This window comes from Chenopodium album, chromosome 22 (assembly GCF_948465745.1).
Source record: "Chenopodium album chromosome 22, dcCheAlbu1.1, whole genome shotgun sequence".
In the NCBI taxonomy this organism is placed as follows: Eukaryota; Viridiplantae; Streptophyta; class Magnoliopsida; order Caryophyllales; family Amaranthaceae; genus Chenopodium; species Chenopodium album.
Genome location: NC_137855.1, coordinates 35481325 through 35553413, shown reverse-complemented (window position 1 = coordinate 35553413; position 72089 = coordinate 35481325). Strand labels below are relative to the sequence as shown.

At 31.7% G+C, this 72089-nt stretch overlaps 4 protein-coding genes across 4 annotated transcripts; 1 reads left to right on the top strand and 3 right to left on the bottom strand.

The window, feature by feature from the left end:
* Positions 1–3203: 3203 nt before the first annotated feature.
* LOC145604987 (NAC transcription factor 56-like) lies at positions 3204–5360 on the bottom strand. Its single transcript, XM_081660986.1, has 3 exons — positions 5070–5360; positions 4609–4925; positions 3204–4366 (listed from the first exon to the last, which is right to left on the bottom strand). The coding sequence occupies exons 1-3, from the start codon at positions 5302–5304 to the stop codon at positions 3662–3664; spliced, it is 1257 nt and encodes a 418-aa protein (XP_081517112.1). The 5' UTR covers positions 5305–5360; the 3' UTR covers positions 3204–3661.
* Positions 5361–27749: 22389 nt separating this feature from the next.
* On the bottom strand, positions 27750–29695 carry LOC145604547 (NAC domain-containing protein 72-like). The gene is made up of 3 exons (XM_081660433.1): positions 29383–29695; positions 29001–29269; positions 27750–28878 (listed from the first exon to the last, which is right to left on the bottom strand). Exons 1-3 carry the CDS (start codon positions 29561–29563, stop codon positions 28219–28221), a joined length of 1110 nt encoding a protein of 369 aa, XP_081516559.1. The 5' UTR covers positions 29564–29695; the 3' UTR covers positions 27750–28218.
* Positions 29696–45585: 15890 nt separating this feature from the next.
* LOC145605496 (ABC transporter G family member 9-like) lies at positions 45586–50140 on the bottom strand. Its single transcript, XM_081661559.1, has 4 exons — positions 50012–50140; positions 47033–47837; positions 46578–46903; positions 45586–46343 (listed from the first exon to the last, which is right to left on the bottom strand). Exons 1-4 carry the CDS (start codon positions 50138–50140, stop codon positions 45675–45677), a joined length of 1929 nt encoding a protein of 642 aa, XP_081517685.1. The 3' UTR covers positions 45586–45674.
* A 10310-nt stretch (positions 50141–60450) lies between these two features.
* On the top strand, positions 60451–69434 carry LOC145603799 (beta-glucosidase 18-like). Its single transcript, XM_081659783.1, has 12 exons — positions 60451–60662; positions 60759–60825; positions 63393–63451; positions 63664–63739; positions 63908–63982; positions 65133–65220; positions 65443–65695; positions 65939–66054; positions 66655–66910; positions 67201–67303; positions 68079–68181; positions 69042–69434. The coding sequence occupies exons 1-12, from the start codon at positions 60501–60503 to the stop codon at positions 69235–69237; spliced, it is 1554 nt and encodes a 517-aa protein (XP_081515909.1). The 5' UTR covers positions 60451–60500; the 3' UTR covers positions 69238–69434.
* The last annotated feature ends 2655 nt before the right edge of the window (positions 69435–72089 follow it).

Below are 72089 nucleotides of genomic sequence, written 5' to 3'. Positions count from 1 at the left end.
AAGGGAAGATACATTAATTTTTGTCAGTTTTTGATGAACAACATAAATATCTTGATGAATAGAAGATAGCTGTAAATAAAATAAAATAAAATTAAATTAAGTGATGTGATTATGAGTACCATTATAAATGGATACGTTCATTCTGTTTTGTTACTTTCATAAAATAGTCAAAGATAAGGCCTTAATTACGATTCTTGACACATACAATAAAACTAATGGATATCATTAATCATCCATCGTCAATTCTCAGCTCGACACCTGTTGTCATTCGACAAAACTAATGAAGGCATGAAAGCTGTTCATGCAATTTTATGTAATTAGTTGAGTTATTTTTATTATACCCCAAAAATAACTATATTCCTCCCATTTGTACTTTGACGTTGAACCTTTTGGTATATGAAGTACGTACTCCGTGTTACAACTTACAAGTAGTATACTACCTTCGATTTTTTTTTTAGTTGTAACTTTAGAATATTTTCTCTTAAATATTACCCAAAGTTGCAACTAAAAAAAAAAAAAAAAATCGAAGGTAGTATTATATCATCTCCTTTTATTCCATTTTGTTTATCTTATTTGTATATTTCTCATAATTTCGATTGTACACATTTGAAAATTGATACCAGTATGCTCTAATGGACTAATACACATATAAAAGATTCATTTAAGATTAAATTTTTGACGCTATACATCGAGACTTATCCAACAATATTTCCCACATAATTACATGAATATGCTTATTAATTAATTTGTACTCCGTAATAGTTATCAAAGACTCTGTAATAATAAGGAATTAAAAAAAAAAAAAGTATGAGTCTATATTTTCTTTTAATTACAAAACTGATATTTGTCCAAGTAAATTTATTGATAAAAATAGTACAAGTATTTTAAAAATACGTTTAAATTATTAATCAAAATTTTAAATGACAGTTATGATTATACAGAGTAAAAATTTAAAAATGATTAATTATTAATCTTGAGAGAAGAGAAAATTATAGGATCTAGGTTATTTTGTACAATGCTTAAATCTATAAATTGCACAAAATGATATTTTCATCTCATCTTGCAACATCATTTTATACTTTTGTAGCTTATACTAAAAATTCTTTTATAGCTTACTACAAGTCTATAAAACTGTTGAGAATAATAGTTTATAGCTTTGTCTTTCTTGTTTTTTTTAATCTATTTGGAATATATTCATTTCAATTTGTATTTTGTACATATCAACTTATTGGATTGATTCTAATTTTTGCAAACACATAACTAATGATAGCATTTGAAGTTTCCATTATTACTTTTGTTAAATTCAACTTATTGGATCGAGTCTAATTACACATAATTAAAGATATTTACTTTGAAGTTTGCACTGAAAATTTTGAATTGCAAAAAGAAAATAGATTAAACAAAAAAAAAAAAAACAAAGGAATAATAATTAGGTTGTATTTTGTTCAAAAGAAACCTTATGACTAATTTTAATTTTATATAGAAATCTTTATATACCAAAGATTTGATCTTTTTCCCTTTTTATCTAGTTCCTTCCTAGAAGATAAGATAGAAAAGGGAAATGTGAAATAGAGGGAAGAGATGGATAGATGAAGATATGATGAAGACGATGCATGGAGGTGAGGGATAAGAAGCAAAATGGATCATTCTTTCTTTCAAAATCAAAATTTTCTCAACCAAAGAAATTAAGAAAATTATAGTCACCCCCTTACAAAGCAAACAAAGGAAATTGAAAAGCTACTTGTTTAGAAAGTAACTTTCCTCCCAACCAAACAAAACCTTAAACTCGTACTTCATTTCAAGAAAATATACAAGAAATGATAATAAAGTGATGATAATTCAATATTCACATGTATCATTATTCACGATGGGACAACAAGATATTAATTAAATTACCACGTAGAAATATAAAATTAGTTTAGTGAAGATCATATGCATCGAAAGTATGGGTTTCAAATTTTCTATTGGACACATTTGTTGCCTAATTGCATTGGTCATTAACATTAATAGTTAGTATTATCTTTAATTTATCGACATCATCTTTAATCATCCTAATATGACTTTATGGTACAAAGTGTACATATAGATAGAAATAAGATTCTTACCTTTCTAGGGTTTCCGAAGGGCTAAAGTTTCCCATGATTGAGAGGCCAAAGCTAGGTTGGTTTTCAATCACAAGAACCAAATATAAGGCAAATTGGTGCTTTCTAACATTCCATGTATCTTCTCAAGCTTAGAATAGGCTGAATATATAATTCTTGATCAAAATAATAAGCTAAGCTCAAGAGTATAGCTCAAGAAATCAAAGTGTTAATGGGTACAATAATCACACATGCAACAACAACTTAGCTCTAAAAACCCATCATTTGCTATAGAATAAAATTTTAATTACTTATTCAATTCAAAACTAACTGAAAATTATTTTGTATGTATGTTTTTAAAACGGAAGAAACAAATTCAAATAGAAAATAGATTTCGAATTCAATCATAAACTTATTCATAGTAAAAATAAATAAATAAATAAACCTTAATTAGAGTAGAAAAGTGGATTTAAGAAATGTAAGTTTAATTTACATCCAATCAAAGACATCCTAATAAGTTAGCATGCAAAAACTTTCAATAAATAATGAACAAAGACTAAAAAGTGTAATTAATTTAAAAGAAATTACAAGAGTGTAAATAAAATGTAAAATAAATTGGTTTTCCAAAAAAAATAAAATAAAAATAAATTATAATCATTTAACGATACAAAGAAATATTATATACGAAGTATGACTTTTATATGTGTGATATCAAAATTTTATTCATTTAAACACTTTTGGAGTAATAAAGATACTACCAAAAATTAGTAAATGATAAATAAAATTAAATATATAAAATGTTACCTTTAATAATTGATGATAAAATTGTTAATATGTGAGAGAAAATCTTTAAAAGGGACTAAAAAACTTGTTAAGTGCTGCATGATGAGACGATGCTTGCACCCAATACCATTTCAAGAAATCTGAATTGGAATTTGCATAAAACAACAACTCACATCAAAGTTAATGATAATCAATTAACCAAATATATAGAAACAAGAGATTATTCATTTATATATATGTTCGACAATAGTAGCCACAAAAAGTTAGCTCTATAGTAATAATAATACAGTACAAACTTTATACAAAAGGCTTAATTAAAGATCCAATGCAAAATTATCAAAATTAACTTTGTCTTTAATTTATTAATTCTACAATAATGTTCAATAATATATTGTATACAAATATATTTACTTGTAAACTATATGCTTCTTTTTTTTCTCTGTTTTTGGTGAAGGAGAGAGGTTTAGGGGGGTTAATACTGCATTATCAACTAGATAATCATGCAATTATTGCTAAACACTATATGAGGCCCATTAATTAATTAAACACCCCCCCTAATCGCCTCTCCTATAAATCCCTCTTCAACAACCGAAAAACTCGAAATTAATCAATATATACCTACATGATGCCTAATCAAACTGTATAATATATGACTAAGCTAAGTGTATAGCTATATATATACGACTAGTAAGGCATATAATTCATGGTTAAGAATCATTAAGATATGAATAATCATCATATATCTTAATTATCATCAATAATAATCATTACTTAATTAAACCGGAACTCGGAGGCAATTACGAGTACCAGTTTAATCCAGGAAGAGGATATTGTTGCCTGAACACCCCGTCGGAAAGTCCTCCTAGCATCGGTTGTTGTTGGTGCAACGACGGCGGTGTTGTTTGAGCAGAAAGTTGGTTGAGAAGACTAGACATGGAATTGATGTTGTTGAGGTTGTTGTTGTTGTTGTTGTCATGATGATCACTCCTTGCTCCACTTTCCTCGCTACTATTGTTATTACCCACAATAGTATTGTTGTTGTTGTTGTTGTCGTTGTTGTTGTTATTGTCGATGCTCATCTGAAGCATCGACAATCTCTTACCAGGACTACCACCACAACCCGAGTCATGATCATTGTTGTCGCCCCAATATAGGGACGGCATAGACCTCTTAAGAGGCAACAACGGCGAGGAGGGAGCTCCATGATCCGCCATACCATGATGATGACTACCACCCATCATTCCTTCAAACAAACCTTGTTGATCAACAACATGAGAAGCATTGAGAAACGACCCGTAGTTTAAAGAGTTTGTGTTTGCCTTTGGTTGATGATGAAGTCCAATGTTGTTTATTGAGGTTGGATTACATGACATCGACATGGAAGACGACGACAAACCTCCCATCATCATCAAATGATCCTCCATGGACTCATCTCGCTCGTGATCCATTGGCCTGGTCGTGTTATTCTTCTTGTATATTCGACATAAAACCCAATCATCCAACTACAACAACCATCATGTAAAAACACATCATCAACATCCATGTCTAAAACACGGCATACATAATATACTACCTCCGTTCCATATATTTTATGCAACAATTGAATTTTTTATATCTTTCAAAAAAATATCAATTGTTGCACATAATTTAAGCGGACATAGTATACAAGTATATATATTATTTTTCTCATATTAAATAAATATAAGCAAATGAAATCGAATGAGGGGATAGCAAGATAGATTACCCGCAATGAACCTCCTTTCTTGTTATGACAAAGATCATAACCAGGGGGTTTGTTGTTGTTGGGTTTAGAAGCGTCAACCCAACGATATTCGTGCATGATCCAATTGGTCTTAACACCTCTAGGAGGTTTACCACCATAAAACACGAGCGCCTTCTTCACACCCACTTTTTGATTACCACTGCTTAACACAGGCTTATCTGTTCCGGTAGCCTTCCAATAACCCGATGTCGCCGCACGGTTCGGCCGTGCTCCGTTCGGGTATTTCCGATCCCTTGGGCTAAAGAAATACCACTCTTGCTCCCCAAACACGGCCTTAGCTACTCATCCATCAACCAACATAAAAAAAACAATCAATAAGATAATTATAATAAAGAAATTACGATTATGATTCAATCATTAATACATGATTATTATTTATTTATATATTTATTTGACATAAGGAAAAAAGGGAGGGAAATTACCAGGAAGTTCCCAGGGGTCGAACTTATAGAGATCAATCTCAGCTATGATGGAGACAGGAAGAGGGGTAGATTGGACTTTTCGCTTCAGATAATGAACGACGAGCTCTTCGTCGGTAGGGTGAAAACGGAAGCCAGGGGGTAGATGTGGCTGCGGTGGCGGCTGCGGCTGCGACTGCGACAACGTCTCCTGTGACGGCTCACCACCCGCCGCCGCAGGTGAGTGGGTGGCATCCATGGATGAAATCACTGAAATATACAAACAAAACAGATTACTTGGAATTATTTGTGTAATAATTTGGGTGATATTTTATTTAATTTTATGGGTTTCAGGGGAGGTTGTACTTGTACTTGATAAGAGAGATGATGTTGAAAGAGTAGAAAAGAGAGGAGAGAAAGAGCCTTAAAATGTTGGTTAGAGTTGGATGGCCCCATTGTTTTATATGCATGACATGAGTTTGTGGGTCCCACCTTTGTTGGGTAATGATACTCTGTGGTGGTCATTAGTGAGAAAACAAACCACTTTTTTTTAATTTTTTTATTTTTATTTTTACTACAACACTACCATAAAACAGGATGAATGATTTATTAGAGTAAGGTATCAAACTAATCACGTGTTTATATTACAAAGATAGATTATTTCAATTTTAATTTTTGTTTTATTTATTAAATTATTGAATAAGTATAAACATAAAAGATTGATTAGATTCTTTACTTTATGCTTTCAGCTTTATCATTGACACGTTTATTAAGAAAGCTCAGGTGATGAGAGGTGAGGTTGAGAAAATTAATACAGATTCTTCATTCATGCGATAAGGTTTAGGGATAGTGAGAGAAACTACTCGTGTGATGTGATTGTCACTTAAATTTTAGTATGATTAACATCAATTTAATTTGAAACAAACAAAAGGAAATACACTTAAAGTATAAATTAAACAAAGGTAGTAATATGTCTTTTATTTATGAACTTTGTGTGGTATAAATTGGTTTATTATTCACATAACCTTTCAAATCTGCCAAATTATATACATTATGATGACATTGTAACATCTATCTCTATTTTACAAGTTCAATATATATTGTTCTATTATTTTATGTGCATCTAAAATATCTAATATACACACTTAATACACACTTATCTTGTACATACTTTTTAACTAAAGTACCTAAAGAAAAGATAGAGTAAAACATAATTTTTGATCACAAACATGCATGTTAAGGAGAAATATAACGTAATGGCAGTACAACAAATGGCAATATAATGTTTGTTAATTCCGTTCTAAAGATCTAGCTATGAGAGAGTACGAGGGTAAGACATCTCAAAGGAGACATTGATATTAGATTAATTATTATCCTCTTTTTTTCTCTCTTCACTCAAGAAGTCAATCGTCAATATTCACTAACTGATTAGACAAGTGATTGCAATTGATATTTCGTACTTCTAAAATGATTATATATACTTAATAAATTACATTCAGTAAAATTTGGACTATTAATTTAATTATATAAGACCTCTTAATTATTTTTTTGCCCTTAATTTCTAGATGCAAATATTTGATTTTAATGAATTTTTAGATGCAGATATAATACGGAGTAAGATTGTAAGTATTACATATATATATCATCTAAAAAAAAATTAATATGACTATTACGTTTTAGAAAAGGTTTTTAAAAATTTTGATGGATTATTTAATAATTAACCCATATATATATTTAATTTTTATTTAAGTTTTCAACAATTTTGTAAATTTGCCGACTTTCTTAGTAGAGAGGGAGCACTTACACCACATATTCTAGTGCATGATCATGGCAAATCAATAATGGGGAAATGACACGAGTAGGAATATATCTGAAGAAAATATTGGATAATGAATCTGGTGGAAGACACAAGTTGATAAGGAGGGACAACTAAAAATTAAAGAGGAGATGGATAATTTTGACCTAAGATTATCAGTGCAATGTAATATTTTTATAACATACAATTTAATATTAAGTAAAATTAAGCTGTTTTAAACTTTTTGATTAATTGTATTAAGTAAAAACTTAGTCTTTTAAGAAAAAAGAAATGTATATTAATCTTACAAAAATTACAGTAATGTATAAAAAACATGTAAATCAATAAAAAGGAGCCGGGTATTATTTTGTAAAATTAGTTCTAGTAAATAAAAATCACTAAAATTACAAATAAAATTTCAATTAGATAAAATTAATTAGGTGAAAAAAAAACTAGGGTATATCAGCTACGATGATGGGTGAATTTAGCATAAGAGACTATCCTTTTTTTAAAATGCGTACTATAAGGTTGTGTTACAAGTAAAAGAAAATAGAGTAACTACTTTCTTTTGTAAGGATTTTACTCTTGACAGGGCACGTTTAATATAATTAGTATGTTAGATTACATTTTACGAAGTAGTAAATATCATAATATATGTAGTACTAAATTACAAGGATTATACTACTTATCTAGTAAATAATCTTAAAAGAGATTGAGGGGTAGCTTAAGTGGTTAGAACTTTCCTCCTGATTCTATAATATCTTGAGATCGATTGTCACTTCCGCCTTTGTGGCTCTCTAAACACCAAAAAAACAAAACTAAATATTTTAGTGTTTCTTTTGTAGAGCTTTATTAGAATGATGAAGCAAGATCCCACAAAACTATACTTAGTTTTATTTTTTGTTACAATGTAAAAGCTATAAAAGACGGCTAAAATAAAGTATTTAGTAATATGTGAAATGTAATATTTCAAATATTACGATTATTAATAAGAGGAAAAAAAAAATGTGATTAAAGAGGTGAGTAGCACATAGAGTAGTGAGAGCTTAGGCGGTTAATAGTGTGATTCTAGGCAGCTAATATCGACACGTGGTAAAGAGACAATGGGACCGCAGTCCACACAATGAAGAGACAAAAGGATAGATGGATAACCTCTCAACAAATTAACCTTTCCTTTCTTAAGGTTCCTTTCTTTCTTTTTTCTTTTATTTTTTTTTGACTGCTGAACATTTCTTTGCTTTTTTGTTACTAAACCGACTTCTTCCAAATCCTGGTCTGTGTTAACTTGCCCTGACTATAGTACGATGTGACAAATTTATTATGTACTTTTTTTTTTAGGATGCCCATCACCCTGTTTATCAGAGTTTAGCTTTAACTACATCTATATCCAATCCAAGTCGCACACCGAACTTATGACGGGTGAGTCTCCTACTATATAAGAGTTTCTTGCATATGGTGTGACTCGAATCCGAAACCTCCCTTAAGCGATATCAACTTGCCTACCACTTAAACCAACTCTTGTTGGTTGACAAATTTATTACACTTATTACATAATTACACATCTATATCAAAAGATAGAGAGTCGATCTAAGTAAATACAAGTTCGAAGGGTTTTATTATTCAATTCTAAATATCAGTAATTAGTGGTGTATATTACTCATACTAGTTTTATTACTTTTTATATACGTACTCACTATGTTAGTCACTCATTCATCCTCTTTTCCTCCTTCTAAGTACTTGTATATGATAGTTATTTTCAATTCACATTACGCGTATGTTTAAAAAGATTTTATCATAATGTTATTAAAGCATACTCTTTCGATCCCATCTTTATCATGCTATAAACTTAGGATACGTCATTTTCATCAATAATAAGGCGACTTATTATAAATTTCTTAAGATATGTTTTGATATTTTTGGTCTAGTCATTTAGCTTTATTTAATATTTTCATTGATCAAACTTCTACTGTATTTTATACCCTGATAAATATACTTAACAAATCATTCATTTGATGAAAAGAGTATGTGAGATTAATATTAAATTTAGCAATCAAGTACTCCTTTAATATAATGTACATACAATCTCTCAATTTGTTTGGAATTTTTAATATAAACATTTAAATGTGGATGAAATTCAATACTTTATAGTTAGATGCATAAGAAAAGCATATTCATGAATTCATATGAAGCCTACTGGTTTGATTGATCTTGATGTGTAATTACAAGTATCAAACATTGTATTAATTTATATTTATATTTTTATAATATGTATTAAGTATATTTTAGCTCATCATTCTTTATTTTTTATTCAAATCATTTTCTATTTTACCTCTTTTTTTGTTCTACTCATTTTACTTTATCAATTCATTTAAAATTTAAGCACTATTCATATTTAATTTTAAAATAATCTTTTTTTTTTATTCCAATGCATAATAAAAACATAATCAGGTGAGATACTCGTATATATTATTTGATTTATTTGTTTCATCGAGTATATTTAGAAAAGATAACTTTATAGTTTTTGTTTTAATTAATATGTAATAATTGATGCTTATGGCGTAAACTGATTATTTAAAAATGTGTCAAATCTAAACGTATCCAACAAAAGAGATCGATGGAGAGAAGATCACGTCATATCTAAAAAATGAATAACTTTTATTAATTTAATGGTAAAAAGCTGAACAAATCTATCACTTGTGGCATAAGTTCTACAACCTGCCGGGGCAGAGAGACTAGAGATACGGAGATCCCAATATAAGGAAACTAGCTTTAGTTATATAGATTAAAACTTGAGTTTTATGTATAAAAATACACGATCACTACAATGCCCACACTATAGCCGGAGATGCTAAAAATTGAACTCTCAATTTCATGGTTGGAAGGAGATGGAGTGCTCTACCACCGATTTTCTCCTAGATCATGGGGCATATTAAGCTTTAAAATTTATAATTCATCGATCTATCAGTATTACACTTGTACTATTAATCATAGACACTTAGTATATTGACGAACAACTATAAACCAATACTTGGAGTTAAAATACTTGTATATCATTTTTCACAACTTTGCCAAATATCTTGCCCCAAAATAAATCCTATGACTAAATGAAAAACCTATGCCAATAACCAAGTGCCCATTCCTTAGGGGCAGTGGTTGTGGACTTAGGGGAAGATTGAAAAATGGGTGCATCAAAATCCACTTTTTTATGTGACAAATGACCTTTTGGTGTATGCCCAAATATCTGCATAAGGAATTATGCTAATGTGGGGTCATTTGCCTGGAAGATGATGAACCAGGTCCCCATTTATTGTCACTTCTTGACTTATTGTTGCACAAAATATATGGGTTTTGGGTCCACATAATATGGCCTTATTTATAGGCGGTTTATATCCATGAATGTTACAGACACATAATCTCTCACTCTTACATCAACATTTTAATGCTTCATTAATTTGGCATATTAACCTCCTACTTGCCTTTGCTTTTGCTCTAATTATATTTTGGCCATGTATTTGATCAACAACACCACCTTCAATAGTTGTACTAAAAAATTGACGAGGAATAATTGAATCAAGCAATCAACAACAAATGTCACAATAATTAAATCAAATTTAAGATACAAATCTTGTAGAACCCTACTAACGATCCAACTCATGAACCAATATAATACATAGAAAATAGAAACCCAATCACTTTGTCTTCAGTTAAAGGTCGCATTTAATTTGTCTTTTGTATAGGTTTTTGAGCACATGAATATATAATTAAGTAAGATAATGGGTATATTTAATGAAGATAACTTATTTCTTTCGATTCTTTTTGTTCTTTCTGACCAATAAGAATAATTTAAAATGTTCTTCCTACTAAGAATATATCCATACATCGTATATGATGAAGATATTCATTTAATTTTCAATTATTTATTTGGTTATTCATTTAATTTTCAATTATTTATTTGGTGTATGTATCAAAATTTAATAGTTTTTCAATCTTTTCCAAACAAATCTTGTTATAATTTTCAATTGATTGAATTTCCCCATGCATGAATTCAATTATATTAGACCTGATCCAAACAACCTCGTCACTAAAAATTTCGGTTTGGGCAGATTTTTTTGGGCCCTAATTTTTGACCCAAAATTTTGGCCCTAGTAGCCCGCTACTTTGCCAAAATAGTGAGTTTGAGCACGGTTTTTTTGGCCCAAAAATGAATCTAGCCGACTTGAAGCCTTGGTAAAAAAAATGGACCAATTTTTGAACCAAAGCCCGACCCATGATCACCTCTATTATTTTCTCTTCCTAAACACTACATTAATTATTGCCTATAATGGAAATCAAACAACAACTAAAACGACCGTTTAAGGGTTGATCATTCGGTTTAGGAGTAATCACGGGACCCAAACGACCGTGTTCCACTTAAACAGTACCGGTATAGATAGTCATTACCTGCTCTTCCACCATGAGAGGGGTGGATTGGGCATTTTGAAAACTTGCTTGTTATTTGGACGGCTACTTCGGGCTTTTGGGGGTTTCCCCCTCCCCTATATATACTTCCTTTATACCCTATCTAGGGTTAAGAGGCTTCTTTTAGTGCTTTTTACTACTTTCTTCTCTGAATTTTTTAGGTTGACATTAGTCACCTACTCACCTCTTAGCTTTTAGTTTAAACCAGTTAATTGCTATCCTAGTTTAGTTTGATCTTTTAAGCTTTTCAATTATTACATCTTTCAAGCTTCAATCTTTGGAGCTTTGGTGTACGTACTTCTTCATCAATCTTTTCAAAAAGTTTACCTTTCTTGTTATTCGCTTATATATGGATAATTTTTTTTCAATATCAATCCAAATCAATTCAAGCTACGTTTGCATCATAAGAAATAAACTCATACAAGGCAGTTTGAATAATCAGTTTATTGCTCTCATGAATCAACATATGTTATATCAAGCGCATCACCGGATATTACAAGTGTACAACATGCAAGCTTTACATAAATTTAATTTATCATATGTACTCATAAATTCTCACGAATTTACCAAGAAAAACATTTCATAACTATGCAATTCAATCGCAATTTCAGCAGTACATTTAATTAACTACAAAACAAACGGGAAAAATACTTGATTAAGATTTTATTTAATACATAAATCACTGCATGATGGAAAAATATATAAAAATTAAATATTTTTTTAAAAAAAAAACATTAATACAAATCTAATATAATCTCGTTTGACATTTTTTTTTTCTCATACAATATATACATACTAACTATATATAGAACTTTGAAATTTTAAGTATAAAACTTTGTAGTTAGAAATCAAAGTTTTCAAGACCCATGTAGCACATAAATTTCGTAGTTTTGGAGGAAGTATTGAGCATGATCAAATGTGACCTTTTTCTTAACTCTCCTCGTGTACAAACACTATGTATGTAGTCTGTTCTAGGCTTCTAGCAATATACTCTGTGTACTTTGTAGCTCTTCAAACTAGATTCAAAGAAAATTAAGGAGTAGAAATCATGTATGAAATGGATTGGAGTCATATAGGATAGCTATCATTAACAACTTATTGGAAGTTCGGGTGATGAAGTAGCTTAAATTTGTACGTGCATGAGATTTAATTAAAATGTTTTCAAAATTAATTACTAGACTACTATGAGTATATAATCATGAATTCCATAGAAAAGTAAACCCTAAATGTGTAAAGGAATTAAGCGTTTTCTACCTAGGAACGTGAATCCGTTATAAAAACATGTGGATTACAAAAGCATTTAATTAGTTGAATTTTTTTGATAAATATATCATGGGATGTTCTGGTATCAATCAATTCAATTTCCCTTCTCATAGTAAACCTAATTTGCTCTTTACTTTCTCTAAGTGAGAAACAAGTAATTTTGCATGTGAATGTCAACACTCTTATCCTAAAATTGGCTATATATTCTCACCTCATGATTTTCACACTAAACATGCTACTATGACACTTTCACATTCATATTTACCTTATTTCCTTTTCCTTTTGTTTCATGCTGGATCTAATGCTAGCCAATGAGTTGTTGATAGCAGTTAAGCAAGACTGAGCAAACTTATGTAAAAATCCGATCAAAGTTGATATGGTTATCTGATCTAATATCCAATTTGAAAATCTGGCAATCAAGTATATATGATGATAGGTTATGTTTTAAATAACAATCCTATAAGCTTCTATATATAATTATATATTTACTCGTATTTTTTTTTTATCAAGTTAAACATGCATGCATTGTTGTTCTAGGAAACATAAACTTGTAAAATGCTTACTAATTACTATACAATTTGTGTGTATAATATGAAGAATGTATCAATAATGTAGCTAAAATCATGTTAAAATGTCAATTGGTAATTTGTAAATGTTGAAAGATCTTATATAATACGAAGTAACTAATTATCAATTAAGTTCTAATAACTTTTTGAATTTAGAAGTCATATCGGGTATTCAATAGCCAATTCAAATATTAAGCTAAGGTATAAAAAATTATCAGTTTAGGTCAAGGATATTATAAATTTTAGTCTTTTATATTGATTATCCAATACACACTAATTCGGATATCCAACTCATGTTTACCCCTAATAGCAGGCCAGGCAGTGTATAGGATCACTTTTGAATCTAAAGCAAAAGGCTTATTGAAGGTGGTTTAGACTAGAATAATATGGAATCTTGAATAAGCTTATTTTGTTGCTTGTCAAAATGAACTTTCCTTGAAAAAAGTCAAAGTAGAAACCGTGTAAGTTCCACGTTAACATGCATGGAATTGTAGCGTCCTAAAATTATCATCGGATGCAGTAATATTTATGCTTTTTCCCGAAATACCCTTACTAAACACCAATCCCTCCTTTCATGCAAGAATATATGTACGAGTAACATTTTCGCCCAAAAAAAAAAAAAAAAAAATGTAACACTAGGGATTTTTAACCTAATATTTATCAAAATCATAGAAAGATTAGTTTTATCTACTTTATTATAATTTGTAGCTTGACCGATCATCAACCAATATGATCTTATATATTTAAAAATATTATTTTCAATTGGATTTATACATGCGAAATGCTGAGTATATATTTTACTTATTGATTAGAATGTCATGCAATCAATAGTCATATGCTATTATACTACTATCTTTTTAATAGTAATCAGTTTTATGGTGTCAAGTAAACATTAGTCGACTTACTTAGCTTGAATTATTAAGAACATTTTGTGAAAAACTACCTTATAAAGCACTTTTTTTGCGAGAAACTACCTAATAAAAAAATATTGTAAGAAACTACCTTATAAAAGAGTAAATGTTGTAAGAGACTACCATTGGTCGGAAAGTCACCGTTGACTTTCATTTTCCGGCGTTGACCAAATGACCACATCACGTGCCGATCACGTGACTTTTAATTCACCCTTTCCCTCCTTTTTTCTTAATTGGCACGTCACGTGATCAAAGCCAGAAAATAAAAGTCGACGATGACTTTTTGACCATGGGTAGTCTCTTACAACATTTACCCTTTTATAAGGTAGTTTCTTACAACATTTTTTTTATTAGGTAGTTTCTCGCAAAAAAAAATGTTTTATAAGGTAGTTTTTCACAAAATGTCCAATTATTAACTTTGTGTTAAGTAAACAATAATTTATTGAGTCAATCATTACTCGAGTCATTAACTAATAACAAAGTCTTGCATTTTTTTTTGGTCAAAATAAAGTTCGATTGATTGATCTCAATCAATTTTCAGTTTAGTCGGATTAATAACATGTCAATGTAACTAAATTTGTGTCAAAATCGATCTATTGGGACGGGTTTTTCATGGTTGCATTAGATTTTGAGTTTTCAAGGTAGGAGACGATCTTGGGGTTTGGGTAGTAACCTTAAATTCTCCGGGTTAAATGGAGTAATTTTGTAGGTTGAGATTGGCTTAAAGTATAAACAAAAATAAAGATTTCTAGCTTGTTCTTATGTTATTCATTTTTTTGTTTTTCAACATGCATTATTCTAAAACGTATCATACCAGTTACATTTAAATAGTGTTACTAATGGGTTGAGGCAAGATCAAGGATCATATTACGAAGGAAAAAGTCCAATATAAAATATTGCTATCTATCATTATACTGATTTTGTGACCAATAATAATATCCGAAAGTGATGTTTTACTCCTAAACTAAGCCTATAGTATCCCAATCTAGCTCATGAGATGGGTATAGTCCACTTTTAATAGTAATTAAAGTTGGGTGTTTAATTATGTAAGATTAGTACTTCACAACAATGTATTAATTTATGGTCACCTAACTTTACATATCTCCATTATTTTTTTTTTTTAAAAAAAAAAAAAAATTGTAAATTTGTAACAATTTTTGCTTATTCATTAAACTAAGCGTGTAATTTAAAGTCTATGGTTAAATAAACTTATTTAACTAGCCTTTTGGCCCGTACAATGTACGGGTTGTTACTTGGGTTAATCATATTCATAGTAGGTATGCTTTTATACAAAGTAATTGTTTCATTTCTAAAACTTAAAAGAAAAAATAGTGAGAACATGAAGGAATTTAGTTAGATATATATACATGAAAGAATGTGGGATATGAAATGACATATTAATTTAAATTATATTTAAAGTCTAGGATATGAAATGACATATTAATTTAAATTATATTTAAAGTCTAGGATATGAAAAGACAATTTTTATAAAAATTCATATGTTTATGTAATGTATACTAATTAATTGAACATTATTTTATTATGGTGAAAATGAAACACTTTATTTTCTTACTTGAATTTGCAAGTTGCATTAAGATTTAAATATACATATTAAGAGAGGTGTCATGTGGCATATAGGGTGATGAGTGACTTGTGAATTGTGATGCCATGTGTCATATGAAAAATTTGTGGTTTGTGTTTTTAAATACTAAAGTATAGATTAGTTTAATTTTATGTTCATATGTTGGTAGGAAAACTTGTGCCTTCAACAACCATTACAAGCCATATACACATAATTTCCTAATATTAATAAATTAATACCTCCATAATTATACAAATTTGTCAAAGTTATAACTTGTTATGTACAAGTATTTTTTATGTGGTCTATTAGGTTTGACTTCATGCACCATAGTCCCTAGGGCAGCCTTAGCCTTTAATTTATAGAGTTTCAACAAAAATAATAGCAAACGAAAAAGAAATAAATAATAACAAGAGATAATAAAAATGGTTAGTCCAACATTCATGCGAGATGAAAGGCATACTTCCTTATTGTTATAACTGCTTTGGACGAGTCGCAATTTGCATGACATATAGCTTTGCTTTTTGAAAGCTGATATTGAACAAGTTGTCTATAGCACAAGATTTTAAGATTTTTGTGTGAATGGCGAGTTAGTTTAGTTGGTAAAGTTTTCAATGAAATCATCAGTATATCTATCAAGCAATTGAAACATACTCGTACTTGTTAATAGATATGAACATAAGAGAATATGGCTTCTCCTAGTAAATTCCTAGTGATTGTCGATCTTGATGTGTGTTTAAGAACCACGTACACGAGGTATGTAACAACCAATAAATTTCACTTTCGAAAAATATCAAATTGGTAAAACTTGACAAATCCAATAAATGGGGACCTAAGAGCATGGTATTGTTTTGCCATTTGAAGTAAGATTAGATCCATTAGAGTGAAGGGTTACTTTCATTATCAGCTGTTTTCTTTGATAATTTCAGGGGCTTGACGAAGACAAATACTTTTCATTTGTGTGATCACGAATGACTCACATCTGCCCTGATTTGGGCTTAATATGTCAAGCTAATACATTGCATGCGTTGTTGTTGCGATGATAAAATAACTAAAGGGACCGAACATTTTCAAGGTACTCGATTTGTTTTTGATGTATAAATAATCGCATGTAGTTACTCTGTATATAAAATGATTCGATCCTGACCTAAAGAGACTGTTAAAACCTTACAGATTAAGTTGGTTGGCATACTATACACATGCACCTACATAGATTATGTAGGTGAATATCTTGGACATATATGTCTTTTCTTGTTAGATGGAGTACTATCATGTTTTGCTCACATGCTTAAATGTTTAAAAGACATTCAAAAGTATTTATAATCACAATGGATTGAGTTAGTAGCTTCATTGGCGGAAAATAAATATACACATTTTAAAGATGACTACTACAGAATTTTCACATTCAAATTCTATATTTTCACAAATGTATGCAATTTAATGATATGCATGGTACGTGGAGAGACTCGAAATCATGTGCTAATCCGTATTGGATTAAGAATTTACATGTGCATAGTGCACACCCTATGATTTTATGTTGTAAATTTTAAAATGAATATAAATTATCATTTTATATGGTACCCTAATACCTAATGTACCCTAAGCTAGGAGCTACAAAAGTTCTAATATAAATTTATAATAGACAATTTATCAGCATTTTGTATATAAAACATCCTAGGGGGTTGCATGCATGTTTTACGCCTATTCGTTTTTATCATTTTATATGGTACCCTAATACCTATGAGGCTATGATATCTTTTTCTAATAGTATATTTTGAGAATGATGACATTGGTCTAAAGGTTGCATACAAGCTATTTTAATGAAAATGGCAATCATTAATCAATCATATATATAACACATAGGATTCATGTGTTATTTTCGCATAAATTATCATACTAATGTTGTACCATTTTAGGACATATAATTAATGTATAGGGTCATTCCATAAGTTTATTGTATACATACCCTAGTCCATATTATTGTTAAAATTTCTATTATTACCACATCATGTTTATTTATTATACGTCGGGGCGGATCTATTAAGTGGCCTAGGTGGCATTGGCCCTAACAAAAATTGATTTTTTTTTTAGGTAAAGGTGTAAATTTATAGGCTAAATACAATTTTAATGTAATAAATAACATCAAATTAACTTTGCATGGTGGCAATGCATTGAGTATGTGCGAAAAGTATTAGGTTCAAGCCCTCAAACAAGCATTTTATTGTTCACTTCAGTTCCTAATTTCCTTCTCTCATAAACAATTTATTTCAGTTCTATTCAATTCAATTCAGTAAATCAGAACATGCCCTAAGTAATTACATCCGCCAGAGCTTCTTATTCATTACATGGCCTTTAGCTATTTTATATATTTTAATTTCTCCTTTTCAAAATAATTTTATATAATTTGATAGACTTCCCTTCAATCAATATCTTTAGGCCAATTTCCATAATTTCCAATATGAATATGTATAAAAGTTTATAGTTGACTCTTTTTGTTCAATTTCAATTCATTAATTGTCATTAATTTTTAAAAATAATTAGTTAAAGGTATTATTCTCCAAATATATATGCATTGAAGACTATGCCAAAAAAAAAAAAAAGTTTTAATGTTAAATATGGATATGGGCCGCACCCGTCACCAAGGGAGAGAGTCCATTTCACAAGACCGAAGGAAGTTCCATTCCAAAACTACATGACAATAGAGGAGTAACCCTTTAGTCTTATAAATTGTTTAAGTCTCTCAGCTTTTCTCAGTGTAGAACACTTACATGTGTTCTATGGGAAGTTTTCACTTCCACAGTAATCAACCCATAGAAATGGAGTTAAGTTCATACATCATACTTCTATGCCAATAAGTTTTTACAGGTTTAATTCATTCATATAAATAGCTTTAAAAATCAGGGAAAATAATCGAGAGTGCTACTTGTACAGTTGTACTATCATGTACTTCTGGACTTGGACTTACATTGAATTTTATAAATGATTTGGGCTAGATATAACGGGCTACTTTCAAAAAATTAAGCCCTTTATTCTGAGAATGATATTCTTTAAAAAGAAAACGAACAAGAAGCCCAGCCCAAAACTCAAATGCAGTTTTTCTTCACTTTAAAAAAACACAAATGTTGAAAAAACTCTAAATCATCTACACATTTTTAGCATACTCCTTTGCCATTACTACTTGTTCGGAGCTAGAACTAGAAGCTGTGATCATTAGAGATCGATCAATGTTGTCTAAGTAGAGAGATTAGGTCATCTACAATTACTAACGAGACATGTTGTGAAAACTTTAATAATTTAATTGTATAAGATGACTTTATACTAATAATTTGAATTACTAAATTTGGCATATGATCATTGTTCGTTAACCGTACCTATTCATTCCTCATTGTAATTTGCATTTACCGTTAGTAAATTAGTAGTAATATAAGTGAATCATCAAAGCGACTTCTAGATATGGAGGCAGTAGAATTATAAAAGTAAAATAAATAACAATCTCAAAGCGTAGCTTATTTGTTTCCCATTGACATAATTTATTTGACCTACACTATAAGGCTAAATAAGCTAATCCCTCAATCTTTCTTGTTTGCTCCATTTAAATTTTATGGTATCCAAAGCGTACATATTTTCAATTTTGTTTATGCAAAAATTATGATATCCTAAAAGTAAATATTAAAAATTAAAACTAATTACATAAGATTTCATATGACTATGTTATTTCTTATGAAGTATTATATTACAAAAGGTTTTGTGTGAGACCGGACTCACGTGAGACCGGGCTCAATAACAAAAGTCCAATAAAAAGGCGCGGGCTAACTAAACCCGATCGCGAGGCCCGCAACACCAAAAACATGATAATGGACTCACGTGAGTCCGTCTCACCCAAAACTTTACCATTATATTATGATAATTTAAATCAAAGTTAGGGCCTGTTCTCATGCGTTTATTTTCAGTTCAGTTCAGTTCAATTCAGCTCCTAATTTCCTTCTCTTATAAAATATTCATTTCAGTTCAGTTTGAGTCAGTTCCAGTTCAGTTCAGTGCAGCTGAGTTCAGTCAATGAGAACAAGCCCTTAATCTCGCAGAAGTGCAATTGAGCAAACAATTTAGGATAGATGAGGGAGTAATTTTTAGAAGATAAAGAATTTTGCAAGATAAGCTTTTCCTTTGGTGATGTGGAAAAGAGAGAATGTAAGAATCGCACAAAGTGATTGGTATGCAATAACCTTCTTGTTACATTTCCACTACACGTAGAAAGTATGAAAGTAACATATATAAATATTAATTAACACAAATTAGTAAGTTTGTTCCATAGAAAAGGAGCCACCTATGATTTAAACTACATATTTTATATCAATAATGCTTCAAACTTGCCCAATTAGCATTACACATACCAACTTTATATCCACTAAAAGACAAAATGGAGATTGGCAAACTAGTGTTCTTTAATTTAATTTACATTATTATATAGTTAGTTCAAATTAATATCACTTCATACTTCAAATCTAATCAAATTTTGACTAATTAGTATTTATATCATGTTGGCTATTTGGGATCTATATCTAACCTGAAATATACTCCTTAACAAATTAAAATAATACTAATTAAATTTTTTTAACTAGAAATGAATTCTGATATTGATCAAGTTGGATTAATTCGCTTATTCGTTGATTGCGGTCAGTCTCTCCTACTTATTTAAACAATTGTATATTTCCTACCTAGATATAATTTTTTTCAACACAATCGTGTGCATAATTCACGTGCATTGAGGCAACTACATTTGTCCTCTTGTTTGGGGTCAAGATGATTGAATATTTTAATAGATGAAGAGGAAGAACATTTGTTCCCTAAGATGATACCAATGATATAATATGAGTAATTAAATGATTAAATTAACATAATGTTAGTGTCATAAGCTGATAATGCGCACCTAACTTTCCATAAGTAGATCCTTCGTGTACAAATTAGGAGAGCTCTTGAGCTTGCTTACGAATTTAGTAATGGGCCCACTTTGTAAGCACATAGCTACCAACCAATAAGATTTTGACAAAAGTGAAGAATGGGCTTGTATAAGACAAGTGGATAGGCTAATAATGTTGACTTTTTACTTATTTTATTTATTTATTTTGGACTTTTGCTCCTAAGTGATGTTGAACATAATTTTGTAATTAGTAATAATAGATAGGGATTAATTATAATACTATATAAATTGATATTCATATTTCTCATGGTGATTGTGTATGTCCTGATGTCAAGAACAAGATAGCATGAATATGATCAATTGAAGAGTATTTTAAAGAAAAAATGACATCGTCATCATCATCACCATGAAGAATCATCGAGAAAGAAAAAGAACCTATTCCGAAAATAGATGTAACATTTTAGTGAAATCTCATTTAGAATATTAAATGAATTTAGAAAAAGAACTTCCAAAATTATTGCAATTGTATATTCTATATTTATCGCTTATTACATCAAGTTACGTCAATGAAACTACTTATACATTCATATCTCAAATAATAGATGTTTGGAGTTCCAATATAATCTTGCCAATTGAAATTAAAGCTAGCTATTATGGGTGGAGATTATTCTCCTACCTTTTCCCCAGTGGATCAAAAAATTAAATGTGAAGGGCGAAGTTTGATAAGGGTCCTCTTATCGTGTGATAAAAAACAAAGAAATTGTATCAAAATATAAAGAGTTACATGAATCAATACTGTATGTAGTCTTGCATTATTATAAGCCCCATTTTCCTAAGAAATTCTTTTGTTATCTTTACTATATTAATGAAATAAAAGTATGTGATATTTATTGGTTATTATGGGAGGAGTGTATAGTAATAAGTTGTCATGACTATTCGAGTTAGGGCCTGTTCATATTTACTGAACTGAACTGAACTGAACTGATTGGAGCTGAACTGAACTGATTGGAACTGAACTGAACTGAACTGAATTGAGCTGAAATGAATATTTTATGTGAGGGGGAAATTAAGAGCTGAACTGAACTAAACTGATTGGAACTGAACTGAACTGATTGGAGCTGAACTGAACTGAACTGAACTGAAATTAAGTAAATATGAACAGGCCCTTAGGCAAAACCATGTTTTGAGATGCAGCCTATCACAATTCACAAAGGCCAATCTAGATTAGATATATCTCTTTCTTTTTTCTTATCCTATTCCCACAAAAATTTATACATGAATGATATATAGTTGCACATGTGCAACATTTATTAGGAAAATTTCTACCTCAACGATGAGTTATTCATTTGAAAAAACTATTGTGGAATCAAATTTGATTTTAAGTACTAGATTTTTCGGAAGAAAAAGAGTTTTCGCTATATTGATGAAAGGTTTAACTAAATAATTACAACGTACATGAGAAAATAATGTTCATTACACTTGAATTATGGATCAGTTAAAGTTCAAAGCTCTATTTGACGATATAATTTTTTTATCCAGTGAGTAATTAAGCGCACTGAATTAAAAATTAAAGATTCAAACTTAAAATCATCTACGGATTTCGTTGGAATTGCTTGTTTTAATATTAAATATGAAGATTTTCCCTCTTGCTTATGAGTGACAAGTAAGATTGAGGGATGAGGGTGGAGCAGGGCACTGCACCAAATCATGCAACGAACTAAATACTGGCAACAGAAAAAAGAGAGGTTGAACACAAAGGCAACATCAACACACATTGGGTTGTTTGTTTGACATAGAAAATCATGGGAAGTGAGACTTCCTAGGAATTGCAATTTTAGTGTGTTGTTTGGTTGACAAAAATTTGGTGAAATGGGGAAAGTTGAACTTCCTAGGAATTTTGAGTTCCCACAAAATGTAGGAACTTACTTACCTAACCCCCCTAGGTAAGTGGAAATTCTTATGGAAGTTACTTCCCTCATTGTTAACCAAACAATTTTATAAAATTCCCATGAATTTGATTGTAGGAATTTAATTCCCATAAATTTACAATTCATGTGAAATTCTAATTTCCAAGTGAACCAAACAACACCATGTATATACATATATGTATGTATATGCATATGTATGTATGTATGTATGTATATATATGTGTGTATATATATATATATATATATATATATATATATATATATATGTATGTATATATATATATATATGTATGTATATATATATATATATATATGTATATATATATATATATATATATATATATATATATGTATATATAAAGCTGTCTCTTAGAAGACATCTAATAAAATTGAAACGATACAGAAAATAAAGCTATTTCCAATGAACACTGAAATTTCTAAAAAGTGCTAAGTGCGGTGACGTAAAAATGCATCAAAACAAACATAAATCACAATTAAGAGGCAGCGAGCAAGAGTTAACCAAAAATATGTGTACAAGGCCTACAAATCATTAATGAAACTAAGAAAAAACGTTAAAGATGTATTAGCAGATTCCAACACTAGGGTCATTACTCATTAGGGTGTCACTACCAAATGTAGTCACGTAGATATTACTACATACGGATCGGACCTATATGTTTGATTAATATCAATTTTGTAATGCTACCCCCTCCCCGGCTCGAGTCCCTCTTTTTCAAGCGTAAATTGTGTAACAAATTAACAATTTATTCATCATAACGTAGTAGCTAGAGAGGTGCGTTGTTAAGCTAGCGATGGAAAAAGATGGTGATATAAGGTCATTTTAAGCAATTTTATACCTTGTTATAGCTAATTTTTTGTTGTATTTAGTCAATTTTAATCTGTTATTGTTTTCATAGGCCATACGTGAATTCTTAAGGATACAAGTACACTATTTCTTGATCAATAACTTAGTACTATGTTCATACATGATTTGAGTGGAAATTTTGTTCCGGTGATCTTCTAATAATAGTATTAGAAATATTAATCTACAAGAGAATAAAAGTAATTAAAGTTAGTACTGTATTTGTTATTTGTATATCTGTATTTTTAATACTCTATAATACTCATTTACTCATAATATTAATTATGTATCCAAATTCAAAAGGTTTTGTGTGAGGCCGGACTCACGTGAGACCGGGCTCAATAACAATCAATCAATCAATCAAAGCCTTAATCCCAAAAGTGGGGTCGGCTAACATGAACCAAATTTGATTATTCCGTGTAGTCATCAACATAAATCTTTCTCCTCCATCCCTTACGATCCAAAACTTCATCCTCACGTAAATCCATGCACTTCATATCCTTCCTCACTCCTTCCAACCAAGTCATCTTTGGTCTCCCTCTTCCTCGTTTAATCCCTCCATGGTCCCACTCTTCCACTCTTCGCACCGGTGCACCCTCGGGTCTCCGTCTTACATGTCCAAACCAACGCAGACGATTTTCCCTTAATTTATCTACAATGCCCGCCACACCTACTTTCTTGCGAATAACCTCATTTCTGATTCTATCTCTTAAAGTGTTTCCACACATCCACCTTAACATGCGCATTTCCGTAACCTCCATCTTTTTAATATGCTCTTTCTTAGAAGCCCAACATTCTGTACCATAGAGCAACACTGGTCTTATGGCAGTCCTGTAGAATTTTCCCTTCAACTTTAAGGGAATGCTGCGGTCGCATAGCACTCCCGTGGCCGCTCTCCATTTAAGCCACCCTGACTTAATCCTGTGGGTCACGTCTTGATCAATGTCACCATTCTTCTGGATGATCGACCCTAGGTACTTAAAACATTCACTCATGGTCAAATCCTTTCCATCCAAACTCACCACTTCATTGCTTGTCCCCCTCTGAGTGCCAAAACGACATACCAAATATTCAGTCTTACTCCGACTTAGCTTAAACCCTCTAGATTCCAACCTTTGCCTCCATTGCTCCAACTTGACATTAACCCCATCCTTAGTCTCATCCACCAAAACGATATCATCTGCGAACAGCATACACCATTGAACCTCATCTTGAATTGGTCTAGTTAATTCGTCTAGAACCGTTGCAAAAAGAAAAGGGCTTAATGCAGACCCTTGATGCAATCCGATTGTAATAGGGAAATCTTTTGTCAACCCTCCGCATGTCCTCACATTTGTTGACACATCCCGATACATATCCTTAACTAGGTCTACATACCTTCGTGGGATACCTTTCTTCAACATTGCCCACCAAAGTATCTCTCTTGGCACCTTGTCATATGCCTTCTCTAAATCAATAAAGACCATATGAAGATCTTTCTTCTTTACCCTATAAAACTCCATCATTTGTCTTATCAAATGGATTGCCTCCATAGTAGATCTCCCAGGCATAAAACCAAATTGGTTATCTGAAATGCTTGTGCATGCCCTCAACCTTTGTTCAATCACCCTTTCCCACAACTTCATAGTATGGCTCATAAGCTTAATTCCTCGATAGTTAGAACAATCTTGAGCGTCTCCTTTGTTTTTATAAACCGGGACCAAGGTGCTCTTCCTCCAATCTTGTGGGATCCTTGTAGCCGTCCATATCTTGTTGAAAAGGTTTGTTAACCAATCAATACCAATCTTACCCAAACACCTCCACACCTCTATCGGTACCCCATCAGGGCCAACCGCCTTCTTAGGTTTCATCTTCCTCAGTGCAATCTCCACCTCTACTCTCCTAATCCTTCGCACATACTCCATGTTGATTTCTTCATCACTCATAGAGGTATCTCCTATCACAACTCCATTACTTCCATTAAATAATTCATCGAAGTACCCCTTCCACCTGTCCTTGATGCCCTCCTCTTGCACTAGGACCATTTGGTTCTTATCTTTGACACACTTCACCATGCCAATATCCTTCCTTGCCTCTTGTCTTCTCTTTGCCATCTTATAAATGATCCTTTCTCCCTCCTTGGAATCAAGCTTTTCATAAACCTCCTGATATGCCTTTTCTTTTGCTTGGCGAACAGCTGCCTTTGCCTTACTCTTAGCCTCCTTATACGCTGCAAAGGTTTCATCACTCCTACATTTTCCTAAGGCTTGATAGCATTCCCTTTTTTGCTTAATTACTGCTTTCACCTCTTCATTCCACCACGAAGTATCTCTCTGTACCGGGCTCAATAACAAAAGTCCAATAAAAAGGTGCGGGCTAACTAAACCCGATCGCGAGGCCCGCAACACCAAAAACATGATAGTGGACTCACGTGAGTCCGTCTCACCCAAAACTTTACCATCCAAATTATGGTGGGACACTTATGTTCATTCCAAACCTCACATATTTGTGAGTTTTCAACATCTCCAAGTGGTATGATAGTTTAATGCAAATAAATTTTTCAATAAGTTAGCCACTAAAATAAAATATTAGGGTTTAATTCATTATTATGGTGGTCCGTGTATGCCTATTTGATTTTGACGGTTTATATATATTTGGAGGCTATATTGGCGATATCGCATGGAACTAGGTGTTCAAAGCTTACTTTATAGATTCTCATTAATTTAAATTTGAATTAGTTTAGGATTTAATCGGAGAAAATCTCTCATAACATATGTTATTGCGTTTCTATATATGCTTGAACCCAATAACTCTAATTAATAACAAGTTGAAATTTTCTCTCACCGCTTGATTCAAATTAAACACTTAATCATTAAGTTATACGGAGTACAAAAGTAACAATTTTGAGGGAGTTATTCGCTAACACAAGAAGTGAAAGCAATTTGAAGGACACTTGGAAGCTAGTCAAGTGCACATTCGAAATCCTTTTCAGCCGTCAACCTTAGCTGCCAATGTGCCACAATCTGTTGTGCATATTCATCAATCCCAAAATGTGTTGAAAATTGCCTTGAATTGACATATATGAAAGCATTTTATTACCTATATAATGGCTGTTATAAATCACGCTTATATACGTTTGTATTATTTTTTTTGAATGGATGTACGTTTGTATATCATCTACTCGTATCATTTAGGTGTGATTCTTAGGAAAATTTCTTTATTTTTTTTTATCATACTTCCTCCGTTTTCTTTTACTTGCAACACTTCCCTAAAAAGGAAATGTCACAATACTTACAACACACTATAAAAGGAAAGTTACTTTAGGGAAAAACTATACTATTTCCCTTATTTAAAGCACATGACCCACTAAATTACACTCTTAACAACCACTCATCCCATTTTAAAGTGTAATATATCATGTGAACCCCACATTTCTTAAATACCGTGAAAAAGTGTGTGTTACATCTAAAAGAAAACGGAGGAAGTATTTATTTTTATAAGTGTATTGAAGGGCATTATGACTTGCATCCAGATCTATGGTTTGATGACATAAACTTTCTAATAATATACATTTACTTTTAATCAGATTATTTAATTGAAATTTACCGTGCAAAAATTAATGAACTTGAAATTAATACGAGTAATAATTTGTATCCCTAAGATAAAATGTACTCCGTAGTCCGTGTATTACATAATCAGATACGAAAGAGTACTCCCTCTGTGTTTTTTTAAGTGATACATATTGACCGGCACATAGTTTTAGGCAATTTAATTGACTTAAATAAAATAAGAGGTAAGTGGGGTAATGGAGTATTAAAAAATTGTTAAAAAAAAGATAGTGGGGTTAATAGTTTATTGAAAAGTAAGAATGTGAGAGGAAAGATATCCCTACCTTATAAAAAGTAGAAAGTTACTCTTATGAATAGTGTAATGCCAAGTATACCCTTTAAAATGTGTATTTACATATATACCCTCATTAATGTATACAAGTTTTTTTAATGAATAGTGTTTAGACAATTATACCCTCTAAAATATTTAATTATGTACTTATTTGCTCTCATGCTTTAATGTTAGTTGTCTTGGACATTTATATACTCATAAACATAGTGTTTACATAATTTTTTTTTTTTCATTAAATCTGTCAACAACTAAATTTATGATTTTAAGACCAAGCCGAAAGAGTCTCTAGATTTGACTAGCTATGTGCGCGCATCGCGCGCGTTAGCTACCCTACCCTAGTAATAAAAAAAGTAGTAGTTTGTTTGGGTGGGGACCATGAAAGGAGAGAGATATAATATTTCAATGTATTTTTTTGCCAAAAAAAAAAATGTATCACTTAAAAAAGCACGACCAGAAATGGAAAATGTATCGATTAAAAAAACACGGAGGGAATACAAAATATGCTACAACATACATAAAAAATGCTATTTGAGTTTTTCCACTAATTTGAACAATAAAAGTATGTTAAAAATTCCATACATTGCACTACATAACATAAGCTAATAAAATAATATTTCTTTATCATATTCGAAATAAATCAATGTCTTATGTGCAACTATTCGAACTAGATAAAGAAGTTCGGCGCCACAATTTTGGCAATTGCCATTACATTTTCCATTCCATCACATTATGCATTGAACCTTATATCCTTCTTTCCCTTTTACCAAACTAGACAAAAAAATTGACAAACTCAACCATCATCCTTTTACCTTTCCGTTACACCCCCCTAAAACAAAATAATAATAATAATAATTTAATCATAGACTAAAACTTCTTTTACTTTTTTTTTTTCACTTCTATGATTCTATCTCCCCGAAAGTTAGCCCAACGAATGAGAGATATTTACAACTAATAACCCTCTAATTTCTTTTGGCCCCAATTATTTCACTACGCAAAACTGTTTTTATTTCGAGTCTATTGTCTGAACCCGTACCCAAATCCGGATAATTGATTTGAATGACTTAACCCGAATAGATCAACCGAGTTGTTGTTGTAGTTTTGATTAAACAAGTTTGTGTTGTGATTGAAATAACCCGAATTGAACCTTTGGTTTGACGTAATTCCACTTTGGACCTCCTCATCGACTAACCCGGAGGTACGTATTTTGTTCTCCACGGGTGACTCCACTTGTGACAAGGGTGGTAACGAAGGGACAAACACGTCATTTCCATTATTACTAATGTTGTTTACTACTTGCCCCGATTGAGGTTGGGCTGACCCGGTAAAGGCGAATTCAGGTGCTGCGGTTAATCCGGCAAGTACGGCCCAATCGAAACTACCCGACCCGAGTTGCTGAAGGTTAAACTTGCCATTTTGCTGCTGTTGTTGGTGTTGCTGCTGTTGCTGATGTTGTTGTTGCTGTTGTTGGGCAACATTGTTATTATTCTTCAAAGAGTTCATACGTGGCAAAGCGAATGAACGGTCATCAATTTCCGGTAAAGATTCCATTACGTCATCAAGATGCGATGATGACGATGAAGATGTTTCACCTGTTGTGCTTGTTTCCTTGCTTATTGAAGGCTTTGCCGCACTCGAATTTTTCTTATAGATACGACATAACACCCAGTCGTCCAGCTGATAACAAAAACATCAAACGCGTTAGATAAATTATTTGATACTTATTTTTTAAAAAAAAATCCGATACCAATCGAATTTTACAAAAATTGTATACAACAGGCTTAATCACGGTAACAAACCTTAGAACTGCCGGATTTACGGGTGTTCTCGGTAAGACGATACTCGTGCATGATCCAATTGGTCTTGGTACCCTTAGGCGCTTTACCAACATAAAACACGAGCGCCTTTTTAATTCCAACCTTTCTCCCTTGTGTAGTTATAATCTTATCGGTTCCGGTAGCCTTCCAATACCCGGACCCGGCTACTCTATTGGGTCGTGACCCGTTTGGGTATTTCCGATCTCTAGGACTAAAGAAATACCATTCTTTTTCTCCAAACATCGCCTTACCTATTCAAAGATATAACAATTTATCACGTTAATAAACAAAACTCGACGAGTTAATTAAAAAATGTAACAACAAAGGGAACTCTGTATCGACAATCCTAGTAGAGAGGACTTACTAGGTAAAACCCAAGGATCGAACTTATAAAGATCGATTTCGGCTATAATTTGGAGGGAAAATTGATGACCAGCAACTTTTCTACATAAATATTGAACCAAGAGTTCTTCATCAGTAGGATAAAATCGAAATCCAGGTGGTAAACTCAATTGAGCCAAAGGATCTTTCTCTTGAACTCCCATTTTATAATCAACCAAATCAAATCAAATCAAATCTTCTCACAAATTGGAATTAACTAATTCCACAATTTTTTTTGATTTTGTTTAATTGGGAGTAGAAGAATATTTGAATATTTCAACTGCCAATTTTTCGAGATATAGAAGGAGGGAGGTCCATATTTATACACAAAAATAAAAGAGGAATTATATGTAACTTTTATTTTAGGGATAAGTACGGAATGTCCTTGTCTTACCGCTAAAAGTGGGGTCCACAAAATGGTAAAAATGGTGAACCGGTAAGATTGTGACACGTATAATGTTATTGAGGGTTTATTGAGATGGCCGACCTTATCTTCACGGGAAAAATTAAAGTAGCAGAGAGCAGAGTTGAGTCACTAGTATTGAATGAAGGACACGTGTCGGTAAAAATAAGGAGAGGTTCTAGAAGGATTTAGGGAAGGGGTGGGCGGGGGTATTTTTCATGTGTGTGTGTGTGCAGTAATCCACGTCGGTAAACTTAGGGAAAATTATACTTGGACACGTGCTTACACGTGTGCTGCTTTAAGTGACTGCGTTAGGTTCTTAATTTTGGAATTATTAGCAGTAATTATTGGATGAAATGATTAATTACTGCTGTCAGTTCAGGAGATTAGACGTACATTTGTTATAGGAGTAGCATATAGTAACTAGTATCATTTACAACGATTTGACATAAAACAGAAAAAATAAGTGTCTAATAATTACAAATAATATGAAACGGAGATAGTATTATACTGTATTAGTATATGCGTGAAATGCAACAATGAATCATGAGAGTATTTATCTAATGGGTATAGCTAAAAGCTTGCTAATTTTAGTAACAAGGATTTGACCAAATTAAAGTATTACAGAGTATTTTCTTCTCTATTTTGAAATAACAGCCATATTTCATTTTTATACTTCATAGTTGATGGATTAGAGTTAATTCCTACCGTTAGGCTCTATTTTTTTGAGTTGCTTTGCTTTGTTCTATTCTTTAAAATCTATTCTGCAATGTTAACACCTGCTTAGCTACTCTGTTCTGCTCTACTCTACTCTAACCCTGCTAAAATTTTGCTTTGCTCTATTCTAATTGTCTAGAAACTCAAAAGAACATACATATACATACTCTCACATCTACTTTTTCCCCGAACTAAAGTTATACAATATACAAGTATTATAATTCTCATATTGGTGTGAAACACTAATTTTTTTGAATCTTTTATTTTTTTTTTCATTTTTAACTAACTAAACGAAAAAAATTTGTATCGTAATATGATTGGAGCTATATATGGACATTTCAAACTTAAAATTTAGTTAACTTTGACTGTAATTCTAAACTAAAAGTATAAAATATAACCTCGTCAAATGTAATTTGTATTATTTATTATCAATATGTCAAAATTTTACACCTTATACTAATGAAATATAAAAATAGTCACCTTGTAAAATTAAATATTGTAATTAATTAGTTTGGGACAGAGCTACGGATAAAGTATCATATGATTGTATTGTAGGATTAATTTCAATGTATGTATACTTTTAAATTAGAATATCGATCACAACTTTATATTTCTTGTTAGTGGATAATTAATACTATGGTCCTATTCAAAAAAAAATTAATACTATGGTCAAATTAGCAAACGAACCCAAAAAAGTTGGGTAAGATATTTTGGGTAAGGTATTTACGTTGTACTCTCACTTTCTAAAAGTATATCTACCATACATTGCAATATGAAAATATCTTGCATATAATTATTAGATATTTCTTAACCATCACCTCTTTGTCGACAAAACATATAATTATTAGATATTTCTTGTTTTTTATTATCATTTTTCTAGCCTTAAACATCAAATTACTAGCTTAATTTGCCATTATTAATGTGAGAAAAATAGCTTACGCCAATCCATTTCCTTGTAATATTTAATAAGCTAGATATTGGGGTAAATTCTATAAAAAAAAATAATGTGTAATTAATAGATATACAAAATTATGCGAGAAAATAGGTATGGTACAAGTGTAATAGTGGGAAAAAGTAGGATGAGGACACGTTAGGGCCGGAGAGAAAAATTGAAAGTGTGGAAGAAAAAAGTTGGCTTTTTGTTAAAGGAGAAACGTTTTTTTTGTAAGTGGTTTCTTTCACTCTTTAACTTCTTTGAGCTGGTGAGAGCACAACCTTTCCAAGTGTAGCATCAAACTGATATTTGCCCTTTCTATTTTGATATTTTTTAAATGTGCTTTTTTCGGATTTTTACTATACGTGGTCTTGATTAAATATAAACATTAAATACATTTCTTTAAATTTAACTAATTTTTAAATACATGATTAAATTACATATATTTAGAACAATATGTTGATTTAATACTTAAAACGTTTGCTTTATACAAAGTTTTTCTTGTAACGTTAGGAAAAATTGAAAATATGACCAGACAAAGCATTATTAGGGAAAAAAAATTTAAAACTAATGTGTATACTCTTTTCTTTTTGTTTATATTCTTATTTCATTTACATAAAAAACCGGTGTTACAAGGTCATGCTTCATTGCAATGAGAGCATTGAAATTATCATGACATTTTTTCATAAACTTTGCTAATACGTAATTAAAGATATCAATAATCAATAACGTACATTGACAAACGATCACAATTAGATTAGACACAATACTTTCAAAAAGAAACAGAGATAATAATACTCGATGTATTAGCTTAACTTCTAATACGGGTATATACGTATCCCATAAGGTGGCGTATGTTATTAATTATATTATATTTAACAAGTTAAATAGAGGTCAAAAGTCCAAAGCCTGGACAATTCTATGTTGATTGAGGATGGGAAGACGTTACTTTAATATAAATATCAATGCATATACATACGTGGTATGTGTTGATTATAAAGAGGAAGTATGATCCAAAATATGGGCGTCATTTTCTTTGTTTTGTTGTTTATATGATTGGTATCTTTTTAATATTGTAACGCCACGTGTTGAGATATCAAACTAGGGATTGATTTTTACATGGGTTGGACGGTTCTTGTTTTTGTCGTTTTTTGTTGTCATGCGGACCTGATCCTGTACACTGTATCAGATCTTCCCTATTTTGCACTTGTTCGTGGAATTTTTGTTTAATATATTGACTCCAATTTTAGGAAATATAATGGAAATTGCTTAGCACTTTTGACGTTACTAATACTTCCGTTTTAGGTTAAATGCAACACTTTAACCGATAGATTTGTCAATACACATATTCTACGAGTAAATTTTTTTATATACTACGGAGTAATATCTTATATCTACGTATTGATTAAAATAATCAAAAGGTGATAGGTTAAATATCCATTAAATACAAGTCTTAAACATCTTATATACATTCACTTGTGTTATTAAAAGTTATGGTGAAAATGATGAGCTGAAATATGTGATTAGTGTAAAAGTTAAATGATGGACGCATTTAAATTTTAAACAACATCAAACAAATCAAGGGAGTATTATGGATGAATAATGTGTAGATTGAGGAATATTATTGGTAAACCTTTTCTACGAGAAGAGTATAAGATGCATACCTTTCCGAATTGAAATGTAAAATTGATTTAGATTATCAATTATGTAGTACTCCTTTATTTTTATTTTTAAAAAATATTCTTATTTACAACAGAGTAGAGTACAACAAGGTGTCTAAGAAATTAACAAGAAATCGAATTTGTGGAAATTGAATTCATTTCCGACTTTTTGGTAAAACAAACAATTTGTAAAAAATACAATTTGATCAAACAGGCCCTTAGAAATTAACTAGGCCCTTAGGAATTAATTAGGAAACTAACAATTCTTTGTACTTGGTATAGATTTATGGAGATTGATTTCACTTCTAAAGAGCCCATAGCTTGGTGAAAGTGGATCCACAACCTTGTGATTGTAAAATGTAAATCTTTTACACTGGACCAAGGCATATAATAATTGACATCAACTTTTAATTTGATCCTACAACCTTGTGACTACCTATGGTTTCTTATTCATAGCCTAGTACACATATAGTAACATGATCAATTTTACAACTTTAAAAGTGTAATATTCTATACTTTATACAATGGAAGGAATTTTGTATTAAATTTAAAATAAACTAGTACTAGTAGCATATTTGCATTGCATGTAACTTTTAAAAGAACAATTTTCTTGAAAAAAAAGGAAAAAAAAAGGAGCATTTTTGTTGCTTATTTCCACTTTCCACGGCAAAAGTTTTTGGAATCGAATCAATAAAACTTTACGATCGAATACTTTCAAAATATGAACTTATCTATCTGATAAATTTACTACTGTTAACACGGATTTTTCTTGATTTATATATCAAGAGAAATGAGAGGGATGGAGACAGGGCCACAGGGGGTTTAACTCGTTCAGTTAAGATAGACGAATCTAACTCATAATAATAACCCGAACTCATAATAATATATTGCATGTGCTCATGTTTTTGACACAAGAATTCCTAATAGGTTTTAGGTTGGACTGTTGAAGGATTTTTATAATCTATCTCCCCCTAACTTTATCCATTTGAGCAGTTCCACACAAGAGACAATGCAACCTCAACCTCAACCTCAACCTCAACCTCACGGAAAAAGTTCGCTAAAATCACAATTTTTATTCGCCGCCTTTACTATCTATCTCTTGATTTGACTACGCAGGCACTCAATAATATTCAGCCATGCATTGCATCTTCCGGAGGGTCCTTACTCACATGCTACCACACGACTATCTTTACACCCATTTATTCTTGGACGGTCACGTTGAAATCATTTCTCCTATTTCCACCATCATTATGATTATGAAAATATTAAAATATAATACACAGGTAATAGTAGCACTCGTACATTTACAACATATTATTATACTCCGTATTAGATTTTTATGTTCTTGTATATAGTTTGACCGAATCGATCACAATAGTTGAAATTTTGCATCGTGAAAGTATTTTACAGGGGTGTTTAAGTTAAGGTGTTGGGTACATAACACTCTTATGTATTAATAGTACTTTCATTGTTACATTTTAACATTTACTGTTTGCTCAAGTTAGATTAGAACTAAAGGAATTTGCGAGTAACTTTTTAGGGGATAAGTGGCCACAAAATGCTTAACGGATTAGTTCAAAACATAAAATGTCTTAATCAGAAAAGCCACATGTGAGAACTCACATTCAAGAGATTTATAGGGACATCTATAATTGGAATAGTTTGGTGGGTCAAAGTAACACCTGTAAGAAAAAACATTTGTGTGGTATAATGAAGAAGAGGTGTTAAGTGGACCAATAATATGCAAGATATCATAGCTTGAGTGTAGAAAACCTTATTATAAAAAATAAAGTCTAAGTTCCATGTCTTATATATGTCAAAATCCGAGAATGTTATGGAGTTATGCACGAAAGTAAAATGTGTAGGTGAAGTATTTATTCTTTGGTCAAATTATGAGTTAAACGAACCTCAATCTTTACTATTTTATTTTTGACAAAATCAACTTGTTCTCATCCAATAGCTGTATTACTTAATTAAGATAAGAAATCTACAATCTTTTCTCTCTCCTCTAATCTTTTTCGTTCGTGTGCATTTGTACTATGATGTCACTTCAGACGTAAATACTTACGTACATTTTATTAGCTTTTTGCATGCTCAACAACTCATGGTGTATGTGTGTCCACTATTAGTACCATACATTAACTTAATTATTTCCACACGTACTATTATTAGCAAAGTACTACTCCTATGTGATTTGAAGCTCGATCATCTCAATTTTCTAACATAATAAAGTATATTGACCCTGTATATAGTTCGTTAATTGTAACATAAGATCTTGTATATACTATATATGACTCTTCTTTCTTGGCTTATCTCACACGAATAGATATTTTCACGTTAGATCTTGGACTAAAAAGACAGACATATTAAGATTTGATTTTCCAACCTTGATCTTGTTTAATAATACAATGTATAATTAGTGTATGTAATTTTTCCTGTTTTTTCTACATAATTTGGATAACATAAAAGGTGGACTAAGGTTTCAACTTGTTAAAATAATGTAATGAATCTTCATTTTGTTATGTTAGTTTTACTTTTTTATCTTTCATGCCACAATCTTTAAGCAAGAGTTTTCTAAAGATAATATTAGGGATAATTTGAACAACTAAACAAGTTATGTATAGTGCAGGGGTCATGTGATTTTAAGGAATGGAAACAATAATTAATCTATAAAAAAAATTACTGTACTACACACCATAATGTATGATTAATGGAGTATTAAATGTTCATACGCAAAATTGCCTCAAAAAAAAAAAAAAAATGTTCATACTCAAAATTTATTATTGCATTAATGTTTAGAAGAAATAAAAGGCTAAAACTCAAAAAAAAAAAAAAAAAAAAAAAAAGGGCTATTAGAGGAAGTAAAAAAATAAACTCAAAATTTATTGCGTCAAGTCTCCCACCATTCCTTAATAGTCTACAAACTTGACTTTTGCAGGATCTCTGAAGCACTTTTTTTTATTAACTTTTTAATTAAAATCCTTATCAACCTTCGTTGAATGAATTAAGGTAATTGAACATAAATTTTTTTTTTTTTTTTTTTTTTTTTTTTTTTTTGACACATGAACATAAAAAGTTTAAGGAATAAAAAATATTGATTTTTTTTTTTTTGATTTACATTGTACAGCTCGAGATCAATGCTAGGAATGCATCATGCATTAATATAATTTATAAAAATAAATTTATATTGAGATGAATCGAATTCAATGAAACCTTAAATATAATGTTTAAGTATTATCGTATAAACATTGTATAATTCATAACTATTGTTAAAAATATTTGGATAATGCTATATGTAACCTTATTAGGAATGCATGAAAAAATTACACATAAATCAATGTATTTAATAATGAATATGTTACACTAATACTTTCCTCTTTTAGCTTCTTATTCATATAGCCGACTTTAGTGCTATGTATAACATTTTCCAAATTATTTTTGTCACCACATCCTCAATACTCCGTACTCCCTCTAGTTCGTATTATTCGCAAATCTTTTTCATTTGTTTTATATAAATTGTAACACTTTTATATTTGGAACGGACCTATCATTATCTTAAATTTTCCTATTAATTTTTTATTTCTCTCTCTTACTAAGAATACTTTATATGATAAAAATATTCCTTTAGACATCACCCTATAAAATTTCTTAAATTTTGTGAATACCCTAATATTGCGATTAATATGAAAGGAAATGAGTAATTGACAAGAGGGTAAAACATTCAAGTGGAGAAAAATCCAGCAGACAAATTGACATTTGACAGCCGTAATTCAACAAAAAAAAAAAAGTCCAGTCCAAGGATCGATCAACTGTATATCTATGACTTGAGCTTAGAATGAAGAAGTACTCTAATTTTTCTTTTTCTGATTTTCTTATTTGCCCTCGTGCATCTTTATAATAAAATAATAATATAACTCCGTTATTTTCAAAAGATTTGGTCGGCTTTAGCTTACTGTAATTTCGGACACATTACGCAGATTCATATTTTCCACTTCACTTAATACTTAAGTTATTAATTACCAGCTTGCATTATTTTGTCACTATTTTAACAACTTGGACTGTTACACACACCTTTCACGTGCTTTTTACGATTATTGTAACTGTTGTACATCATACACTCTACATTTGTCACATTCAATTCATCACTTGATCTATTGGATATATATAACCTATGCTTCCATGTGATCGAAAACGATTTTTGTGACATTGTAATAGTAGTAATAATGTGACTTATGTGAGTATATTCCTCATCCTTATTATTGCAATTCTGTTATACAAGTTGTAGCATAAGGTCATTTGTGGTACAGTTTTAGTAATGTACTTGTGGTCGGGATATATATAGATGGCTCCGCAAGTGGTTTGGAAAAAATGAAGAAGGAAATGAAGAAATTTCATACGAACAAATTGAAATTTGATAATAGATATGTAACATGTCTTCATACTTTGCGCTAAATAATTGAACATAAGGATGTAGCATGACCTTCATGCTTCCCCTCTTCCTCATACTCGATCTACACTAAATACTTCACTTCAGTAAATAGAAGGGATTGATGATATTAAATTGAACTCGTGGAAATCTTATCACGCTGACTCTGATATCATATCAAACAATTAACACAATTAAAGTATGACCTGATAGTTGAAGAATCAAAAGTAGTTTTAATAATAATAATAATAATAATAATAATAATAATAATAATAATAAATCTTATCTTCGTTAGGACTCAGGATATTGGTGCTTGTGCAGCTGCTCACATCTTCACCAAAATTGAATTCGCTATAGCTTGAGCACATTTCAAGTTGGCTGAAAAAGAAAAAAGGGTTTTGTTGTCTTTTTCCCGCTTTCATCATCCCTTTGCAATTGAAGGGATGAGGGGTGGGGGCCCAGATTGTATCTCGGCTCCCCCACTTTCTTGTCAATTGATTGACTTTGTAGATTTTTTTTTAATAATATCAATAATAATAATAATAATAATAATAATAATAATAATAATAATATTGTGTAGCATCATTTTCAAATATGTTTGCATCGTTGTATAGGCCAGCATAGCATGTGGGTTCTAATAAGCATGGCTCTTAAATGTGACGGCAACATAACTATTGATATTCACGAGTGTTTTGTTGTTGACCAAAAATATCATCACTAGCTACATTCATATAGACGACGAGGCCAGGAGATGCACCAAATCTTTTGAAAAAAAAAACTAATGGACGATAATAACGATTTTAAAAGAAGTGACCTAATTGCAACTGTTTCTAGCTAGCTTCAAAGATTGTTGTTAACTTGTTATACATCTGTATTATATATGAATGCACACACCATGCATACCTATAATTATTTTAGCTAATTAATCAACCAATTGGTAGCGTATCAATTGTATGATATTATTATTATAATTATCGATCATTAGGTTGGCAATATTCATGACTGATTAAGAGATACATTGATGAAATGTCTTAAATGCAATAAATTGAGAAAGAAAATGTCATAAAAGTTATGTTATTATTTGTTATTGAATAATTACAATTGAAGTATTACCAACCCTAGGGATTTATAAACCATTGTTCAGTATTGATTTTCTCCTTAAAAATCTACGTCTTCTATTTGTAACAAATCAATCATTAATTAATATTTTGCCCATAATAATTAAGAGGCTTGTAATAATCGATCTATGATTTATATATTCTCTTTGTTCCTTCTACATGGGAAAATTGGTCACATCTGTTGCATATGTGCTATTTTTTGTACTCTGTAACTTTTCTTATTGTTGCTAGTCTTTTAGCGGAAAGTTTCTTTCTCATTAAATAATAACACCAAATTATTGAGTTCCTAAATTTGAGAATAAATTTGTAGATAAATGTGAATTTAATAATATTAATTTGAAATTTTTATTTAGTTTGTCACTCCACTAGTCCACTAGACTAGGCAAAATTCCAACACTAAGTGTGAATTCATTCATAAAATGGGTTGCTTGTACATAATCTTTGAATTAATTAATTAAATTGGTCCCAATCCAAATTGTGGGCTATAATATGCGAACATAGTACACAAGTGCACGCGGATTTACAGTTTAAAAGTGGAAAAATTTAGGCAAATGACCAATGCCTTTTAAATGCTTAAAGAAAAATAAAGCTAGACTAGCTTAATTAACGTACACAAAATCAACATTTTCTTGACTTAGTTAATTAATTAATTAATTAAAGTAGTTCTACCTAATTAAATTATATGTGAAGTGCTTAAACTTGAGTATTATATATAGTTTGAATTGATTCAATTCACAAAGCCGATATTTTGGTTGGTCTTTGTATGGAATAGTAGTACTTACTTTAGTTAGCACTTATCTAATTAGTCCCCCTTTTTCAATTGGTTGGTTAAGGATGGCTTTCCTTTTTCCATTATCTGCCCAACATCTTTGGTAATCACTTACAAATCTATATTATTGGAGATTGGCTTATTTGAGATAGAGATAAAACGCTTAGATGACATATAAAATCCATCACTTTGGTAAGGATAAAGGACGTGTTTCGATTGAGGTTTGAGGATGATATCCTATCGGGATTTGTATGTAGTTAGAAATTAAAGATGGATAAAAGCGTAAGCTTACTTGTATGTAGTTATACTCTTCTTAAAAGTCGTCTATATTGACTCAAAAAGGTCACAACTTAATTATAATAATGAAGAGTTGTAAACGGCAATATTTTGGATCAATTTTCGCTCACTTCTTGAGTACCCCAAGTTTAATTTATTAACAAGTTTGAAATTAAAATTGAGATGATAAGATCCTAGTCAAGGAAATAATGTACACATTATATCAAGCTAAGTATCCTTTTTTTTTTTGAAACAAACAAGCTCCATCAATTAATTAAGGGACAAAGTGTCCATAAGTACATACGGGGAAACATCTTGGGGAGAATGATTTTCCCAAGTTTGTTCAAAGCCAAACGGAACAAGTTTTGCTAGATTATGGGCAACAGTATTACCATCGCGCTTAACATGAGACCAATTAACAGACATAAAATCCGAACAAAGAGCTAAAATATCACCAAGTATCCCATCGACTTCCATTGGCAACGAGTTTTTTGAGAGCTTCTCAATAACATAAGACAATTGAGAACTGAGATCGCAAACAAATTGTAATTACACTACTAATTTGAAGTAAATGAAACTAGAAATTCACAATTTAATTGAAGATCTTATAAAGGATGGCATCAATTGAGTTGGTATCAAAGTACCTATAAACCAAGATAAGTGTGAGGGTAGCATCTATACCCATAATTTCTTGTCATAGCCGACTAATGGCGTGTCAAAAGTTTGTGGATAGATAAAGGATTTAAGAAAAAAGGGTCTCATAATCTTAAAATACCAAGTACATTCTTTGTTAAAAAAAATAAATAAAAAATAAAAAAATAAAATAAATAAAATAAAAAAATTCCACCTGTTTTTTAAAGTTTTGCTCACTTTCCGTTTCTTCCATCGGTTTTTCTAAGTTCTACTTAAAATTACTATACCTTTTTTTAGCAAATTTAATTTATTTTTAACTACAACGCGATTTTGGAGGTTCTGTATAAATAAATCCCAACTCTCTATCTCTATCCTCTTTAAAGCAAAATAGTCATATACATGATCCCTATTATCACTTTTCTATATTTTCATTGCTATGGTAACTAAGTAGAGCTCAACAAAACGAAAGAAGTACAATGAAAAAAATTAACGAAAAACTTGAACTATAGCGCTTATTATGAACGAAGAAAGTATATTTTATCATCTGAAAATGTAATACGAAGTATAAGTATTTGTAATTGTAATGTTGACAATTTGGATTTAAAGTAGCAAATACTAGATTAGTCTCGTGCGATGCACGATATTAGAAATTTCTTTGAAACATAGAGTATGTATATATATTAGTTAATTACCTCATATAAGAAACATGGAGTATGCATTAGAGGTGAAAAAGAAAATTAAATAAATTAAAGAGTATAGATAAATTGAGAGGAGGTGAAATTAAATTTGAAATCATAGAAAAATATAATGACATCATATTTTATTTAGGAGTGAAAATTCTTCTTGTAAAACTGCCATGTGGAGAATATGATGTCAGCGGTTGCTACTTTAGTTATATTTATAGATTCTATAATCTTATACTCAAGTTCAATAAAAAATTTCCCTCCCCTCCGCAAACCTAGCTTATTCGTACTCGTCATTACTCCCTCCGTCCCTAAATTACATTCCTCCTTTCTATTTTTAGTATTCCAAAATTACATTCCTCCTTTCTATTTTTGGTAAGTTTTTTTAGTAAATCAACTCTCTTTTTCTGTTTTATATTTAATGCTTTCGCACTCATCCTTACCTAATCTCACTCATAATCCTTGTGCCAAATTACAATGAATATGATTGGTTAAAATTTTTTGATTAGGAGCATGTGATTGGTCCTTTTTTTTTTTTGCAAAGGATTGATGACTTGTCATGAGTAATAACTAATCTATCTTTGTACTTCCCATTGCATCATCTAATTATTGTTATTTGTCTTATTCTTCCCTCCTTAATTCCTGTGTAAATTTCCAAAGAGGAATGTAATTTAGGGAAGGAGGGAGTAGTAAATTACGTAAAATCTGTTTTCTTGTTGTTGATTTCATTTATCTTTGGAAAATTTCACATTTGCTACCAGCAAAAGGACCCTAAATCACATTTGCTACCGGTTTAAATCACCGTTTTTTAAAAATCACTACCACTTAACGGAATCCGTTAGGATTTCCGTTAAGTTTATTAAAAAAATTAATAAAAAATTAATTAAAAATATAAAAAATTAATTAAAAAATAAAAAAATATATAAACCACCCTCCCCAATACCCTGCCACTTCTCCCCGCAACTACCACCACCCTGCCCTCCCCCCCTGCCGGCGGCCGACGCCCAGAGCTTCGGCCGGCGCTGACGCGTACCACCCCCATCCCTTTCCCCTACCCCTACGCAGCCAAACGAACCCCCCTTTCCCTTTCCCCGTTCTCGTTGCCCTGACCCCCATCCCTTCCCCCCACCGGAATCCGTCCCCGCCAGCCCCGTTCCCCCACCGAATCAACCCCCCTCCCCTTCCCCTACCGTTCTCGGCCTTCACAAACCCTAAACCGCTCGTCCACCACCCCAAAATCACCCAAATTGAATTTAGGGTTTTGTTTCCGTTTCGATTCTGGTTGGGGTGGGGGTGGGGGAAATCGGTTGTTTTAGGTTCGATTTAGGTTGGGGAAAAGGGGAAATCGGCCGTTTTCGGCTCGATTCCGGTTGGGGTGATGTCGGGGTTGATGTTTAAGGGTTGGGGGTGGCTGTTTTGGCTGTTTTGGGTGGGGGAAGGGTGGTGTGGGGGCTGGTGTTTAAGGGTGGGGGTGGGGGCAGCGAGGAAGGGATAAAGGAAGGTGGTGGGCTTGTCACCGGCGCCGACAGGGGGTAGTGAGGTGGTCGAAGGTGGCAAACGAGGAGGTAGTGATGGTGTTCGAGGAGGGAGGGGTGGCAGTGAGGGTGGTTGATGTCAATAACGGAAATTGTAACGGAAAGTGTTAAGTGGTAGTGATTTTTAAAAAACGGTGATTTAGGTGGTAGTAATATAAAATAAAAAATTAAACCGGTAGCAAATGTGATTTAGGGCCCTTTCGCTGGTAGCAAATGTGAAAATTTCCTTTATCTTTTCTTGTATATATTTGTGGCCACCTATATGGCTATATATGACTTGCTTGACTACCAAATATGTGCTACATACAATATTTAATTCTTAAATTTATACCTTGATTTCGTCATTGTTTTAATAACTTATCTTTCTTGAACAATTATCTTTCCGTATTACTCCCTCCGTCCCAAAAAGAACGACCCATTTAGGTTGATTACGCGGGTATTAAGGAAGTTAAGTAAAAAGAAGTCAAAGTATATTAGAAAGATAAATTTACATGGGGTTTGTAAAAAATAGAGAGAGAAAGTAATAAAATAACATGGAAAATCAAATTTTTATATGAGGAAGCTAATTTTGCACAAATATTGTAGCAAATTGGTAGGTGTTTTAATGCAAATGGGTCATTTTTTTTGGGATAAAATTTTGACCAAATGAGTCTTTCTTTTTGAAACGAGGGAGTACATTTTTTGTAAAAGGCTAAATTTATAAGAAATTGGTGAGTTTTTTTGTCATGTTTAAGGGCCTGTTCATATTTACTGAATTGAGCTGAACTGAACTGAACTGATTGGAACTGAACTGAACTGATTGGAACTGAACTGAACTGAACTGAACTGAATTGAGCTGAAATGAATATTTTATGTGAGAGAGAAATTAAGAGCTGAACTGAACTGAACTGATTGGAACTGAATTGAACTGAACTGATTGGAACTGAACTGAACTGAACTGAACTGAAATTAAGTAAATGTGAACAGACCCTAAGTGTGTGATTCTAATAATTATGTCTCATTAATTTAATGGATCTCAAAATAAATGTTTGTAACAGCTTGTTCTTTTGTTCCCTGTAGAGTAGATGCCAACTAAACATGTTTAATATGACAATGGAATAATTATTTTCGGCAATAGTGGCAAGTTGGTAACAACCCATTTATCAAACTGTCATAGGATCAACCGTTAAATTTAGAGTTGTAGCATACTATTTCAAACGCGGGGAATTAGGAAAAGCATCTCAACCTACCACTTGATTTAGAAGGTCATATCAAGAATAATTTGTTGCTCGTTTCATAATTATTGTTTAATTTTTTTAAAAAAAAGTTTTTAGGGTGTACTTTACTCTAGGTAAACCTGATTGATTGCTTCAAAAAAAAAAAAAAAAGGTAAACCTGATTGAAGGTAAAAATATACGAGTACATGAATGATCTTTAAATACTTAATTCGTTATTTAAGATATATCACTTTTGAATTTATGAACTTCTAAACAATTTTTAAATAGATAGAGATACAAAAAATAAAGAGGACTTATGTAATATGAGACAAATAGAGAGAATTTATTTACTAAAGAGGAAAGTGATACATCTGAATTGAAACTTCTAATTATAGAAAAAAGATGCATCTAAATAAACGGAGGAAGTAACTAACTTGAGCAAAATATCTAATATTCTACAACTCAGCCAATTAAATTTAAGGCCTGTTCATATTTACTTAATTTCAGTTCAGTTCAGCTCCAATCAGTTCAGTTCAGCTCCTAATTTCCCTCTCTCATAAAATATTCATTTTAGCTCAGTTCAGTTCAGCTCCAATCAGTTCGGTTCAGCTCAGTTCAGTAAATGTGAACAGGCCCTAAGTATCTGAGTTCGGTCATGGATAGCTTTTTAAAGTTGTTTTCAAGTCGGGTATTGATTATGAGCACCTATACTAAATTCCCAATGATTTTGGGTTAGGTCATGACTATTTCAAGTTGTTATTAGATCAAATATCCGGCTATGAATAGGGATGTCAATGGGTCTATTACCTACCTAGACCCTGTCGTACCATACCTTAAAATACGGGCATGGGTTTTTTTTGAGACCCTAAGGGTATAGTGGGGTATGGGTTTAGGTGGGATCGAGTAGGTAATAAGGTTCGGGTATATCAAACCTAGACCCTACCTACGGACCCTGAAGATCCATACCCTATCAAGGCCCGTACGTAGGCCCGCACTATGTATTAACCTAGAAAGAGTTTCAAAATCAAATTTTAAAAACCCTAAGGATCTTATTGTAGGATGTTGTTGATTAAATTGATTATGATACAAAAAATGACTACATAATGGATGTTAATTAACTTTGTAATTGTGCACTTAATTTTACGAGAATTTAAATTGTAATGTGCTTATGAATTACGGTAACTTGTTCATTTATTATTCTAATTTATTTTATATTTAATTGTTTTACGATATGTGAAATTAATCGATGATGTTCTTATGTATTAGTTTATTATTTGTTTCTTTAGTAATACATATATACAATTGTAAATTAAAAAATAGACAATTAAAATGTTGGGAAAAAAAAGTTTGGCAAAGGACCCAAATTGGATTCTGGAACCTACCCAAACCCTGCTAAACTCATAAGGTCCGGGTAAGGGTCTTAAAATTTTAGACCTTAAGGACCCTGATAAGGTATGTGTATGGATTAAAAATACCGAGTCTATGTCCAGATATTACTAGATCTAACCCAGTCCTACTCATTGCCATCCCTATTCCCTGCTTTTGAATACCTTTAGTGCTATTAAGATAAAAAAAAAATTTTAAAAAAAATAATAAAATAAAAAAAAAAAAGAAAAAAAAAAGGGTGACTGACATGGGCTAGCTATCCTATCGATGATAGAAATTGGGGAGCTTGCATTGAATCAAAGCCCAATCAATGCAACTATAAAGCCCAATTCTCTTGGGATAAAACTACGATGTACAAAAAGGTCAGACTATTGTTCTTCAGAAAACCATTCTAGATATCAACAACAATATAACATAATGTTTGTTTTTCAGTAAGAGCTACTATTATACATTGTGTAAAATCTTGCAAACATTATTGCTAAAGGGTAAGGATCAAAATACTACCAAAATCTCTAATAGAATGTTAAGCATACATTATTTAGGCTTTCTTAATCTTTCGTGTTACACCAATACGCATAAGTGCAACATAAGCAATCACCCTATACACAACAAACATTAAAATCAAAACAACCGCCGAAACAAGCTGTCCTCTGAGTCCTACTGATTTAACAGCCGGAAAATCTTCTACCAAGCACAAGTTACCTTCACCACAGGGGTAAGTCTCCCCTGGCTTATACTGCGACCCGAGCAAAAGCTTGTAATTGTAGTTCATAATCGATAAGTACCTAATCCATTTAATAAAGGGAGGGATGTGTTGAACATAGAAACCGCCTGCTAGGAGAAATGTGAGCATGAGCACTGACCCTAAAGTTGTCGCGGCCTTAAGGTCCATGACTAGTGCACCTAACGCAAGGCCTAGGCCTTGCGAAACCATGATGCTTAAGAGAAGAGAAAACAAGTAGTAGAGGAAACATGTGGCCTTATACTTGAGTCCGCCCATAAAATAAGTTATGGCAATGTATATTGTGGGCAGTATGAGCTCCATTGGTAGGTCACTAACCATTCGTGCTACGAAATAAGATGATAGTCTGTACATTCCTGATGATCGTTCCTTTGCTAGCACCATACGTTCTGGTGGGAATGCGAAGATGGCTTGGAATAATGGGAAGAAACCCCAAAATCCGGTTGAGAAATATAGCAGTCCAATCTGTAAAATAAAATTTCATATCACTGTCAATCTGTAATAATTTATACGTTACAAATAGAGTTTAATACATATTTCTGGGCCTCAGCCATAAGCTTAAACTTTTGGTTGAGTTGGTCTATTAATATGATATATCAAGAGTAATGACTCGTGTTGCTTAAGCTTTTGGTAGAGTTGGTCCTCTAACAATTAATGAACCATGATTATAGATATATACGAAGTTATTAATCATGTTACCTGGTCTTGTAAGTGAGTGATCTTGGACTGCCACCATAAAAGTCCTACTAGGAAAGCTACAACAATGACTTGTGTAATCTTAAGAACGTCGAAAAATTCGTGCTTTCGCTCTTTCATACCCCTTTGAAGAAGTACGCTGAATTGTTGCCACCAAGTAGTTGGCCACTTTCCAACGTTTGTATTAGGCTCATTCTTATTATGATCAGCAATCACACCATCTTCTTCTTGCAATTCGGCTTTCAATTTGGTTGCTATATGGTTCTTGGATGCCACAATTAGCCTTTCTTTCACCGTCATTTGATCTTCTGACTCATCCGGGGACACCCCTGAAGTTCACAAAGGTTAAATTTAAAGAGTCCGGCTAATTGCCTAACAGTTTCACTAGGAAAACAAATTACTTAACATTTTATGTACGTATGTACGTGTTATAAATAAGTCGAGCATTGATAACGTACCATTTGCAAGGTCTAGGAGAAAATCAGCCGGATTCATCGGAACTTTAGGCACGTACCCAACACTTTGAAAGTAGTCCATTACATCAGAACCGCTACCATAATACAAAGAGTTACCTTCAGACAACAGTAAGACCTTATGAAACATATAGAACAACCTACTTGAAGGTTGATGTATAGTCATCACAACTGTCCTCCCTCCTCCTTGTGCTAGGTCCCACAACGTCGACACGATTCGTTGGGCCGTGGTTGAGTCCAAACCCGATGTGGGCTCGTCGAGGAACAAAAGGCTCGGGTCAATCAACATCTCTTGGCCAATACTAACCCTCTTCCTCTCACCACCAGATATACCCCTCATAAATGGGCCCCCAATAATGCTATTTTTGCACCTAGTTAGGCCCATTTGGAGTATAACATCCTCAGCTACACCAATCTTTTGTTCTTTGGTTAATGTGTTTGGTAGTCTTAGTAATGCAGTGTATACTAGGGTTTCTGTCACAGTTAAATGAGCATAAAGCACATCATCTTGTGTTACAAACCCGGTGTTACGTTTCATTTGGTTCGAAAATGGCTTCCCGTTGTACGTTATGGTTCCTTTGAGGTTGCCACCTAGTCGACCACCTAAGGCCGTTAATAGGGTTGTTTTACCACTTCCTGATGGACCGAGCATTGCTAGCATTTCGCCGGGCTTTACCACACCCGAAATCCCATTTAGTATGATTCGCTCTCGCAATGGTGAATCTGTGGTGTTCCTAATCTTTTTATTACTCGGTATTTGAAGTTTCACCTTGTACACCACATCCTTAAACTGCAAATACGGGAAAAAAAATCCTGTTCAATTCATGTGATACAGTACTGCTTTCGTTTCTTATTATTTGCAACATTTAAATATTTTACTTGCATCTCTTATAAATAATATCAAAAGTTGCAAATAATATGAAACGGATGTAATATTTTCTATTTAGCACATAATATTAAAGTATGCTTTTAAATAAAGTTACTTTCCGTGACCATGAATAGTAATGTAACGCTGTGCTAATAATCAAAATTTTAATCATGCAATTCTTTAAATATACTTTACTTAGCCGTATAAATCGTTGTAGATGCAAAGGAGCATCAACAAGACATAGTTGCATGCATCATAATTATATGTCTTGTTCTTGTTTAGACAAAGTAACATCATATTCATATATCATGATGACTGAAGAGATGAACTAAATTTCGATATGAAATCACTTGATGATGACATAATAAAATTTGTCCAAGAAGAGTTTTTTTGGATCCTCTTGATCTGTTATAAATTCTTTAAATTTAGAGAAGATAAATAAAGTATATACTACTATGTTTAATTAAATTAGCTCTGTCATCTCCGTCAAAAAAAAATTAGCTCTGTCATCTATTTATCTTAATGCATAATTAATGACATTTACTTTTCTTGTAAGTAAGATTCTCCTTGCTCACAAGTTAGTAGAACCTCATTTTCAGATAATTTCACCAAGAAAATTACAAGCTATATTGTTAATGACAAGAAAAGTTTTGCTTAAAGTATTGACTTAGTTTCCGGGTAATTATAATTAAATTCACTTAACATGGAAAATACATCATGTAGTTTCGGTGCAAACTGACAATGTTAGTTATACATAGTTACATGAGCTTACATACGTACCCTATGAGACATGACGTATAAATATTCAATATATTATATTCTTACTTATATTATGTAAAGTTTTGCTTTATTCTAGTAGAAACCTTATGTTTACTTTTTACTCATCTCACCCTAGTGCTCACTCAATCTATTAATTATATATAATAGACAAAAATTGCACTTTATTACCCTAGAAGAATAAAATGTTAAAAAAAAAAAAAAAAAAACCCTTCTATTTAGTGGCTATGGATTATATTGGAAAATTCCTTATTTCTTATATTGAGAAACAAAATTTGTTTCTCATGGGGGCATTTTCGTGAATAAATTAACAGTTTTTTCATTATTGTGGGCTCCGCAATTGAATAAAGTTGTTGGTTTATTTATGAAAATGTCATGTGAGAAACAAATTTCGTTTCTCACTATGAGAAAGTGGGGCATCCGCATTCCCGATTATATTCAATAGTTGATGTTAGTATACACGTATCATAGATTGGTTGTTGATTGATGAGATAGGAATATGTGAATTTTTGTATGTCTTAGGGTTGTGAGAAGAAAAACAATGAAATTAGGGCTACACCTAGCTCTAGGTCAAATAACTCAAATACATGTATATCAAGTAAGAATTACTAGGCTTCTGTTTATTAATATAAATAAATTTTTAAAAAAATAAAAAATAAAGAATAATCATTTATAGTCTTATAGAGTATTAATTATGGAGTGCATTTTTTTTTTGTTTGATTAAAAATTGCCACAGTTGAACACACATCTTATACAGTACTCCGTAGGACAGATTATGAATATTAATTATGCGTCATCACTTTAATAAACCTAAAAGTGCGTAGACCATCAATAAAGAAAATTTGACTATGCATCAAATCACATTCACTACACCAAAATAAAAATTTAAAAAACTTAGGAAATCACATTCATCTTAGGAAATTTAAAAAGAAGAAAAAGTGGATTAAGAATTTTCCCGTTCATGATGTTGATTTTTTTCCCACTTCTTTTCTTGATTGTTCTCATACACATTCAACTTCAAACTCGACATACATGCATCTTAAACCCGGTTTCAAAAAAAAAAAAAAAAAAAAAATTAAATAAAATAAAATAAAAACATAAAAAAAAAAAATGCATCTTAAACCCAGCAAAGATTTAAATTCATTCAAAAATTCTAAAAAAATCCACTAAGAATATATTACACTCCGACTAATTCAGATTCGAGTCTATAAAATTCTTGAATTCATGACAATATGGAGTATAACAACATGTGAAGTAATACTTGATGCAACAACATTACATCAAAGATTAAAGAAATACGAGTATAAACAAAAAAATACCTTCAATGTAACGGGCTGCTTAGCCTTTTTTTGAGTATTGGTTCGATCAGATTCAATCGTCTTCTTTTGTTGAGCTTCTAAATCCTCCACTTGCACTTCTTCCGCATCCATATTTCTTTCTTCGCTCATTAAAGTTCTCTTAAGATCGATCTAAAACTAAATTAGTAAATTACTAATAAAATAATTAAAATTAGGGTATATTTATGTGTAACAAAATAACAAACTTATTGAATTTTACAATTTAAATAAGTTGTTTAGCTTTACATGCAAGATATATGAAGAGGAATATAAGTGTTGTAAAAAGATAAAATTTAAAGAAGCACTCACGTTTAATTTCTATCTTTTTCTCTTTCTAAAAGAAAATTAAAATTCAAAAGTAATTTTTATAAAAAATAGAGTTGTTTAGAAATCTCCGGAAATATCTCCTATCAATTCTGGTAGAAGTGTTGAATCAATATGTGTAACTTTTGATTCCATGAGATGAGGGGTCGGCAACACAACAACATCATTAAGAAAAAAGGGTTTTGTAATTTTGTAGTTGAAAAGCAATTAAAAACAAGTTTTTGTTTTTGTTTTTGTTTTTTTTTTTTTTTTGCTTTTTTTTTTTTTTTTTTTTTTTTGTTTTTTAATCATAATAAGAAAAAAAAAAAATAGCATAGAACAAAACAAAATTTTGTGTTCTTAAACTTCTTACTCAATGTCTAACTTCCCTAAAAATATTGAATACAGTTTGGTGTGGCTGGGTTAATAAGGTCAATTTATTTGCACTTATGGGTGTGATTAGGCTTTTAAGTAGTGCCTTACAAAAAAAAAAAAGGCTTTTAAGTAGTGTGTGTGAATTTTCTTACACTAACGTAAATGTCGTTTTATTCGGAACTCTTCCCATGAAAGCTGATAGCGTATACATAACCAATTTTGGGTTTTAATAAAATTATATAGGATATAGAAAAATAGAATCAAAATCATAAGGATAAGCTGATACGTAGTTATGGAAATATCATAATATATGTTTAACATAAATTTTAGATCATCTTCATAGTGTGAAGTGGTTAATAATAATTAGAAATTAAACAAGTATGAAATTCAAATAATTAGCTAATTACTTAATCAATTAGCGTTAACTTAATTACCATACGTATCTCAATATTAATGGTGGGATGAGAAAATACAGAAGGCTGATTGAAAGCACCTAATTATCGATAAATTCATTAAACAAATATTGGGAGTGATTAGGTGAGATTGTGAGATGAGTACAACCAATGATAAAAGTATATGTTGGGTTGGCCCAATTTGCTTATAAATTACCCATTTAATGTACGAATTTTATTTAATTATATATTTATTTATCTGCTAAAATTTACCATGATTTCAGAAAACACTAGTGTTTAGCCCGGGCGATGCCACGGGTCGATACGTAAAAAAACTAATATATTATAGTTTTTATATATTATATTTTATGTAGATGAAACTATACTTTTAATTTTTTTTTTGTATGTATATAATAGTGATAAATATTATTACTTTGGATTTAGTCTAAAAAAAATTTGTTGTGTAAAAGAACAAAGAAAACCACTCTCATGGTTTACATTAAATATATTTAAGAAGAATAAGTTAAGAATATTACTATATAGCAAAGTTGGTATGACTTCTTATTCAATTTTCAATAGACCCAAATTCGATTCTTGTCAAAAACATTTTTTCAAATGACACGTGGCATTCACATTTCTAATTGGATGATGTGGCACGCTCTTGGTGGAAAAAAGGGGTGACACGTAGCGTGTATCCTTGATTAGGAACGCCTTTTAATAAATAGTATAGATAGATTAGTACTCGTATCATCGTATGTTGTTTGTACCATCTTACATTCTTACTACGGGGTACTTCGGTACTTATAATATTTATGGAATTTTTTACATTTGATAGAGAGGATCCGTGTTTAATCCGCTACAACAATAATTGAGAGGGATTGAAACCTAACCATCCAAACTGATTCTGAATCCGAATTAGCCTAAAGAATGAACCGGGTTAAACACCAAAAAAAAAAAAAAAAAAAAAAAAAAAAAAAAAACTAAAAAGAGTCGTACAGTATAACGAAACGTTATTTTTGAAGGAACGAAACATTATTTATTGCGATAGTCTCAGTTTCTCTGCTTTTAAAATAAAAATTGAATTTTGTTGCTTATCATTGGAAATCTGACAACTATTTGGAAAATGATGGAAGGATGAGACCTTGGTTATGTTTGGCCCTAGTTTTTTAGTACTAACTAATACGGAGTGATTAAAACATAAACTACTTCCTTCCATCTCTTAATTTCAAGCCTGTATTTCTTTTTGATCTTGGATCCATCTTTGTTAATGTAATAAGCCAACATTTAATTTATACCATTAATATCTCTAATTATATTTTAATACGGAGTATTACTTAAAGTGGTAGTAATTTGAGAAAGATTGACAAAATTACGCGTTGATCGGTTTAATTAATGTTTATTTTAATTTAATCTTTCTATTTTTAGCTAGCTTATCCAACACCCCTAAGAGTCTGAGACGTTCGTTAGCTTTTGCCTTTTAATAATTATCATAAAAAAGTAATTGTGTGAAACTATAAATCGAGAAAAAACTAACAAGTTCGCACACAATTATATTTTTCCTAATACTAGGGCAGCTAATGCGCGCGTCATAGCTAGCCATATCTTGAAGGTTTTTTTGGTTTGTATTGATAGTATTGAGGCTATACATAGCTCAAGTGCCAGCTCAGCTTAAGTTACACAGTCAGCAGAATCTAGCAGCAGCAGCACAGGCACCTAGATTCTGTTATAACAAACTTCCTGATTTTCAGGAAAGTTAGTTATGGATATTTTGTCCAAGATATTTTTATGAATATTTTTTCAGAAGCTACTAGATTATTTTTGATGATGTATAAATACTCTATTTAGCTTGTAATATCATTATTACACATAATAAAAATTCTCTCAATTTCTCCTATATTTTTCCTCTCTAAACTTTTCTCAATTTCTCTGAAAATATCATGGTATCAGAGCTAGCAAATCTGTTTTCGGTTGATTTTCTGCATTTTTTCTCCAGAAATTCATACATTTTCTCTGAAATTTCTTGCTGATTCTCTGTTTCTAATCCATTTTTGCTGTCTGAATCTTGATATTCTGCAGTTTTTCTACTGATTTCTCTGATTGTTTGCTGAATTGAATCATTTTGTCGATCAATTTCTCTTGTTTCCTCCGTTTTTTGTTGATTAAACCTCAAAAATATGGCTCCAGAAATTTCTCAGAATTCTTCGAGTTTGCCTTTGAACCAGAATCCGGCAAGCATCTACTACATTCATCCTTCAGATGCAAATTCAGCTCAGCTAGTTTCATTCAAGTTCAATGGTGATGGATTCACAAGCTGGAAGAGGTCTATGTTGCTCACCTTATCAGCTAAGAATAAGGCTGGATTTGTCAATAGAACTTACACCAGACCTTCTGATGATTCAAGTGCAGAACTCATAGCCTGGGAGAGATGCAATGATCTGGTATGTTCTTGGATTTTGTTCAATCTTGATGAAAGCATTGCTAGTAGTGTCATGTTCTTGAGATCTGCTAGAGAAATTTGGTTAGATCTAGAAGATCGATTTGGTTTCACTTCTCTAGCTCAGATTTATGCACTTGAACAAAAACTTGCTGAAATAACTCAAGGATCTAGTTCTGTTTCTGAATTTTTCACCTCAATCAAGTCAGTTTGGGATTCTATTGATGAGGCTCATCCTCTTCCTTATTGCACTTGCAACAATTGTACATGCAATTTAACTAAGCGAATTCTTGAGAGGCATCAACAGAAGATGGTAATCCAATTCATGATGAAGCTAACTGATCAGTTTTCTACTATTCGTGGAAACATACTCATGATGCAATCCTTGCCTAGGGTGACTGAAGTTTACAGGATGTTTTCTCAGGAGGAAAAACATAAAGAGATTTCACAGAAGGCTTCAAACTCTGAGTCTATGGCTTTTGCTGCAGATAGGAGGAGGTTTCATAACTCAGGACCTAATAAGTTTCCTAGGCCTGCTTATAATTGGCATTCTAATCAGCAAAATAATCAACAGTTCACTCAGAACACTAATACTTACAACAGACAGAATGTGAGTACCTTGGATCAGAGGTTTGCTAAACCAGGATCTAAGTTCTATTGCACACATTGCAAGATACCAGGCCACAGCATAGACAGGTGTTTCAAAGTCAATGGCTATCCACCTAATTTCAAAGGTTTCAAGGATGAGAAGGTGGCTGCTATGAGCTGTTTGGATTCTGATATGGTAAATGATGATGAGACTGCTGTCACAACTGTGCCTGTTCACCAGTACAATCAGTTCTTAGCCTATATGAACAGTCAGAAATCTGAAGATTCTAATCAGTCTTCAAGCCTTGCTCTTATGGCAGGTAATTTCTGTCTTCTTTCTTGTTCAAATGTCAGTTGGTTGCTTGATAGTGGGGCTACAGATCATATATGTTCTGATATTACTTGCTTCTCTGAGTATAAGTCTGCTGAAAATAACAACAAATTCATTACCATACCTGATGGTAGAAGAGTTCTGATCACACACATTGGTACTGTAGAATTACCTAGTGGAATTATTCTGCACAATGTGTTATATGTTCCTGAGTTTAAGTACAATCTTATATCAGTACATAAGCTCTGTAAGGATTTGAGTTGTGAACTTCTTTTTACTCATGACACATGCTTTGTTCACACACAGAGAGGGGATTCGATTCCTCTTGGTATTATGCATTCAGGTTTATATAATGTGCCAGATCAGCAGAATCAGAAAGTTCAAAGTGTTTCTCTATCTAGCAGACTTGCTTGTGTTGCTGTGACTGAAGATGCAAAACTATGGCATTTGAGAATGGGACATTTACCTTTTAATAAGCTGAAGTTACTTAAACCTAGTTGTGGTTTGAATGATTGTAATGACAGTGTAGTTGATACTATTTGTCAAGTTTGCCCCAAAGCTAAACAAACTAGATTACCCTTTCCTAAGAGTAGCATTAAGTCTTTGAAACCCTTTGATCTTATTCACATTGATGTTTGGGGGCCTCATTCTGTAAAAACCCCAACAGGATGTAATCAATTTTTAACAATTGTTGATGATTACACAAGATTCACTTGGGTTCACTTGATAAGAAATAAAAATGAGGCTGTTGATATTATGTCTGATTTCATTGCTATGGTTGCTACTCAATTTAATTCTGTCTTGAAGATGGTTTTAGATCTGACAATGCTCAAGAATTGTGTGAGGGTAGTATGAAGATTTTGTTGAATAAACATGGTATTCTGCACCAAACAAGTTGCAGTGACACCCCTCAACAAAATGGTGTTGTTGAAAGGAAACACAAACACATACTAGAGACAGCAAGGGCTCTTTATATTCAAGGGAGGTTGCCAGATAAATTTTGGGGTGATAGTGTTCTTTGTGCAGTTTACTTAATCAACAGAATGCCACTTTCTGCTATAAATGATGACATTCCTTTTAGGAGACTACATGGTTTCATTCCTGATTTGTCTCATTTGAGAACCTTTGGGTGCTTATGTTTTGCTTCTACTTCAAGGGTGCATCCACTACTAGAAAAAGCTCAATTACCGATGGGAAAAACCGATGGTCAATAAAAGCCATCGGTAAAAAAATAATTTACCGATGGTTTTTTCAATCCATCGGTATTTCTCAAAATACCGATGGCCTGACCATCGGTATATTTTTTCCGATGGCTTTTATCCATCGGTAAATCTTATTTTTTTAAAAGAAAATTAAAATTATTTTCCGATGGTTAAAAGCCATCGGTAAAAAAAATTTACCGATGGTATTTTACCATCGGTATTTTACCGATGGCTTAAAGCCATCGGTGTTCTTTAAAAAAATTTTTTTTTACAAAATTAAAAAATCAGAAAGTAACCCTACCCTCTTTCCCCTTTTCTCTTTCTTCTCTATTTCTCTCTCCAGCGCCTCTTTCTTCTTTCCTCTATCTTCTCTCCTCTCCTCTCCTCTTCTCTCTCATACGCCTCCTCTCCGTCCTCTCTCTCCTGTCTTCTTCTTTATCTTTCTCTTCCCTTCTCTTTCTCGATTTCGTCCTCTTTTATTACCTTTAGTTTATTTTTCTCATGGTCTTCGTGGATTTTATTGGTCATTGTAGATGAATTTCGTGCGAATTCGGCGACATTATGGTTTTTTTTGGTCAAATTCGTCTACAAAAACTCCAGATCTGGAGTTTTATGGCCGAATATGACCATTTAAACCTTAAGTAGATGAATTTTGGCCATAATATTAGAGGTATGTTCGTTTTTGTTTGATTTTGTGTTGATTTTATTTTTTTTTTAATTAGATTTTGTGGGTTGTTTAATACTTTGATTTTGTGGGTTGATTTTGCTTTTTTAGTTGGTTTGGTTTTTGGTATGTGGGTTAATTTTAGCTATTTTTCTTGATTTGCATTATGTGGTTTGATTTTGGTTATTATTCTTGATTTTTGTTGTTTTTCATTTAATTGTCTGATTTTGGTTATTATTCTTGATTTTTTGTTGTTTTTAATTTAATTGTTTGATTTTGGTTATTTTCTTGATTGTCGTTGTTTTTTGTTTTGTGGGTTGATTTGCGGTTTATTTTCATTTATTTTCTTGATTTTGGTTATTTTCTGGGTTTTTAACTAGTGTTTGAGGTGGCGGTAGATGGTTTTGGGTGGTGATGTGGGCAGTTTGAGATGTACGGTAGGGGTAGGGGGTATGGGCAGTGGGTGGGCAGGGGGTGTATTATTTTTTTTTTAATTTTTTTAAAAATAATACCGATGGTTTTTCCCATCGGTAAATCTAAAATACCGATGGGTTTTTGCCATCGGTAAAAATATCCCGATGGCTTAAGCTATCGGTATTTTAAAATAATCCGATGGTTTTTGGCCAACGGTAAAACCATCGGTATCTGGTTTACCGATGGCTTTTCCATCGGTATTTTCATTTTTACCGATGAATTGTAAACCGACGGCCAAATACCGATGGCAGCCATCGGTAAATTGAATACCGATGGTTTTTTATACTTTTACCGATGAATTTTGGCCATCGGTATTTGGCTCATTTGTAGTAGTGATCGAACTAAGCTGGATGATAGAGCAGAACCTTGTGTATTTCTGGGTTATTCTGTTAGTCAAAAAGGCTATAAATTGTATGATCTTTCCTCTCATAAGATCAAGGTTACTAGGAAAGTTCAATTCCATGAAAGACACTTTCCTTACCATCTCCTTTACAAACAAAATCATCCTAACATACTTCTCTCTACCACTATCTATCTTCCTGCTTCTACTACTCCTTCTGATTCTTCTGATTTCTCTCTTCCTTTCTCTTCTGATGATTCTATTTTTCCTTCCCATGATTTTCACTTACACACTCCCCATTCTACTTCTTCTTCTTCTCTTTCTGATCCACCTTCACCACCACCAGATCCTCCTAGAAAATCTTCACGACCACATAAATTTCCTTCCAAGTTTGATATCTATCATTGTAGCACAACTCCTGTCTCATCACATTGTGGAAATTTGGTTGTTTTTGAGGATTTTCCTAGTGATCACAAATGTTTTCTGGCTAATTCTTGTGCTATTCAAGAACCTCTCAATTATTCTCAAGCTGTTCTTGATCCTCTTTGGGTCGAGGCTATGGATAAAGAGATGAATGCCCTAATCAGCAATAATACTTGGGAGCTTGTGGACTTACCTAAAGGTAAAAGGGCTATTGGGTGTAAATGGGTTTATAAAGTGAAGCTTAAAGCTAATGGGGAGCTGGAAAGGTGTAAGGCTAGGCTTGTTGCCAAGGGTTTTACACAAAGATATGGGATTGATTATGAGGAGACATTCAGTCCTGTTGTGAAAATGAACACCATTAGGAGCTTAATTGCAATTGCAGCTAGTAAATCTTGGCCCTTATTTCAGCTTGATGTGAACAATGCTTTTTTGCATGGAGATTTGAAAGAGGAAGTGTTTATGAAAGTTCCTGAGGGTTTGCAAAACCCAGGGAACAAGGTTTGCAAGCTGAACAAGTCCATTTATGGGCTTAAACAAGCCTCAAGACAATGGTTTGAGAAATTGGTTCAGTGTATGCAAGGCATGGGTTATTTACAGTCCAAAAATGACTACAGCATGTTTATCAAGAAATCTGGCAAATTAATTTGTATTGCTGCAGTTTATGTTGATGACATCATCATCACTGGAACTGATTCTGATGCTATGGCTACTTTGAAGTCTGTTCTACACAATCAGTTTAGTATCAAGGATTTGGGAAGGTTGAGTTACTTTTTAGGGATTGAAGTGGGTTACTCTGCTGCAGGGATAATTATTAGTCAGAAAAAGTTCACTAGAGAGCTCATTCATGATTGTGGTTTCACTCTGAAACCTAGAGCTGTCACACCTCTACCCTTACATCTCAAATTACAGGCTGCTGATGGGGATTTAATTGCTAATCCTGAGTTATACAGGTCAATGGTTGGGAAGTTGAACTTCCTGACTTATACCAGACCTGAATTGTGTTTTGCTGTTCAGGCTTTGAGTCAGTTCATGCAGAAGCCTTGTTCTAGCCATTTGGATGCCTTGGTTCACACTATCAGTTATGTGGCTAACACTGAGGGTCAGGGTATATTGCTAAAAGGGTCGAATGATTTGGTTTTGCAAGCTTTTACAGACTCAGATTGGGGTGGTTGTGTAGACTCAAGGAGGTCTGTTACTGGTTTTGTTTTGTTGCTTGGGGGTTCTCCCATTGCTTGGAAGTCAAAGAAACAGAGTTTGGTTTCAAAATCTTCCTCTGAGGCTGAGTATCGTGCTATGGCAGCAGCAGCCTCAGAAGTCACTTGGTTGGTTAGGCTACTTGAAGAGCTGGGTATGCTAAATCTCAAGCCCGTTACTCTCTATTGTGATAACCAATCAGCTATCTATATTGCTAAGAACCCCGTGTTCCATGAACGTACTAAGCACATCGAAATCGACTGTCACTTCACTCGTGACAAAGTTCTTGAGGGGTTGATTCAGTTGGCTTATCTTCCTACTGGTGAGCAGATTGATTTACTAAGTCTGTTTCTTCACCTCAGTTGCAGTATTTGTTGAGCAAGCTGGGATCTGTTTCTACATCTCCCACCTTGAGGGGGGGTATTGATAGTATTGAGGCTATACATAGCTCAAGTGCCAGCTCAGCTGAAGTTACACAGTCAGCAGAATCTAGCAGCAGCAGCACAGGCACCTAGATTCTGTTATAACAAACTTCCTGATTTTCAGGAAAGTTAGTTATGGATATTTTGTCCAAGATATTTTTATGAATCTTTTTTCAGAAGCTACTAGATTATTTTTGATGATGTATAAATACTCTATTTAGCTTGTAATATCATTATTACACATAATAAAAATTCTCTCAATTTCTCCTATATTTTTCCTCTCTAAACTTTTCTCAATTTCTCTGAAAATATCAGTTTGACTTTTAAATCACAAAATTAGTTAAATTAACAATAAGAGAAAATTTTCTTAAAAAAAACAATAAGAGAAAATATGTAATCAACTATATTTAGGTGGTATAAATGTTTAAGACAACTAACATTTATGAAAGCATAAAAGTACATAAATATTTTAGAGGGTATAGTTGTCTAAACACTATTCATTAAAATAGCATCTACATATTAATGAGGGTATGTATGTAAATACACATTTTGAAGGGTGTAATTGGTATTACACTATTCATAAGAGTATGTTTCTACTATTTATAAGGTAGGGATATAAATCACGAAAGATGGTTAAAGAAAGTGTATGAATAATTAAAAAAAAAAAAGTCCAACATTATGATCAAAAGATAATGTAGGAAGTATTTGTATTTGTACAAGAAATGCATACCGATAAACAGGTCTAGACCGTACTCGCTACGAGTGTTCACTCTATATGTCTAAGGAGGTTCCATCTCAAATCCATATGTCAATCTCCTTAACATTATAGAGTGGAATACTGGGATACACATCCCAATATTTACTTTTACTTTTATACTCGATTAATATGAAACAATACTTCCACTCGGCCGTGATTTGTTTATGGGCTCAACACTTACTAACTTCAATTTCACCTAATGATAATTGTTTAATTAATGGCTAATCTGAAATTATAGCCCATATTAAAGGGAAGCGATGATTCGGATAATGAACTAAAGAGTACAGAATAATCTAGTAGCCCATTCACATAAATGCTTAATTCATGGCCCATTGGACCAATCACCGCACATTTTTTCTCCTTGGTCACATCACATAGGATAACAAAAGTTGTTGACCATCAAAGAATTAAAAAAGATAAATAAAAAAAATGACAAATATTAGAAAAAACAACGTTAATGATTGATCATTTAAATAATACTCGTCATGTCCTTAACCTTGTTATAAAAATAGAAAGTTTAAATAGAAAATGCTAAAAAATAACCAAAAAGAAATTTATCTCAAAAAAAAAGAATGCTCCAACCAAAATCTCTGTTCTTTTTCTTCCTCTTCTTCTCTCTGCTTCTTCTTGCTCAAAGCAATCACAACCATGAAGTCGAAGAGGAAGAAGAAGTCGTAACAAGATCGATGTTTCCCGACGATTTTATTTTTGGGGTTGCCACTTCTGCATACCAAGTATATCATCATCCTTTCTATTATTATCTCATCTTTTCTAACAAAAATTGAGGGTAAAATGATATTGACTTAGTTGTGTTTTTTTTGTGTGATCAGATAGAAGGAGCTTATCTTGAAGATGGAAAGACCCTTAGTAATTGGGATGTTTTCACTCATCATCCTGGTATGTAATACTTTTTTAAACTTTTCAATAAATTCCTTTCGATTTTATTTTTGAATATAGAAAAGCCGGAAGGAAATAATTGATTATAATACTTCCTTCGAAGAAGTTAAAAAGTTTCATGATAACATGTCTATTATACAACCACGTCCTAAGGTTGTTATACAAGGTGGATATTGGTGTAGTAGTTTGCGTAAGAAATTTTAATTTCATAAGGCGAAGACTAAACTAGCTACTCCATAGTAAGAAATTGTAATAAGTTGTTTACTAGTCTACAATAAGTTCTTAAGGAGTTAAGGACCATAACCATAAAGTTCTTGCGTTGTGTGCCACACGTTAGAATGGAACGACAATGTATATCAACATTCATTGTAGTTATAGCAACCAAATACTTGGGCAATCACCACACATTGCCATTTCTTTTTTTACAAACACATTGTCATTTGTTAACCACACATTATATATATGAAGCTTATTTATTTATTATTATTATTATTATTATTTTTTTACACTGGGCATGGCAAACACATATAGATTGATAGATATCATTTTGACCATATACTTCGTATATTTTTTCAATGAATTAGGAAAATGCATCGCTAAATGTAGAATAAAAGAGTAGAAAAAAAAACATATAACATTATAACAATTCCAGTTCCCTCTATTTTTATTAAGTATCCCATTGGGACTTGATACATATGATGATGCTGAACTTTTAACAATAGTATCGTTAAATATAAATAAGAATAATTGAGTATTAATAATAAATTCATTGAGACGATTTCAACGAGTATTCACAATATTATGAAGTTGAAATGGCTATTAAAATATTAGGTTAAGGGCTTGTTCTCTTCACCTTATTTTCAGTTCAGTTCCTAATTTTCTTCTCTCATAAAATATTATGTTCAGTTCAGTAGATCAGAACAGGCCCTAAGTCGTGGTTTTAGGAATTTGGACATTCATTATGAAGTTATATTTTGTACTGTTGATGTTGCATCAAATTAGTACATTGATTAATGACAAATACTAATGATGTACCGGGTATTTATTAAATTTAATTACCTTGGACTATCAGATGAAGACATATTTTAGATATGATGAATTATTATAACATTAATCTAAAGACTACGGAGAAGTAGTAATCAAACTAAACATAGGTTGTATATGTAATCTATTTGAAATGATCTAATAAAATATATAGGATGGTTATTATTCAAGATGCATGAAGGGAGCACATTGAAGTTTAAATTACGTTCAAATGCTTGATGCACGCATGAGATTCAAACACTAGACTATAGAACTAGAAATGATAAATATTACTTCTGTTTCATATTATGTGAAATATATGTGCTTGCATGGACTATTAGGAAAAATTTGTTTGCAAGTGTTGATTGGAGAAAGAAAAATAGTGATACGTGTGATGAGGAGAGAGATAGAAAGAAATGACAACTTAAAAAGGAAATAAAACATTTGATGCACATAATGTGTAGGAATTGTTTGGAATGAATGATTGAATGTTGCACATAATATGAAATAGAGAGTACTTACTGTTGGGTTGTTCATCTCAAATCCCACATGGGAGGAGTAAGGAGGTGAAGTGCTCCTTATAAGTGAGTGCACACTTCATGAGTATGAGGTTTTTTGGGAAGGTGCCCAAAAATAAATTTGTACTGGTTAGGTTGAAGGTGGACAATATCATACTAAAGTGGAGGGTTCATAGTCGTATAAAAAATGAGAGAAATATATATTAATTAAGATTCAATACATAAGTTTAAATTTCGTCCTACAAATGAATTACACTTAGAAAAATGAAAGAAAACACAAAAACGTTTTTTGAGTTTTCATGCTTTATTAGCATGTCAATACACATCATCATCACTAACTCTAGAAAATAAGTCTCTCTAGACACAATTCACTAAAGTATTATTCAAGCAAGTTTTCGGCACGTTAGTTTCATGAAAAACTCTGAGCTCATGGTGGAAACAAAAAAATCTACAGTCTACATTAACATAAAGGAAAATTCATATGATTATTAATTTATCCATAAGCAAGGACTGAATTCTGGTTGTCAAAAAAAAAAAAGGACTGAATTCTAACATTCTAGTTTTTAATATATTACATCAATAGTACAACAAAATCAAACAAGTATCAAACTAAAATCTCTAAACAATCTATCATTCTAAGTTCAAACTCCAAAAAACAAAACTACGTAGTACATATATTACTTATATTACAAGTAAATATCAATTATCAATGACAATAACCCAACAAGTAAGATTCTAACTCCACAATCAAGGGTAGGGCCGGTAGGCCCAGTAGCCCCGATGGAATTGACTAAATGTCCCAAAAAAATAAAAGTGAGGTTTTGTGGAATACTGGATTCGAACTTTGATCTCTTACAATCCAATAGTTAAGATGCAATGTATAAATAACCTATGAGCTGCACTTGTAAATCTTGAACAAATAACTCCAATTATTTTTTTTAAAATTTTGTTTCAAAAAATCAATGGGTTCAATGAACCCATTTAAACCCATCCTGTATCCGCCCCTGATGTATATAAATCTTGCAGGGAACACTGAGAGAGGAGAAAACGGAGATATAGCCGATGATCATTACCATCGTTACATGGTTATTTTTTCTACTCCGTATTAATTTTTTTATTATTATTATTATTATTTTTTTTTTTTTATTTTTTTTTGTCATGTCTCTAAATATAATTCTTATTCAAACAATATTGTTAAATTTTAAAGAACCTTTTTAGAGTTGGAGAAAGTACATAAAATTCAATGCAAAAAAATCTATTGTACTTTAATATGTTGCAAAATGTCACATTTTGACAGGAAGATATTGATAAATTAGAGTTTCTTGGAGTAAATGCTTATCGACTATCAATCTCATGGACCAGAATCCTACCAAGTACGTAACACGATATATAGATATGATCATATTCAATTCAAATGAGTTGTTTATTTTAATTTTTGATTTAGTTGAATGATATATTAGCTGTCTAATTAAAAATGCGTAAATATTCAAAATTCTTTGCCATTATTCTTATATCTGAAGACGACTTTTCACGTAGTGCAGGGGGAAGGTTTGGTGAGATCAATCCAAGTGGGGTCATGTTCTACAACAAAATTATTGACAATTTGCTTTTAAAAGGTACGGAGTATAATTATTTATTAACTAAATCTTATCTTAATTAGAATAAGTTTGTACAAGTTGTGCTTCTTTAAAGTGGCAATGTGGTATGTACTATGTAGGGCTGTTCAATAATTCTTGTCCAAGGCCAAAAGCTAGGTAGAACTGGAGACTAGGTTTCAGATTAAATCAGATCAGAAATATATTGACTTACGAACAAATAATGTAAAATGATCATATTGAGATTTTGTTTTTAGAGAGTGAAGATAGCCCAAGTGGTTAGAACTCCCTCCCAATTCCAGGAGATTTTGGGATCGATTCTCACCCCACCCTTTTGACATATTTTTATTATATGTAAGTCTACAGACAATTAATGTGAGACAAACTAAGTTTATATTAGTTCAAATAATGTACCTACATAAGCAAGATAAGTCAACGTTAAATGAAATATTAGAACAGGCCTATGAGTAGGTGCCACATAGAGAAAAATCATTATTATAGACTATTAGACTCCAAATTAATCCAAGTTATGCTTTTGTTTGGTTGACTTGAAATAGTTGATAAAAGAGGTTGATATAATCGTGAAACATGAGAAATGACTTATCTACCAGCATAATTTACTAAAATTCCCTAGGATGTGCAAAATTATTGCCAACTATTCTTGAGAAAATTAACAACCCAAAAACTAAAAGGGTCTAAAGGTTTTAATACAAAATAAATCTTGTGCATATAAAGACATGAATATGATAGATAGTGTAGTGGTTAAGCACATTTTTAAAGCCCATAAAAAAAAGCCCATTTTAAAATTAACATTGCTGCAATTTGGTTGCATGATCAATTCCTTGTTTTTTTTTTTTTAAGCAAGTACCTATACTCATCAAACAATGGATTCCAAGTAGATTAATTGATCATAGTCTTGGAAGGTAGTAAATAAGATTTAAGATAAAATTTCGTCAACATCATTTGCAACATCAAATTTTGTGATTGTATCTTAGTTAAACCTCCCCTATCTTCGAACCTAGCATCCACAATCATAGTACTAGGAAATCGCAATTCACTAAAGGATCAAAGATGCAATAAAATTTTCTTATATGATTCAAAACTTTTTACTAGACGACTATAATGATAATGTACAGGTTGTGTAGCCATTAATCTGTAAATTTATGTGCAGGAATCGAGCCATTTGTGACAATACACCACTTTGATATGCCACAAGAACTTGAGGATAGATATGGAGGTTGGCTCAGTCCTCACATGCAGTAAGTCACAATACTAATTAAGCGAAGTTTCATCCTAAAATCTTACTTGATTATTTTACCTTTTAATGTGGGACACATAATACTTGCACACTTTGCATTTATTAACACGTCTTTTTTGGATTGTCTATTAAGAGAATAATTTACTCCGATCCATGTTTTTCTTTTATTGCTTTTATTTGCAAAATGTAACACATAAGTTTGATTATGTCATACGTTGTGTAGGGAAGATTATGTTTATTTTGCAAAGCTATGTTTTGAAAAGTTCGGTGATAGAGTGAAGAATTGGATGACTATAAATGAGCCTAATGTATTCACTCTATTCGCTTATATGAGAGGAACATTTCCACCAAGACGTTGTTCACTTCCTTTTGGTAACTGTTCAGCTGGTAACTCAGACGTTGAACCTTTAGTTGCTGCTCACAACATGTTGATTGCACATGCTAAGGCCGTTAAACTATACCGAAACCATTTTCAGGTATGTATAACTTCTATATATACCCCTCGATCTATTTTAGAATAACTGTATCACTTGATCGACATACTTGCTAATGCACAACTCTGACCTCTATATTTCATATTTAAATTATTATTAGGCACACCGCATACTGAATAAATACGTACCATACATTAATTGCACATACTCTATGTACTAGTACTTCATTACTTCAATAAAAACCATAACTAATGTCATTTTGACATGGCTTCGTTTCTCTTGTAGCCTAAGCAAGGTGGAATCGTCGGTTTAACGGCGAATGCCTTCCATTATGAACCATACACGAATGATGAATTTGGCAACCAAGCTGTAGAAAGGTCTTATGCTTTCAATATCCACTGGTATGTATGACAATATATAGTACTACGTATATGAAATTAAATTATTAATAAGTTTACCCGTTCACTTCCCCTTATATTTGCTGAACTGAAATTATTTTTAAAACAAAATTATATTTGCTGAACTTGAATTATTTTACTCAACTTAAATTAATTATACTGAACTGAAATTATTTTTACTGATTTTCAATTATAATTCTTCAAAACTGAATTTTACTGAACTGAACTTATTTTTACTGAACTGAATTATTTTTACTGAACTGATGAACTTAGGGCCTGTTCATATTTACTGAATTGAACTGAACTGAACTGATTGGAGCTGAACTGAACTGATTGGAACTGAACTGAACTGAACTGAACTGAATTGAGCTGAAATGAATATTTTATGTGAGAGGGAAATTAAGAGTTGAACTGAACTGAGCTGAACTGATTGGAGCTGAACTGAACTGAACTGAAGTGAAATTAAGTAAATGTGAACAGGCCCTTATTTTTACTTAATATTATTTTTTTTGAGGTGAAGTGAACAAGGCGTAACTTTAACATAATTTGATTTGTTAATCGAATGCGTCCTTGCTTAATTATACACATTGATTTAATTTGCAGGATATTTGATCCCTTAATACATGGAAATTATCCTGCCTTGATGCGTAAATATCTTGGAAAGGACTTACCAAAGTTTAGTAGAGAAGAAGTAGAGTTACTGAAAGGAAGTATTGATTTCATAGGCATAAATCATTACTCCACATTTTATGCACTTGACTGTTTCAATTCCAATGACTGCACCTCAACGGAAAATCGCTCTATCGCGGGTTTTACTGGCAGGGCGATAGCTCGGAATGGTATACCCATTGGAGACGAGGTAATTTTTTCCGTCTCCTTTACACTCAAACTTTTACGCTTTATTTGGACAACAAAATAGAGGAAAGGGCGAGGGAACGATGAGGAAGGAGAAAAATAATGGTGCCTACAATAAGGTGTTTATTGCGAGATTCATTTCCGATTGTCTATGTTTGGCAGTACGGAGTGATATGGGAAAACAATTGGTTTACCCATCGAATAGATTATCAACCACTAAGACTTTGTAGAAATTAGTGATAATGGAATTCAACTCAATAGTACTAAATATATATTCTTTACATATGTTATCAGATGGGCGTTTTTGGGTTTCGCATAGTACCTTATGGAATGGAGAAGCTTTTGAATCGTTTGAGTATGAGATATCCAAATACCAATATTTATATTACTGAAAATGGTAAGTAATATTTCTCTTTTACAATCTATTTCGATTTATTTCATTTATCAAAGGTACTCTAATTTTGTAGAATCATATTTTTATTCTTAAAATTACACTAAAATTAGCATCTATTTAATTTGTTTCATTCTTATTTATTTTATCTTATTCTAGTACGTAGTATAATTTAGATAATTCTAGGTAATACTCCATATAAGTTCATGCTCCGTATAAAATAAAAAGGTTTATTTAAAACAAATTCAGACAACATTGGATGAGCCGTTAGCCTTAGAAAAATACTTTCCATGTTATGTTTCATGAGTCTTCCACAATAACAAATGTAGCATATTTAATTAAATAGATAGCTATGACAAATGCAAGAAAGATTAAGCAAAATCAATTCAATTACGTACGAGTATAAGAAAACATACACATAGATTTAATGATTCAATAACGATGCTAGTGAGAGAGTGTGGGATAGCTCAAGTGGTTAGAGCTCCCCTCCCGGTTTCAAGTGATCTTGGGATCGATTCTCATCACTCGCCCTTGTGGCTCTCTAAACACCAAAAAAACGATGCTAATGAGCCGAGCTAAAGATTATACTCCGAACCATACTAGCTAGTTAGCTAGCCAAATTAGCTATGATTCACAACTCACAAGTATTACAACATATGTATTGAAATATCAAGGCATATATATTGGCTTTTAACATTGATTAATGTTGACAATTCTTTTGCTAATGTTGGTAATAAAAAGTGCGTAAATTTTATTTCAATTCATTCGGTGTAATATACAGGATACTGCCCACCGAATTACCAAGAAGGAACAGAGTTGCTACATGATTTTAAGAGGATTAAATTCCACCAAACATATCTCGCAGCTATGTCCAAAGCTATGAGGTGAGAACTCAATAATATTCTCTTGATATTATCATTAGATTGAATTACTAATACATTATTATCTTTCTGATTTAATTAATTAAGCTCTAGCTAATAGGCCTAGGTCCAAGGGAGGACCTTCATTAAGGCTCATAAGGGCTTAGCGCCCGGAAATTTTTTTAAGTTTTATCAAGCTTAAATACAATGCATAAAATATTGATATAAAATATCATGTTTCAATTGTTTGATATCTATAGTTTTGACTGGTTTATATCATGGCCCCCTATACTTTCTGGTCCAAGATCTACAACCGTATGGAACAACATGTTATTACTTTTTTGAGTGACTATATACTATATTACCTAGCTAGGTTAAATATTGGGGGTTTACAATAAGATTAGTTATATTTACCGACCGTAATAATTGGCCATTAAAAGTACGAAATACTCATTAGGTAAATGTGCGGAATTTTGTATTGAAAGTAATGCTTGAATTCCAAAAAAAAAAAAAAAAAAAAAATCAACAATATAATTTTGTAGTTTTACTTGTGTATAAATTCGTGTTATTAGTTAATGTAACTATCAATAGGTTAAGAAAACAATGCTATAGTCTAGATAGACAAATAGAACTTTCATACTACTTGTATAATTTTTGTGACAATCATTGATCATATAATGGTTAATATTAACTCTTGCTTCATCTTGTGAATATCAATTTGATATAAAGAATACTAAGAGATGATATTTAAAACATCAGATTTACGTACCCGAAAAAAATAAAATAAAAATATTGAAGAATTCAATTGTAGATTTACCGTTAAAAGTTTCTATTGATGGGCTTGTATTAATTTGAGCACACTTAATGTTGGTATAAAATGATAGGAAAGGAGCTAAAGTAAAAGGGTATTTTGCATGGAGTTTGATGGACAATTTTGAATGGATACAAGGTTATAACATCACCTTTGGGCTCTATCATGTGGATCGGAACACCATGAAGCGAACGCCTAGACTTTCGGCCAAGTGGTTTAAAGATTTCATTGCAAATGGTGAACAATCATCAACTATTACTACATTTTAGCATCCTATTATTGTTTCTTTCACATACCTAAGATAATGATGTATGAGCAAAATTAATGATAACTTGAATATAAGGTCTCATTGGCAAATTTTGTTCATTATGTTAGTTATATATACATTGATAAACACAAATTGTTTTGTTTTATTATGCATAAAGATCAAGAGTCCAATTTATTTGGACATAAGGATCCTATTTCAATTTTCAAAGTGTCACCACTTATGCAGTGCACCAATTGAAAAGAAAAAGGTGTTGTTTATTAGAACCTGAAATCAATTAAATACGTACTACAAGTAGTATTCATAAATACTACAGGTAGAATTCATATCTAAGAGTGACAATTCGTTCAAGAAGACTTCTATTATACTAATGTGTGACTATATATTTTGTATGTACATAACTATTTAAAATCGACTTGATCAAACCTAAAATCAACCCAAATTCAATTTGACTTCTTGACTTGATTCAAATTCCAACTTAACATATTATTGATTCGGCATGAATTCAAATCAAAACCTTGGAGCTTACTCAATTTGCTATCAAATTGAATGAAGAGAACCTTGAACCTTAACCTAACCTAACTTCATTACCTAGACGACCTAAAGTTTAGTCATTTGAAATGACTAGTTTTGAATCTTTGAATTCATTATACTTCATGGTGATAATTAGTAATGTTAATTTCAATCTTTTAACCAAATCCCTTTAAATCTTTAATTCATCCCAAACTACATACACTACACTACTAATTGTTATTAGAAAAAAAAAAAAAATCAAAATTTGTCATTGACCTTTATAAACTGACCCATTATATATTACTTTACAAGCTTATATATCTCGTGCATTAGCATTGGTGTATTTTTTTTTCTTGCTAAAAAAAAGGTAAGGGAGACCTATTTTTATCCACACCCAAGTCGATCCAAGAGTTCAAGATTTGAACTAAAACAACACCTAAATCAACTTTTTCATAAGATTTAATTAAGTTTCATTGCATAACAAACGAAACCATAAATAGTATATGATATGATATTTACACACACTAATAAACAGTTTAAGTTTATTAATCGACCAAAATTCATGCTTTCACTTTATAATTTTAATTATTTTAATTCTTTGAACAAAAAATAAAGGTAAGAATAAGTAGTATGATGGTGTTTTATGCGTGATCCATCAAAAGGAATTAGTAGTGGAAGAAGGATAACTTGTGAAACAAAAGCTTACATAAATCGTATGGACAAAAAGGATTTTTTTATACATAGGTAAAGATAAAGAAAGTTAAAACCTAAACTTCTTCAATAGTGCAATCAAAAGACAATATAATGTGGTCACTTTTATTCATGCATAGAATAACAAAAAGAAGGAACAATAACCCATATCAACTTTAATAATTATTACATTTGTGTGAAAGAGATAATTTGGCCTTTTGCTAATGAGATGGTGGTGGTTGTTATTCTATATCAAAAAATTATCAATAATTTAATAATGAAGAATACTCCATAATAAAGCTAAGACAAAAGATAGAAAACAAATATTAAAAATGTCTTTTTTATTTACACCTAATTAATTAATTGATTAAATTAATTGATTGATTAATTAATATTTAATAATAATAATATTTGAGTGGAAAAAAGGTAGTATAGAGATCTCAAGCGCAGCTATGTGGAGCCAGGAATGTTGCTGTACATTACAAAGACACAAAGGTGGTGGTTGTTTGGTCATTTCATGATGACTAGGTACTAATAGTAATTATATTATGCTAATACTGTTTCATATGAAGACCAAGTCATATTGATATCCAGCTAATGCAAGTATATATGCAACTACTAATAAACATATTTGTCTAGCTAAACATGATTAAGGTAGATCCACAAATATCTTCATATATACGAAGTATATAGTTTCCTATTGTTGGTTGTTACTCTATTCTCATGAATTTTCTATTGTTGTAGGTTATTAAGAACACGTGTATAATGTAGTTTTTTTTTTTTGAAGAAAATCACTGATTTGTTGGATGAAAGTTTGTGAATCTGGAAACTTGGAAAGTTGGTATGCTTACTATGCTATTGGAACAAAAAAAAAAAAAGTGTATCTATTCAACGGGTAGATTTCGTATGGATTGTTTAATTTATAAAGGACAAGGAAAATAATGTCTTGTTTGATTCATTCCCGCGAAAAAAATTACATGTATTATTTAATTTCAGTTAAAGAGGGTGAAAAAAATTATCCTTTTTAACCTCACCTTCACGCAAAAAAAAAAAAAATAAAAAAATAAATAAAATAAATAAATAACTAAAAAAATAAAATAAAAATTAAAAAATTAGAAAAATAAATAAAATAAAATTTTCCTTCGAGAATAATGTCACTGACAATGAGAGAATAAGGGCCTGTTCACATTTACTGAACTTAGCTGAACTGAACTGAACTGATTGAAGCTGAACTGAACTGAATATTGGAGCTGAACTGAACTGAACTGAGTTGAGCTGAAATGAATATTTTATGAGAGAGGGAAATTAAGAGCTGAACTGAGCTGAACTGAACTGATTGAAGCTGAACTAAACTGAAATTAAGTAAATATGAACAGGCCCTAAGTACGTCCCCTATCCCTATTTTTTTTGCTCTTTTATTTGACTATGCATGCATGACTTGCAAGATAAGTACATCTCAAAAACATACAATCTTAAACTAGACATTGAAATAAATCTAACAAAAAAAAAGGAGAGCAGGAAGAATAGATTTAGTACATAATTTTCTATTATCCTTTTGTGTGACACCATGCAACTTGATAGTAATCCATATATTTATTACATACCTTAACTCTTGATGGGGATGGTTGGATAGGGATTACAGACTTACTGTTG

What these genes read in the sequence shown, in the direction of transcription:
- LOC145604987 (XM_081660986.1), bottom strand. Translation starts at nt 5,304, where the DNA reads ATGGATGCCACCCACTCACCTGCGGCGGCGGGTGGTGAGCCGTCACAG. An exon ending in CGACCCCTGGGAACTTCCTG is followed by an intron (nt 4,926 to 5,069) that starts GTAATTTCCCTC and finishes ATGGATGAGTAG; the next exon opens with CTAAGGCCGTGTTTGGGGAG. An exon ending in AGAAAGGAGGTTCATTGCGG is followed by an intron (nt 4,367 to 4,608) that starts GTAATCTATCTT and finishes TGGTTGTTGTAG; the next exon opens with TTGGATGATTGGGTTTTATG.
- LOC145603799 (XM_081659783.1), top strand. Translation starts at nt 60,501, where the DNA reads ATGCTCCAACCAAAATCTCTGTTCTTTTTCTTCCTCTTCTTCTCTCTG. An exon ending in ATCATTACCATCGTTACATG is followed by an intron (nt 63,452 to 63,663) that starts GTTATTTTTTCT and finishes ACATTTTGACAG; the next exon opens with GAAGATATTGATAAATTAGA. An exon ending in GCTATGTCCAAAGCTATGAG is followed by an intron (nt 68,182 to 69,041) that starts GTGAGAACTCAA and finishes ATAAAATGATAG; the next exon opens with GAAAGGAGCTAAAGTAAAAG.
- LOC145604547 (XM_081660433.1), bottom strand. Translation starts at nt 29,563, where the DNA reads ATGGGAGTTCAAGAGAAAGATCCTTTGGCTCAATTGAGTTTACCACCT. An exon ending in CGATCCTTGGGTTTTACCTA is followed by an intron (nt 29,270 to 29,382) that starts GTAAGTCCTCTC and finishes ATCTTTGAATAG; the next exon opens with GTAAGGCGATGTTTGGAGAA. An exon ending in GTAAATCCGGCAGTTCTAAG is followed by an intron (nt 28,879 to 29,000) that starts GTTTGTTACCGT and finishes TTTTGTTATCAG; the next exon opens with CTGGACGACTGGGTGTTATG.
- LOC145605496 (XM_081661559.1), bottom strand. Translation starts at nt 50,140, where the DNA reads ATGAGCGAAGAAAGAAATATGGATGCGGAAGAAGTGCAAGTGGAGGAT. An exon ending in AGCAGCCCGTTACATTGAAG is followed by an intron (nt 47,838 to 50,011) that starts GTATTTTTTTGT and finishes CCGTATTTGCAG; the next exon opens with TTTAAGGATGTGGTGTACAA. An exon ending in TCTCCTAGACCTTGCAAATG is followed by an intron (nt 46,904 to 47,032) that starts GTACGTTATCAA and finishes TGTGAACTTCAG; the next exon opens with GGGTGTCCCCGGATGAGTCA.